Here is a 72,089-nt window from a genome sequence, read left to right on the forward strand (position 1 = left end):
CTGCTACAATGAGATTCTTGGACCTGCTACCTCTTCACACTCAGGCATGATCAGTGGACTGGAGTAGATTTCAACATATGGAGAACATAGATTTACAATCTTTTGTCAGGATCAGTAATTCATAATATCAATAAATATTGGCTAAACTGGGGGAAATCATCTGGGGTTCCTGTCTAATTTAATGCTGTAGATATTGAAGAATCCGGTTTGATTTTCATTTGGCGATCGAAGTGATGTAACTTTGTTTCTTGTATCCTTACGATTTATATTGATATTGATTGTTCCTGATTGCTTATTTGTACCCTATGATTATCATTAAGTATTGCATCATTAAGTGTTAAATTGTACCCTATGACCATCATTCGTGTTGTAAATGTTGTACCTTGATGAATGTATCTTTTCTTTTATGTACACTGAGAGCATATATGCACCAAGACAAATTCCTTGGGTGTCCAATCACACTTGGCCAATAAAATTCTATTCTATTCTATCTCTTCCATGGAGTTTGGAGGGGGCTTATTTTTATTTGGGGTGGTGGTGTTTGGACTGTTATTGTGATTTGCCTAGGATTAATAAGCATGATAGGCAGCCATATAAGTTTTCTGAACAAATAAATAAACTAATCAGATTTGAACATTTCATTTCAGAATGCAGTTCTCCATATTTCATACTTTCCCCAATCTCTAGGCTAGCGAGTTAACAGAATAACAGATTTGGAAGCAGAGGTGGGATTCAGCTGATTTTGTCTGGTTCAGGTGAACCGGTAGTGGTGACTGAGGAAGGCTCCGCCCACCCACCCAGACATAATGCGCGACCACTGCGCATGCACGGAAGGCCATGCACATGCGCAGAGGAACGCACGCGTGCTCACATCTGCGAACCGGTAGGAAGGTAAGTTAATCCCAGCTCTGGTTGGAAAGGACCTTGGAGGTCTTCTAGTCTTTAGTTAGAAAAATTAGTTAGACCTTTCTAACTTGGTTAGAAAGTTAGGAAAGACTGATATACCTATTCCCATAATTTCAAAATGAAAGTAAACAAGCTTCCTGCACATTCCCTGGTTGACAACTACTATACTGATCAGTAAAATATAGCACCTGTCCCAACTAGGTGCACTGATAATATAACAACCAAAGTCCCCCATCCAGTATAGTTCCAAGTTTTGAGTATTGACTAGAAGTATTGACCCCGCTTGAAGCACCTCTTTTCATTTCTGGGTCAGCTTCATGATGCCAAGTGGACAGGAAAACCCAGCTCACATTTTTTAAACTGTCTGCACAAAGTATCTTTTGAAACAACTAAAGTAATTCCTTGTGTACTTACAAGGGCCTTAGCCACAATCAGTTGCTCCGGGAACTTTGGATTGCACTAGGTTCAGATTTTATGCGATGCCCTGGGACAATTTTTGATCAGTTCACCATATGGGCAAGAATTCTGATCTTTTAAAATGACACACACACACACACACACACACACACACACACACGCCTCCACCCCTTCAGACATGCAAACATACAAGAAAGCTTCTTTCCAGGAGCTGGTGAAAGAGTTTCCTGTATCCATATGGAATAACTGCCACACGTTCTTCTGTTCAAAAGAGCGCCGTTTCCTCATTAACCTTTGCTCCGAGTTGCTTTGTTTCCTGTCCAGCTTTCAACAAGCTTCCAGCCAGTTTAAGGAACCGGCTGCCTGCCTGCCCTCCCTTATTCCCCACCCCATGTGTCCCTTGCTACCGACAATAATAGCAGGGAAAGAAAATGAACATTGTGTGCATGCGGCGCCAAATGGTCTTGTCTGAACAGCAGGAGAGCTCCGCTGGCTCTCCTTTCCCCCAGGAGAGTAGTAAGCTAAGCCCTGCTGGGGCTCTATGGGATGAATGGTATGCTCCCGGCATTGCCTAAGAGGAAAAGCCCCATCATTAGGCCCAGGCAGACCCTGATATAGCAGGCTGTTCCTCTGGCGGGAGGAGATTTCTATTTGGTGTCAGCAAGACAGCGAGTAGACCAAGCTAAGGAGAGGGATTGATGGCTATTGTTACCTCAGTATGGCTGAGGTACCAGGCAAGTTTTGTCTTCCACCTCTCCTGCTTCTTTAGAAAGCCCCTGCTCATCCCCATAGATTAGAGGCTGCAGCCCAGCAGTAGGTTTCAATTTAGTTTGCTACTGGTTCATTCATGCGTGTTCGCGCTCACAATGCTTCTGTGCATGCGCAGAAATGTCCAGGCAGGTGGGCGGAGCATCCTGCCGCTACAGGTTCGCCCGATCCATGGCGAACTGGTAGCAACCCACCACTGCCGCAGCCTCACCAAGATTAGCTTACTCTCTCACTCACTCTTTCGTAATCTCTTGCTATCTGTCTTGCTGGGACTCCTTTGCACAGTCTTTCTTTCTTACACTCTCTGTCTCTTGCTCATTCTGTTTCTCTTGTCTTTTTCTCTTCCCAATTCATCATTCTCCAACTTTCTCATCTGCTATCTTATACCATCTTGATCTAGAACTCAGTTTTTATAGCCCTTTTCTTACTCTTTCTCTTGCTTTTTTTTTCATGTTCTCTTGTGTTGCCTTAGTTCACCATCCTCTCTTTCTCTACTCCCTGGTCAATTACTTTCCTATTCTGTTATCTGTTCTACCATCAGTTCTCTTGCCAGCTCTGACTCTATCATTAGTTTTCTCATTGGCTTTATCAACACTTATTTATTTTATTTTATAAATAATAAATAATAAAAATCTAAATAATAAATAAATAAACACTATGTTATCAGTCTCTCCATCATCTGCTCCATCACCGATTCCATTGCCTCTTCTTTCTATGATTGCCTATGTCGTCCATCCCATCATCTGCTCTACTTCTCCTCTATCATCCCACCTATCCTCTGCTCCATCATTAGCTCCACTGTGAGCTCCATCATTTTATATTCTGTCACCTGCTCCATTGCCTTTTCTTGTTCTGTTGCTTGATCTAGCATTCTCACTCATCATTCCTGCTTTATTGCTCTCTCAGTGATGCTCTTTTATGCTCACTTCTGTGTCTTTCTCACTGTTCACTCTTTTTCACTTCCCCTTCCTCCCTCTCTTGCTGTCAGAAAACACCTGTTAAGGAGTACTGTTAATAGGTTTTGGCAGGTGGACTTTATTTCACTCCATGGTGGCTCAGTGATTAGAATGCAGTATTGCAGGCTAATTCTGCCAACTGCCAGCAGTTCGATTCTCATCGGCTTAAGGTTGACTCGGCCTTCCATCCTTCTGAGGTAAAATGAAGACCCAGACTTTTGGGCCAATGTGCTGACTCTGTAAAATACTTAGAGAGGGCTGAACAGCAGTGTGAAGTAGTATATAAGCCTAAATGTTATTGATATTTCAGCTACTACTGCTTCATTTTGCAAGCATCTTATTAGTCGGGATATTTATCTACCTATATAAATACCAAGCTGATGCCTAATCAATGCTTTGCATTAGATCCCTTGTGCTTGTCAGACTTGCTGAACATGACTTGAGAGAAATATACAAGAATTGTTACATAAGCAAAGAGGGGTGAAACATTCCTTAGTTACCAGAAAGCGAGATAATCTTTGGAAGAGGTTCAGCCAGGCTTCTCCTTAATTCACTGGGATATAAGAGGGTGGGGGTGGGGGTGGGGGAAATAAAGCATGACTAGACTTGCAAGATTCTACTAGCATAGCCTATCTCAACAAAATGAGATGCTGAGACTCTAGAAAGAGTGCAGAGAAGAGCAACAAAGATGATTAGGGGACTGGAGGCTAAAACATATGAAGAACGGTTGCAGGAATTCGGTATGCCTAGTTTAATGAAAAGAAGGACTAGGAGAGACATGATAGTAGTGTTCCAATATCTCATGGGTTGCCACAAAGAAGAGGGAATCAAACTTTTCTCCAAAGCACCTGAGGATAGAACAAGAAGCAATGGGTGGAAACTAATCAAGGAGAGAAGCAACTTAGAACTAAGGAGAAATTTCCTGAGAGTTAGAACAATTCATAAGTGGAACGACTTGCCTGCAGAAGTTGTGAATGCTCCAACACTGGAAATTTTTAAGAAAATGTTGGATAACCATCTGACTGAGATGGTGTAGGGTTTCCTGCCTGGGCAGGGAGTTGGACTAGAAGGCCTCCAAGGTCCCTTCCAACTCTGTTGTTATATTATATTATAAAAATAGTACTAAACTTCTGTTTTCCTCATCCAGTCTATATTGTGGAGCTGATCATTTCTGAAGATCTGCATCTGTTCCCAGGCCTAGGGTTAAAGTGTTTGTGGAGCATCTGGTGATTTGTTGGGGTGGTTATTAGTGTGGCTCTGTCTGAGCACTCATATGTGTCCTTTTATAGTATGCCTTCTTTTAAATTTGTAAACTACCCGGAGGCCTTTTGGAGTCAGGTAGCCTCAAAGTAAATATATGAAGTTGACACTGGCACTAACCTAGTCCTACAAAAAATACATTTTGCAAGATTTTCAATTACTTCATCCATATACATTATACCAAGGGTCTCCAACCCCCAGGCTGCACCCCCACTACTGGGCCTTGAGCCCTTCAAAATTGGGCTATAGAAAAGATGGTGGGCAAGAGCATGTATATATGCGCGCATATCTCCACTTGCGTAAGCATCAGGCAAATGTTCATGTGCACTTTCCATTTGTGCGAGTAGTATGCCCACCACTCATGCAAATGGAGCTGCCCACACATGCTTACTCATGCAAACCATCCCCTCACACACACACCCCACCCAGCTGGTCCACAAAGCAAGAAATGTTGGAGAACTCTGCATTATATATAAATCTACATATGTTTTTCTCATCCTATTAATGGAATGATAGAGATAAATAGATGATAGATGATAGATGATAGATGATAGATGATAGATAGATAGATAGATAGATAGATGATAGATAGATAGATAGATAGATAGATAGATAGATAGATAGATAGATGATAGATAGATAGATAGATAGATAGATAGATAGATAGATAGACAGATAGATAGATAGACTTATATGCTGCTTCACAGTACTTTACAGCCCTCTTTAAGCGGTTTACAGAGTCAGCACATGGCCCCCAATAATCTGGCTCCTCATTTTACCAACCTTGACAGGATGGAAGGCTGAGTAAACCTTGAGTCTGGTGAGACCCGAACTGCCAAACTGCTAGCAGCCAGCAGTCAGCAGAAGTAGCTTGCAGTACTGCATTCTAACCATTGTGCCACTACAGCTGATAGATAAATGATAGATAGATAGATAGATAGATAGATAGATAGATAGATAGATAGATAGATAGATAGAAAGACAGACAGACAGACAGACAGACAGACAGACAGACAGACAGACATGAAAAGAACCCAAGGTGCAAATAAATAATCACTTCAGAATGTGGATAGGCATCCTAGACTCTACTTATCCTGTCCTGAACTTGGGACTGGTCCAGTTTGGGATACTACTGAGCCTGGTACGCAAGATAGAGGTAGGAGAGTATGTTTTCAAATGGAGGAAAAATACAAACTAGGGACTGGTACATTGGCCATGTTAAAGCCACAGTCATCAACATGGGGACCTACCACACTCTCAGAATGGTTTTTGATATATATTATTTTATATTTACGTGGAGGAGAAACATTTCACAATCAAAAATAGATGGTGAGATCTAAAAAAAAAAAAAACAAGCACACATAAATCCATATATATTAGGCTACAATTCTCTTCATTCAGGGAATGAACAAAACACAGGTGCATATGCAAAGAGAGAGAGAAAACAAAACAAAGACGGTGTACATTTTTTGGTTCATTTGGGAATGATGAAGCACAATGAAATCCTAGAGAGAGCTAGAATATGAAAGTGTGCTTCTGTTGAGTGGCCTGATCATGGCTATAAAAATCCAGATGAGTTCTACCTGGCAGCAAATAACGAGAGTTTTCCTTACTTTTTTTCTGTTTCCCTTTGCTAACTTTTAGTTGGTATCAAGTTTGTTTATTTGTTTGTATATCTCGTTTTTTCTACGTGTTTCACTTTTCTTCTTTATACTGTAACTGCTATTCTAATAGCAAATCCTTCATAAAAGTTATTGCATTACATTCTTGATTAAATTATCTTTCCATTGATATATAATTTTATGGTACTACTCAGGGGTGAAATTCACTTACTTTCCCTACTGGTTCGCCAATGTACACGCCCCAGTTTAGAACTGCCCAGCCCCTGAATGATTTTGGGTTGCTTACATAGTTAAGCTTTTCTTTAAAAAAACAATAACATACAAACAGAGAAAACATATATGCCTGAATAAAAGTGTAACACATTAAAAAAAAAACCAACCAGCCAGAGATAGACAAATCACCTAACTCACAAGGGGGAGCAAAGTCCTTTTTTAAGATTTGTGCAAGCCATAAAGGATAGGAATCATGCAAAAAAATAATAGTTGGGGAAGGGGATGCTATTCCAGAGGGCAGGTTCCTCGGTAGAGAAAGCATAATTTTGAGCTCTCGTGAGGTGATTTTGTTTAATTGAGGGGCCTCAGGACATCCTCACTCTACCCAATCTTACTGGATGTTCAGAAATTATTGGAGACAAGTGGCCCCTCCAATAATCAAGCCATATGCCATGAACATGACAACCAGCAACCAACTGAATCACACCCAGAAGCCTACCAGTAACCAGTGCAGCTCACGAAGGAATGATAGAATCGAATTTTTAAAAAATGATGATGATACATGGGCATTAGGCCATTGCTGCCTGTGCCACCATATTTCAGACCAGCAGTACCATCTGGGTAGTCTTCAGATATATAACTCCCTACCCTTTATCTTCAAATATATAAATCCCCCTTACCTTCTCCAATGGTATTGTGGAGGGGAGTGGGTATTTAGCTTTAATTGCCAAAGTTATACATCCACTTTATAATGGTTCCACTTGGTCATCCGTGTAAGATAAAAACTTATCTTCCACTTAAAAAATTCTTTGCATTCAGGAAACACTGTTTTATTTGTCAAGACGTGATGCCCATAAACAATTCTTTTAGCTATTGATTTGGCTTGACGCTCTTAGCCTTCTACAGGGACTGTGGTATTACCAAATCAGGGCTTGCATTGGTATACATGGGAAATTAAACTTCTTCCTCTATTCTGTCTTAGGGCCACTCATTCTGGGAAAACGACTGTTTCCTGAGAAATTGCCAAAATCCCTGGCAGATTTTTCTGCACGGTGTACCGTTCTTTGAACAATTCGGGCCAAGTATTATTGAAAATGATGCTGTCAGGAGGGCTTCAGACATCAGTTCTGACATTTGGCTGTGAGATCCATTCCCAGGGCAAAATTCTTAAATCTCCCCCATCAGTTTACTCTCAAGTTCTAGGCAAGTTATAGTAGCGTCATTGGTTGTAACAGTGCTGTCCAGAATTACAGTTGAAGAATTAGGTGGGAATTGTTTGTCATTCTGAGCTGAAATAAGCAGAAAGGGTTTCACCACCCCCTACTTAGAGAAGAATATGCCTCTTAGGACCAGCCATGTCTCAATAGAAGCCCCTTCTGCTGTTTCCAAGCTGTGCCAGGAAGCAACCTACAGGGACCACTGCCCAACTATCACCCAGATGCTCGGTTGGAAAGTCATTAACCAAACGCAACTAAAAAGGAACTCATGGGGAAGGTTGGCTTCAGCACCCTTTTAAATTCCCCAACTTTGCTGCGCTCAGGTGGGTTGTGATGCTTGGACAAACCCTTTGAGATATGAAGCTCCCCCTGTCAGATGCAAGCCTAGGGGAGCCCCTTGACAGACCCCCATTGGCAACAGATGTCTAACAATCCATTCCCCAGCCTCTGCCCCTCCCCAAGCCACTGCACTGAAAAAGTCACTCCTGAAAATGATGGCTGAATTAGATTGTCCCCCTCTTGGTTTACACTTTCCCATAAACACATACATAAATATGCACAGTGCTTCCCCCTTCTGTCCAAACCTTATAATGCCTGCTTGATGAATGAAGACTAAAAGCACACAGGACAGCCAATTTCTACTTCTTGTCTCTTAATACCCCATTTCCCCGAAAATAAGACCCAACCGTAAAATAAGCCCTAGCATGATTTTTTTCAGGATGCTCATAATATAAACCCTACCCCCAAAATGAGCCCCAGTTAAGATCGTCAGGAGACGGAGGCATTTAGTACTGTATTTTCCTCCCAAATAAGGCCTAACCAGAAAATAAGCCATAATGCGTCTTTTGGAGCAAAAATTAATATAAGACTTTTGGGAGAAACATGGTATTGCCAGAAAATATAAAAGATCTCTAAAGAAAATAAGAAGCTGGCTTATGCTGGTGACTCAGAACTGCCTACTCTGATGAACAGTCATATTCTTGCCTTAAAGACAGAGGGCCTTAAAGACAGAGTGCCGGGATTTAATACATGGTCTCTGTCATGCATTGCTGTGGTTCTGTTGTGACTCGTCCTCCCTCCTCTCCTCAGCCGGGCCCCTCCCGTCTCCAACTGGGCCTTTTATCAGACTCCGAGTCTGATAATGAAGATGAACAGCCTGTCATGACTCCAGTCCCCGGCCCTGGCCCCATGCCCGGAGAAGATTCAAGGAGTGAAAGGAGAAGCCCAATAAACCTCACTCATACAGCGTGTGTTCCTTTGGCTCAGCCAGGTGGTGGAATTACCCAGGCCTACTCCCTCTGACCCCTCCCTTTCCCAGACGCTGACAGCAGATCCAGCTGAAGACAATTCAGGGTGGGTGGACCCTCGCTTCCGGAGATCTGAAAGGTGATGCCAGCAGAAGGAAGGGTGGGGCAGGCCTCGATAAATGCTGAGTCATGGAGCCACACCCCACAGCCTATATAAAGGACCTGCTTTTGGCATTCCAACCTTGAGTCAAGCAAAGTCTTATCTAGTTTGCTGATATCAGACCCTATCGCTGAAGTCACAACTTGGACTCCTGCCTGCCTTGATAAACCTCGAAGGAACTTGGCAGGCTGCAGAGGCTTCATTGCCAAGTTTGTTACGGACGTCCTTGACTCGTTCGTCGGAATGGGGGTAGGACACGACAGGTTCCTTTCCAAAAAAAAGGTGTATGTCAGATTGATTGGGGAAGAGGAGAAAAATGCATTTCATTATCAATAAAACAACGATATTGTCAACACATTGTTGTTAATGAAATCAAACAGCCCACATGCTGTATTTTTTGTAATGAAAATCAGTCTTCTAGGAACCAGTCTTCTAGGAACCAGAAATCTGTGGGGATATGAGGAAGTAGTAAAGAAGAAATGTGGTTTGGTATAGCTTCAGAGAACCTGACATATTCATTCCATAGATTAAATGTGATTTATGAATAATGTTGATTTATCTAAGCTTATTCTGTCCACTGGGATTGCTACCTAACTTCAGAAAGATCTCTATCTTCCAGCCTCTGCTTTCTGCTGTTCTTGGAATTACCAGAAGTATCTCTTTTCCAATATGCTTTGTATGTCCAGGATCTCAAAACGCAAGAGGCCAAGAAGAAGGATTTGAATAATATTCCTACTGAAACATATCACACCAGTCATTGTAACCAGCACCTGATACTTAGGGCTTTATAATCCTGAGAAATAATGCCACTTTTTGAACATTTCTCATGATACACTAAGCCACTCTAATTGATGGAGGTAAATCTGGATGCTGCCAACCTATAGCACTTAGCAATAGCACTTAGATTTATATATCACTGAGTTGGTCAGTATTGAACTCCTGGCAGCAAGCAGAAAGTTAGCCTGTAATACTGCATTCTAACCACTGTGCCATCACAGCTCATCCATATCCTGTGAGTTTAGTTGATCATAGCTGGTAGTTTTCCTATTGTATTGTATTGTATTGTATTCAGTGGTAAGATTCAGCCGGTTTGGGATGGTTCAGGCAAACTGGTAGTTAAATTTCTGGCTGGCCCTGCCCCGTCCCTTCCAAGAGTCCCCATACACCCAATTTTGGCTCCCAGGTAAGCCTAGTAGGCCCAAAATTTTGTGCAGGAGGCAGTGCCCCCCCTCCCCCACAGCCCATTTTTGCTCCCAGGAGGCTTCAGGGAGGCCTTCTAGGCCCAAAACGGGGCATGGGAAGGATGCAGCATTCCCCCCATGGCCCGTTTTTGCTCCTGGGGGTGCAGGAGGCCAGGTGCTGCCTGTCACACCCCCTGGCCACACCCACCCAGCCGGTCATTAGGGCAGAGAACCGGCTGTTAAATTATTTAAATCCCACCACTGATTGTATTGTAGTGTATTGTATTGATATTGATTAAAGTCAGAGTGGCTATTTCCAATTAATATAAATTGAGATTTGAAAATCTGCTCAGTTTTAGTTTACATTAACTGGAAATGCTTCTAATCCACATTCAGATTATATGCTTAAATCTGGGAAAGCCACTGATTTTGTGGATAAGGAGCCACACCGGACTGTAAGATGTAAGGATCCTCTTTTTCTAATAAGGTGACAGTGCGTTGTGCAATTATATCTTAATCTGTATCACAGCGTAGGCTTTTGGTAGACATCACAATGAAGTCATACCAATAGCAAAAAATACGTAATTTGCATCAGCTGCATCACAACACTAAATGCCATATGGCACATAATTTGCATGATGATATCAGCATGATTTCATTTTCTTCTCTTGTGTTCCTGCTACACCAGGGGTGTCAAACTCACATCGTCACAGTGGCATCACGTGATGTATCGTGACATTTTTCCCCCTTCGCTAAACTGGACATGGGCATGGCCAACGCATGACACATCTAGCCTGCAGGCCGTGAGTTTGACAGCCCTGTGCTACACTTACAGGGAAGAGCTGTTAATAAAGCAGTTGGTCACTAAGCACTCCCTACTTATAAGCAGCACTCCCTCAAAACATTGTGTTTCCATTATGTGAAGACCCACCAGTGATGGGATCCTGCCGGTTCGGTGATCACGCACTTCGCGCATGTGCAAATTTTTACAAAAACTTACCTTCCACGGTACTGCTGGGGATTAACACACCTGAGGCGCGGCAATCCGCTCTGCCATGTGAATCAGCTGAGAAGATATAAGTCAGTAAAGTGCAGGGACAGGCAGGCAGGCCCACCTGATTGTCAGAGTGAACCAGTTCGCTCCCAGCTGATTGTCAGAGCTACCGGTTCACCTGAACCGGTCTGAACCAGTAGAATCCCACCCCTGGACCCACCTCTGAACAAAGATAGAGGTATTTGGCAAAAGTCAGACCATGCATGCTCAGAACCTCAGAAAGGTTTGGCCAACAAGTCAGCTAAGCACCTTATTAGTATATGGTCTGGGCCCTACAATCAGCTTGCCACATACTAATGCGTATCAGCCAATGTGCTTTCAGCCAGAGATCCATGGCCCTCCCTTTCCACTCCACTCAGGAAGCTTACACAGACCACAGCTGTAAACTCTGTGTAGAATCTTTTGGAATACGCAAATTGTCAAGTTGAGCCCAACAAATGCATGCCTATAAATCAGTCCGTGGCATCTCCCTTTCTGTTCGTGTGATCACTCTCTAGCTCTCTCTCTCTCTCTCTCTCTCACACACACACACACACACACACACACACACACACGACCCCGATGTTTGGGTGTCACCTGTGACCCCCTGGCAGATGGTGAAGGGAGGCCAACCCTTCGCTCCGAAACAGTTGCAGCTGAGCCATCTGTCAAACTGCTCGTGGCTCCGCTCTCTGCAGCTCCAGCTTGAAGCTCAGCATCCACTGGGCTACTATTCAAGCTGCTGCAACTTTCCTGCATATGTTTGGTCTATCTATCCACCCTGGAGGCTGCTTTTGCTGCTGCTGCTCTCTTACACTGGGAGAGGAGCTGGGAGGTACAGTGGGGAATGTTGTAGAGTACCAATAGACTTGTGACTAATGCTCCTAACACCATTTTCTTGATGCTTTGCATTAGATCCCTTGTGCTTGTCAGACTTGCTGAACATGACTTGAGAGAAATATACAAGAATTGTTACATAAGCAAAGAGGGGTGAAACATTCCTTAGTTACCAGAAAGCGAGATAATCTTTGGAAGAGGTTCAGCCAGGCTTCTCCTTAATTCACTGGGATATAAGAGGGTGGGGGTGGGGGAAATAAAGCATGACTAGACTTGCAAGATTCTACTAGCATAGCCTATCTCAACAAAATGAGATGTTGAGACTCTAGAAAGAGTGCAGAGAAGAGCAACAAAGATGATTAGGGGACTGGAGGCTAAAACATATGAAGAACGGTTGCAGGAACTCGGTATGCCTAGTTTAATGAAAAGAAGGACTAGGAGAGACATGATAGTAGTGTTCCAATATCTCATGGGTTGCCACAAAGAAGAGGGAATCAAACTTTTCTCCAAAGCACCTGAGGATAGAACAAGAAGCAATGGGTGGAAACTAATCAAGGAGAGAAGCAACTTAGAACTAAGGAGAAATTTCCTGAGAGTTAGAACAATTAATAAGTGGAACGACTTGCCTGCAGAAGTTGTGAATGCTCCAACACTGGAAATTTTTAAGAAAATGTTGGATAACCATCTGACTGAGATGGTGTAGGGTTTCCTGCCTGGGCAGGGGGTTGGACTAGAAGGCCTCCAAGGTCCCTTCCAACTCTGTTGTTATATTATATTATAAATATAGTACTAAACTTCTGTTTTCCTCATCCAGTCTATATTGTGGAGCTGATCATTTCTGAAGATCTGCATCTGTTCCCAGGCCTAGGGTTAAAGTGTTTGTGGAGCATCTGGTGATTTGTTGGGGTGGTTATTAGTGTGGCTCTGTCTGAGCACTCATATGTGTCCTTTTATAGTATGCATTCTTTTAAATTTGTAAACTACCCGGAGGCCTTTTAGAGTCAGGTAGCCTCAAAATCTAAGAAATAAATATATGAAGTTGACACTGGCACTAACCTAGTCCTACAAAAAATACATTTTGCAAGATTTTCAATTACTTCATCCATATACATTATACCAAGGGTCTCCAACCCCCAGGCTGCACCCCCACTACTGGGCCTTGAGCCCTTCAAAATTGGGCTGTAGAAAAAATGGTGGGCAAGAGCATGTATATATGTGCGCATATCTCCACTTGCGTAAGCAGCAGGCAAATGTGCATGTGCACTTTCCATTTGCGCGAGTAGTATGCCCACCACTCATGCAAATGGAGCTGCCCACACATGCTTACTCATGCAAACCATCCCCTCACACACACACCCCACCCAGCTGGTCCACAAAGCAAGAAATGTTGGAGAACTCTGCATTATATATAAATCTACATATGTTTTTCCCATCCTATTAATGGAATGATAGAGATAAATAGATGATAGATGATAGATGATAGATGATAGATAGATAGATAGATAGATAGATAGATAGATAGATAGATAGATGATAGATAGATAGATAGATAGATAGATAGATAGATAGATAGATAGATAGACAGACAGACAGATAGATAGATAGAGCAATAGCCCTTAGACTTATATGCTGCTTCACAGTACTTTACAGCCCTCTTTAAGCGGTTTACAGAGTCAGCACATGGCCCCCAATAATCTGGCTCCTCATTTTACCAACCTTGACAGGATGGAAGGCTGAGTAAACCTTGAGTCTGGTGAGACCCGAACTGCCAAACTGCTAGCAGCCAGCAGTCAGCAGAAGTAGCTTGCAGTACTGCATTCTAACCATTGTGCCACTACAGCTGATAGATAAATGATAGATAGACAGACAGACAGACAGACAGACAGACAGACAGACATGAAAAGAACCCAAGGTGCAAATAAATAATCACTTCAGAATGTGGATAGGCATCCTAGACTCTACTTATCCTGTCCTGAACTTGGGACTGGTCCAGTTTGGGATACTACTGAGCCTGGTACGCAAGATAGAGGTAGGAGAGTATGTTTTCAAATGGAGGAAAAATACAAACTAGGGACTGGTACATTGGCCATGTTAAAGCCACAGTCATCAACATGGGGACCTACCACACTCTCAGAATGGTTTTTGATATATATTATTTTATATTTACGTGGAGGAGAAACATTTCACAATCAAAAATAGATGGTGAGATCTAAAAAAGAAACAAACAAGCACACATAAATCCATATATATTAGGCTACAATTCCCTTCATTCAGGGAATGAACAAAACACAGGTGCACATGCAAAGAGAGAGAGAAAACAAAACAAAGACTGTGTACATTTTTTGGTTCATTTGGGAATGATGAAGCACAATGAAATCCTAGAGAGAGCTAGAATATGAAAGTGTGCTTCTGTTGAGTGGCCTGATCATGGCTATAAAAATCCAGATGAGTTCTACCTGGCAGCAAATAACGAGAGTTTTCCTTACTTCTTTTCTGTTTCCCTTTGCTAACTTTTAGTTGGTATCAAGTTTGTTTATTTGTTTGTATATCTCGTTTTTTCTACGTGTTTCACTTTTCTTCTTTATACTGTAACTGCTATTCTAATAGCAAATCCTTCATAAAAGTTATTGCATTACATTCTTGATTAAATTATCTTTCCATTGATATATAATTTTATGGTACTACTCAGGGGTGAAATTCACTTACTTTCCCTACTGGTTCGCCAATGTACACGCCCCAGTTTAGAACTGCCCAACCCCTGAATGATTTTGGGTTGCTTACATAGTTAAGCTTTTCTTTAAAAAAACAATAACATACAAACAGAGAAAACATATATGCCTGAATAAAAGTGTAACACATTAAAAAAAAAACCAACCAGCCAGAGATAGACAAATCACCTAACTCACAAGGGAGAGCAAAGTCATTTTTTAAGATTTGTGCAAGCCATAAAGGATAGGAATCATGCAAAAAAATAATAGTTGGGGAAGGGGATGCTATTCCAGAGGGCAGGTTCCTCGGTAGAGAAAGCATAATTTTGAGCTCTCGTGAGGTGATTTTGTTTAATTGAGGGGCCTCAGGACATCCTCACTCTACCCAATCTTACTGGATGTTCAGAAATTATTGGAGACAAGTGGCCCCTCCAATAATCAAGCCATATGCCATGAACATGACAACCAGCAACCAACTGAATCACACCCAGAAGCCTACCAGTAACCAGTGCAGCTCACGAAGGAATGATAGAATCGAATTTTTAAAAAATGATGATGATACATGGGCATTAGGCCATTGCTGCCTGTGCCACCATATTTCAGACCAGCAGTACCATCTGGGTAGTCTTCAGATATATAACTCCCTACCCTTTATCTTCAAATATATAAATCCCCCTTACCTTCTCCAATGGTATTGTGGAGGGGAGTGGGTATTTAGCTTTAATTTCCAAAGTTATACATCCACTTTATAATGGTTCCACTTGGTCATCCGTGTAAGATAAAAACTTATCTTCCACTTAAAAAATTCTTTGCATTCAGGAAACACTGTTTTATTTGTCAAGACGTGATGCCCATAAACAATTCTTTTAGCTATTGATTTGGCTTGACGCTCTTAGCCTTCTACAGGGACTGTGGTATTACCAAATCAGGGCTTGCATTGGTATACATGGGAAATTAAACTTCTTCCTCTATTCTGTCTTAGGGGCCACTCATTCTGGGAAAACGACTGTTTCCTGAGAAATTGCCAAAATCCCTGGCAGATTTTTCTGCACGGTGTACCATTCTTTGAACAATTCGGGCCAAGTATTATTGAAAATGATGCTGTCAGGAGGGCTTCAGACATCAGTTCTGACATTTGGCTGTGAGATCCATTCCCAGGGCAAAATTCTTAAATCTCCCCCATCAGTTTACTCTCAAGTTCTAGGCAAGTTATAGTAGCGTCATTGGTTGTAACAGTGCTGTCCAGAATTACAGTTGAAGAATTAGGTGGGAATTGTTTGTCATTCTGAGCTGAAATAAGCAGAAAGGGTTTCACCACCCCCTACTTAGAGAAGAATATGCCTCTTAGGACCAGCCATGTCTCAATAGAAGCCCCTTCTGCTGTTTCCAAGCTGTGCCAGGAAGCAACCTACAGGGACCACTGCCCAACTATCACCCAGATGCTCGGTTGGAAAGTCATTAACCAAACGCAACTAAAAAGGAACTCATGGGGAAGGTTGGCTTCAGCACCTTTTAAATTCCCCAACTTTGCTGCGCTCAGGTGGGTTGTGATGCTTGGACAAACCCTTTGAGATATGAAGCTCCCCCTGTCAGATGCAAGCCTAGGGGAGCCCCTTGACAGACCCCCATTGGCAACAGATGTCTAACAATCCATTCCCCAGCCTCTGCCCCTCCCCAAGCCACTGCACTGAAAAAGTCACTCCTGAAAATGATGGCTGAATTAGATTGTCCCCCTCTTGGTTTACACTTTCCCATAAACACATACATAAATATGCACAGTGCTTCCCCCTTCTGTCCAAACCTTATAATGCCTGCTTGATGAATGAAGACTAAAAGCACACAGGACAGCCAATTTCTACTTCTTGTCTCTTAATACCCCATTTCCCCGAAAATAAGACCCAACCGTAAAATAAGCCCTAGCATGATTTTTTTCAGGATGCTCATAATATAAACCCTACTCCCAAAATGAGCCCCAGTTAAGATCGTCAGGAGACGGAGGCATTTAGTACTGTATTTTCCTCCCAAATAAGGCCTAACCAGAAAATAAGCCATAATGCGTCTTTTGGAGCAAAAATTAATATAAGACTTTTGGGAGAAACATGGTATTGCCAGAAAATATAAAAGATCTCTAAAGAAAATAAGAAGCTGGCTTATGCTGGTGACTCAGAACTGCCTACTCTGATGAACAGTCATATTCTTGCCTTAAAGACAGAGGGCCTTAAAGACAGAGTGCCGGGATTTAATACATGGTCTCTGTCATGCATTGCTGTGGTTCTGTTGTGACTCGTCCTCCCTCCTCTCCTCAGGGGCCCCTCCCGTCTCCAACTGGGCCTTTTATCAGACTCCGAGTCTGATAATGAAGATGAACAGCCTGTCATGACTCCAGTCCCCGGCCCTGGCCCCATGCCCGGAGAAGATTCAAGGAGTGAAAGGAGAAGCCCAATAAACCTCATTCATACAGCGTGTGTTCCTTTGGCTCAGCCAGGTGGTGGAATTACCCAGGCCTACTCCCTCTGACCCTTCCCTTTCCCAGACGCTGACAGCAGATCCAGCTGAAGACAATTCAGGGTGGGTGGACCCTCGCTTCCGGAGATCTGAAAGGTGATGCCAGCAGAAGGAAGGGTGGGGCAGGCCTCAATAAATGCTGAGTCATGGAGCCACACCCCACAGCCTATATAAAGGACCTGCTTTTGGCATTCCAACCTTGAGTCAAGCAAAGTCTTATCTAGTTTGCTGATATCAGACCCTATCGCTGAAGTCACAACTTGGACTCCTGCCTGCCTTGATAAATCTCGAAGGAACTTGGCAGGCTGCAGAGGCTTCATTGCCAAGTTTGTTACGGACGTCCTTGACTCGTTCGTCGGAATGGGGGTGGGACACGACAGGTTCCTTTCCAAAAAAAAGGTGTATGTCAGATTGATTGGGGAAGAGGAGAAAAATGCATTTCATTATCAATAAAACAACGATATTGTCAACACATTGTTGTTAATGAAATCAAACAGCCCACATGCTGTATTTTTTGTAATGAAAATCAGTCTTCTAGGAACCAGTCTTCCAGGAACCAGAAATCTGTGGGGATATGAGGAAGTAGTAAAGAAGAAATGTGGTTTGGTATAGCTTCAGAGAACCTGACATATTCATTCCATAGATTAAATGTGATTTATGAATAATGTTGATTTATCTAAGCTTATTCTGTCCACTGGGATTGCTACCTAACTTCAGAAAGATCTCTATCTTCCAGCCTCTGCTTTCTGCTGTTCTTGGAATTACCAGAAGTATCTCTTTTCCAATATGCTTTGTATGTCCAGGATCTCAAAACGCAAGAGGCCAAGAAGAAGGATTTGAATAATATTCCTACTGAAACATATCACACCAGTCATTGTAACCAGCACCTGATACTTAGGGCTTTATAATCCTGAGAAATAATGCCACTTTTTGAACATTTCTCATGATACACTAAGCCACTCTAATTGATGGAGGTAAATCTGGATGCTGCCAACCTATAGCACTTAGCAATAGCACTTAGATTTATATATCACTGAGTTGGTCAGTATTGAACTCCTGGCAGCAAGCAGAAAGTTAGCCTGTAATACTGCATTCTAACCACTGTGCCATCACAGCTCATCCATATCCTGTGAGTTTAGTTGATCATAGCTGGTAGTTTTCCTATTGTATTGTATTGTATTGTATTCAGAGGTAAGATTCAGCCGGTTTGGGATGGTTCAGGCAAATTGGTAGTTAAATTTCTGGCTGGCCCTGCCCCGTCCCTTCCAAGAGTCCCCATACACCCAATTTTGGCTCCCAGGTAAGCCTAGTAGGCCCAAAATTTTGTGCAGGAGGCAGTGCCCCCCCTCCCCCACAGCCCATTTTTGCTCCCAGGAGGCTTCAGGGAGGCCTTCTAGGCCCAAAACGGGGCATGGGAAGGATGCAGCATTCCCCCCATGGCCCGTTTTTGCTCCTGGGGGTGCAGGAGGCCAGGTGCTGCCTGTCACACCCCCTGGCCACACCCACCCAGCCGGTCATTAGGGCAGAGAACCGGCTGTTAAATTATTTAAATCCCACCACTGATTGTATTGTAGTGTATTGTATTGATATTGATTAAAGTCAGAGTGGCTATTTCCAATTAATATAAATTGAGATTTGAAAATCTGCTCAGTTTTAGTTTACATTAACTGGAAATGCTTCTAATCCACATTCAGATTATATGCTTAAATCTGGGAAAGCCACTGATTTTGTGGATAAGGAGCCACACCGGACTGTAAGATGTAAGGATCCTCTTTTCTAATAAGGTGACAGTGCGTTGTGCAATTATATCTTAATCTGTATCACAGCGTAGGCTTTTGGTAGACATCACAATGAAGTCATACCAATAGCAAAAAATACGTAATTTGCATCAGCTGCATCACAACACTAAATGCCATATGGCACATAATTTGCATGATGATATCAGCATGATTTCATTTTCTTCTCTTGTGTTCCTGCTACACCAGGGGTGTCAAACTCACATCGTCACAGTGGCATCACGTGATGTATCGTGACATTTTTCCCCCTTCGCTAAACTGGACATGGGCATGGCCAACGCATGACACATCTAGCCTGCAGGCCGTGAGTTTGACAGCCCTGTGCTACACTTACAGGGAAGAGCTGTTAATAAAGCAGTTGGTCACTAAGCACTCCCTACTTATAAGCAGCACTCCCTCAAAACATTGTGTTTCCATTATGTGAAGACCCACCAGTGATGGGATCCTGCCGGTTCGGTGATCACGCACTTCGCGCATGTGCAAATTTTTACAAAAACTTACCTTCCACGGTACTGCTGGGGAGTAACACACCTGAGGCGCGGCAATCCGCTCTGCCATGTGAATCAGCTGAGAAGATATAAGTCAGTAAAGTGCAGGGACAGGCAGGCAGGCCCACCTGATTGTCAGAGTGAACCAGTTCGCTCCCAGCTGATTGTCAGAGCTACCGGTTCACCTGAACCGGTCTGAACCAGTAGAATCCCACCCCTGGACCCACCTCTGAACAAAGATAGAGGTATTTGGCAAAAGTCAGACCATGCATGCTCAGAACCTCAGAAAGGTTTGGCCAACAAGTCAGCTAAGCACCTTATTAGTATATGGTCTGGGCCCTACAATCAGCTTGCCACATACTAATGCGTATCAGCCAATGTGCTTTCAGCCAGAGATCCATGGCCCTCCCTTTCCACTCCACTCAGGAAGCTTACACAGACCACAGCTGTAAACTCTGTGTAGAATCTTTTGGAATACGCAAATTGTCAAGTTGAGCCCAACAAATGCATGCCTATAAATCAGTCCGTGGCATCTCCCTTTCTGTTCGTGTGATCACTCTCTAGCTCTCTCTCACACACACACATACACACACACACACACACACACACACGACCCCGATGTTTGGGTGTCACCTGTGACCCCCTGGCAGATGGTGAAGGGAGGCCAACCCTTCCCTCCGAAACAGTTGCAGCTGAGCCATCTGTCAAACTGCTCGTGGCTCAGCTCTCTGCAGCTCCAGCTTGAAGCTCAGCATCCACTGGGCTACTATTCAAGCTACTGCAACTTTCCTGCATATGTTTGGTCTATCTATCCACCCTGGAGGCTGCTTTTGCTGCTGCTGCTCTCTTACACTGGGAGAGGAGCTGGGAGGTACAGTGGGGAATGTTGTAGAGTACCAATAGACTTGTGACTAATGCTCCTAACACCATTTTCTTGAGCACAGGTTCTCCTCAGGGCTGTGTCCTAAGTTTGCTATTGTTCACCCATGACTATTGGTCAAGATTTGCCACTAACCCTATTGTGAAGAGTGTGAATGATACAACAGTAGTGGGTCTTATTCAGGATGACAATGAGAGTGTTTACCCTAAGGATGTAGAGCCATGTTGGCGAACCTATGGAACGCATGCTGGAAGTGGCACACAGAACCATGCTATGAGGAATACACGGCCTTGCTGGCTCCTCTTACGTGTTCCTGTGCACACATGTGTGCTGGTCATCTGGTCATCGCACACGCGGGAGCGTTGACACCTGGAAGATCGATGTTCTGTTGCGCATGTGCAAGCCGGCACCCGAACATCTGGGTTTACATCACGCGCATGCACGATGGGCAGCTGTTTGTCGGGCACATATCTGTGCTGGAAACCGGAAATTTGGGTACCGGCTCGCGCATGCGCGACAGACCACTGCTCTTCCTGGTATCGGCACTCCCACATGCGCGAAGGCCAGCAGGGCCACGCGGTCCAGGCGGGATGGTTTCACGTGCCATTTCTGTCATGCAGGCTGGCACACAGTGATGTAAAAGGTTAGCCATCACTAATGTAGAGGGTTTGGTGAACTGGTGTTAATAAAAACTGACTCCTTTTAAATGTAGGAAAAATTAAAGATATCATTGTCAATTTCAGAAGAGCCAGCCACACACCTCTGTGTATTAATGATTCTCCTGTGGAGGTGGTTAGCAGCATCAAGTTTCTGGGTGTGCACCAGAGGTGGGTTTCAGCTGGTTTTGACTGGTTCTGGAGAATTGGTAGCAGAAATTTTGAGTAGTTCGAGAACCGGTAGTAAAAATTCTGACTGGTCCTGGCCCCTTCTATTCTCCGCCTCCCAAGTCCCAGCTGATCGGGAGGAAATGGGAATTTTGCAGTATCCTTCCCCTGCCACACCCACCAAGCCACACCCACAGAACCGGTAGTAAAAAAATTTGAAACCCACCACTGGTGTGCAGCTAACAAGTAAGCTAACTTGGTCACTCAACAGTGAGACACAATACTGTAATGCTTCATTGCCTCATGTCCACAGATTTACAGTTTTCCCAAATGTAGTTCATCTTGGCAAATAATTTTCAAGAAATTCTAGTGCAGAGGTTTTTTTTTTAATATATATTATTATTGTATTATAAGGGTATGTTAGACTGGATTTGACACTTTTGTCCACTTATCAAGTCCTTCTGAAGAACTTGGGTTAGGCAGATGTTGTTGTTTGATGGTATTAAAGGTGTCATCACAGGATGCATTATTATTATTATTAAGCAACTTTATTGCAAAATTCAGATAGGTGTGAAATTCCAAAGGTAACCCTGTTTTGGTTGTGTATTGATTTTAAAAAAACTGAAATTAAACAAGTTAAAATTAAAAGTTTGTTATGAGTGAATTTCTTCTAAATAATTATTTTCAGCTGCTTGATAATGACTTAAATTCTCAGAACCCAATGTACTGGCAAACATTTGTTTGACAATTTCTATTTAGGAGTTGTTACTTATTCTATCGGCTCACTTGGAATGACAGGCAGCTTCAGAAATAGAGACTCTTTAATCTTTAACTTTTGAACTGAAATAGATCAATTACATATTTATCTATCCTGAGATTAGACTTGGAATGCCATAGAATCAGTCAACAGGACACAGTTTTCACCACATCAAATGTGAATTTATTGGACATTTTATCGAGTTTCAATTGAATGCTACAGTTAAACTCCTCCAGATTCAGAAAGAAAATCTGAAGAAACTGTAGAGCTGCAAGATAATGCATATCTCCCAGGAAAAAAAAATATATAATATCACTACTGGGAATAATGTAAACATCATAATTGCTGTTTTAAAAATAAAAGTTGCTCAAACAAAGATTTATTAACCAAATTATACAAATGCATTATATTATTAAGATATAATATTTTGCATCTTATTACATATATATTTTTGCCATCAGCCTTTTACAACTTCACAACAGCCCTGTGAGGTAGGTAGGAGACCATTTTCTCCGTATGATCAATCAAAGGCCTGGGAAATGGTGGGTTTAGTCAAAGACTAGTCACTTGGCCCATGGCTCAGCAACATTTTTAACACAAACGTTAAGCTTTTAGTGCAATTTCTTAGTTTTCTCAATTTTATTGCTGCTTAGAGGCTGGCTAGTATAAGGGAAGGAATTCAAAGAATTCCTGGACGATTAAATGGCCAGTTTCTGTGACATGGCAGGTACATGTGAACTGGTTTTGGTTTTTTTAAACAATATACCAAAAAAGAAATCAGAGAGCAACTCATAGATCAGAAATAGGAGATTAAGTACCATTCTTAAAGATTCTGTTTTGATATGTCATATAGTTATATTAAATACTGATTTAGATTCTCTTCCTCTTCTTGTCCCCATTTCTAATTAGTTTCCTGAGTAGCTACTCTTGCTAAATAGTGTGAATAAATGAAATGTGTGTGTGTGTTGTGTGTATGTGTTTGTGCACACACACACACACACGTTTAATTTATTGCAAAGTTTCTTCATTATTTTGTGCCTAAATAGAAAGCAGGTTTATTTCAAGAAAAAAGACAATGGCAGGTAATTTTAGAAATGTTCAGAACCTGCCTGCTCTCCGTTGTTCATTTTCTTAAAAAATCAAACATGATTTCACTTTCTATTCTGTTTTTACATTAAGCGAAATGTGTGTCATCTCCAGAAAAAAGTTACTTGGCATCTATGCCTTCCAGCTGAATTTATAGTCCGCTAAAGACTTGTAAGATTTGTAATCTCTTTTCACTATGACCGATTCCGGCTATCAGAAGTACAACATTAAAAGATCAAACAACACATACAATATACAGCAGGTGTGAAATGGCATGAAGAGAAATTAACATTGGCTGTTCTGTGGATTGTTTCTGGGTCTTTCAGGAGGGTTTCTTTTTTTTAATCTTGCAACCTCATGGGGTAGCCACATAAGCTGTGGCAATATACTTTTTGCCGTTGCCATAAGTGGATTTATCCCAAGTATACGTTTGGATATTCAGTTTGTGGCCTCCAATTTTCAGAGGACACCTGAAGAACAGAAAACTGGTATGAAATCATCTTTCTTAAATAAAAGCTCTAGATAATTATTTAGAATAGGCTACAATTGAGTCAAATTACTAGCTGAACATTTTCACCTTTTCTCTGTAGCACCATCTTTATGAATGTTGTCTGCTTCAACCCCTTGAAAACCACCTTCATGGAAGGTTCAGAAGATCTCCCATGAGTAGGATCGTTTATGGGACAACCTTAATAAACTGCTTGAATGAACCCACTGATGTGAGTCATGTCTTGGGGCTGTTAAATTCTGCAAGGTGTTATTATGTGCTACTCCTAAATCATGAAAACCATTTGCCTGAACATTACTGGAAAAATTCAGAATTTTTACTCTACCTGGAATCAAGACCTCAAGGTGTTTTCATGAGCGTTACTTTGCTCAGGCTTTAATTTGAAGGCTAAGTTTATTGACATCAATTGCAGAGGTGGGTTTCAGCAGGTTCTGACCAGTTCTGGAGAACCAGTAGCAGAAATTTTGAGTAGTTCGTAGAACCGGTAGTAAAAATTCTGACTGGCCCCGCTCCCATCTATTATCTGCCTCCCAAGTCCCAGCTGATTGGGAGGAAATGGGGATTTTGCAGTAACCTTCCACTGCCACACCCACCAAGCCACGCCTTTCAAGCCATGCCACACCCACCAAGCCACACCCACAGAACTGGTAGGAAAAAAATTTGAAACCCACCACTGATCTATTGACTAAGATAGCTAAATGAAACCTTTGTCTTCAAAAGGGACAGACCTTTTCAAATTGGATGTTAGGGAGTGCACAGTCAATGTAAGAACATTGCTATTTCATTCCCTGCTTGTCAGCTCTGCTTCTGAAAACAATTGACTGGATCAAAGCTTTCATTTCACTTGGAAAGAATGATCCAATTTCATTCAGAACGTGAATACTTTCACGTTTAATACATGGGAAGTAGCACATCAAAAACATGCATTGGCTTCCAGACTATCTTTGATTGGCACTGCATCTTCTCATTTTTAACTGCCAGGAAAATAACTCTTGGCCCTAACAATATACTTACACTTTTCCAGGCCGAGCAATGAAACACAGGGAATAGAGTCCAAATTCAAATTCAGGACTGCTTCCAATAAAAGCACTTCCAACCTGTTTGTAAAATCCATCGAATTCGAATTGCATTCCCAACACATCAGGATATGAGGTCCACTAAAGAGAAGGGAGAAAAAAACGATGCTGGAAATTTTTCAAGAGCTTTGATCTACACTGTTTGCAACAACAAAATATTTCCAGGAAGAATTTTGCATGGTGAAGCCATACAAAGCACAAATTCTTAAATTCAGTTCAATGAGATATGACTATTAGTGAAGACTAGTGAGCATAAGAGGGATACCATGTTCTATCGGCAGTGTGAGGCCAAGAAAATATATTGGTGCTTCTTTTATGAGAAGTGAGGAAAGATTTGTCATATGGCAAGTAGGGTTCAGTGTTTGCTCCACATAACCTCCCACATAAAGCTGATCAGTGGGGCCACCAATGTCATTTTGTTTGCCCTTGAGTGAAGTTCAGTACTATTGGAGATGATTGTCCTCATTCAATGGGCATGCAACTTCTGGCTGCACATGGAACAGTGAGGGAGGAAGGGGACATTCGCCTAGCTAGCCAGGTCAGTCAAATCAACCCTGGTAATCAATGGGGGTGACAAATGTCACGGCAGTGATTAAAATACGTCACATGATGGCCTATGCCTAAACCAGCCAAAGAAAATCTCAAGAGACAAAAGTTCCTAAACTCTTCTCAACCTTCTAAGTCTCAGTCCACCCCTGCTTGGCTCAGAATCCAACATAGTCAGAGTTTCAACATAGTTAATGGATATTAACATGTGACCATGGCCAGCCCTACCATTAGAAAGTGATAACAACATGAACATGGAACAAACTAGTTATTTAAACATATTTTTTTTTTTATAAAAAAGTTTTATTTTTACAATCTTGTCAAATAATTCATCCAATGTACAGTTATATACAATTAGTCGGGCCTGCCCAGTCACCACCCCCCTTTTTAACCTTCTTCCCTCTTCTACCTTCTTTTACTTTCCAAACCTTCCTCTCCTTCTCTTATCTACCTCCTCTCCTCCCTCCACCCTACACTCTTCTCCTTCTTCTACCCCTCTTCCTTCCTCTTCTCCTCTTTCCTACCTCCTACTCTCTCTTTTTTCCCTCCCCACCGTTCTAAAATGGCAACTGAAGTTTTTTCTGAAGTATTTGCTGAGATATTAGCAGCTCGTCCAGCAGATGTGGCTTATCAAATTGATAAAATATATCGTGTGAATTCTTGGATAGCAAGGCAAACATATTTCAAGTGTATGTGAGTGTGTACTGTATTTTTTGGAGCATAAGACGCACCGGACTATAAGATATCACCTACCTTTTTTGGTGAGGAAAACAAGAAAAAGAAATCTGCCTCCCAACAATCTTGCTTGGTTGCAGCAAACAGCAAATAGCCTGCTTTACTTTCATTTTCGTTTTCAGCATAGCTTGATTAGCACAAGAAAAAAAATCTGCGCCCAGCAATTTACCTCCTTGCAGCAAGCAACAGAGGCCTGTGCAGCAATAGCCAATGGCAATCCCTGCAGCCTGAAACAGCTGAGAGTTGGGAGGCCGATCCAAGGGACAATCAACTTGTGCTAATTAGGCTGTGCTGAAGCTGAAATGGGCTGTTTCTTCCTGCTGCTTGCTGCAAGGAGGTAAATTGCTGGGAGGCAGAAATCAAAGGGTGGGGGCCAGTGGGTGAGCAGGGCTACATTTGATGTATTAGACGCACCAAATTTTCACCCCCTTTTAGGTGGGAAAAAGGTGCATTTTATACTCTGAAAAATATGGTATAAGGACACACGGTCATATATACAGGAGCAGATATATTTGTGGGTTTATCTGCCTATCAAAATAACATAGCCAATATTTGGATTTGGTGAGATGGGATGGAATTTATGATTTTATCTCAGCCTCAGAAAAATGTTTTGGGCTAGAATCCCACAAGTGACTGACATCCTAATACCCAAGCTCCTTGCGATATTCTAGAAATCATCCCATACCAAGATGTCATCTGGTCTTGTCTTACCAACTAGCAATGCTAGGTGGCAAGCTAACACAGTGTTTGCCAAACAGAAGGCTCCAATGAAAGCTCCTGATTGGTCTTGCTGCTCCATATCTGAGCCAATAGCAGGGGAGAAAAGATCAGGTGGACTATAGCAGTAGGGTGAAAGTCCTGCTTGGTGAAGAAAGATGAACAGCGACATAGCCTGTGGAAAGCAGGACCTGAATAGGCTGGTGCAGTGGGAGAAGAAAGGGAGGGAGGGAGGGAAGGAGGGGTGCTGTATTTCCCTTAGAGAAAAATCAGACTACTGCTTCTTTGAAAAAGAGAAATTGCTGATGTGTCCCAGATGTTCCTAGAACAAGAGGGTATATTAGTGGGTCATATAGGAGTAGAAGAGGAAATGAATGAAGGCTCCAGTGTTTTTCTCATTAGTCCAAGAGCCCATTCTGCATTGCTAAGAGGAGAGGGAGTCCACAAAGAAGCATCTAAGATGGACTTAACTCCTGGCATTCTCTGAAAGCTTGAATCCAGCCAAAGACTATTTTTGTGACATTGTATGTACCCAGAATGTGTCATCAGTCACAACTGGACAATTATGTATAAGTTGTTTTCTTTTCTTTTTCCTTCTTCTTCTCTTTCTTTTGAACCACCATTGTTAATAACATATTTTCTGAGTCTGTTTTAGGCAGGGGGAGGGAGGGCAGGCATTCCTCTTGCCCAAAACCTCACATCTCCCTGCTAACCATGCTGAGTTATACATCCATCTGTCTGCAACATTGAGCTACAGTCTGAGAAACCTTGCACCCAAAAAATAGGAGTTTACTGTTAAGATACTGTAAGAATCTTTCATGCTTTTATTGCAATACGGTTTTTAAAGGACTTTCTTGTAGTACTGCTGTCATACTGGTTTGTTTGTTTTTTCATTAGAAACAAATCCAGGAGATCCTGCCTCTGTCTTCATAAAATATTTTAAAAAGAAAGAAACCTGAAGGATTTATTTATTTATTTATTTATTTATTTTGTCACAACATCATACAAAAAGATTATATAGTATATAAACATATATATGAGTAAATGTTAGGAGGTATAAGCATATATATATATACAGGAAGAAGAAAAGAAAAACAATAGGACAGGAACGGTAGGCACGTTTGTGCGCTTATGCACGCCCCTTATGGTCCTCTTAGGAATGGGGTGAGGTCAATAGTAGAAAGTTTTTGGTTAAAGCTTTTAGGATTATGAGAAGAGACCACAGAGTCAGGTAAAGTATTCCAAGCACTGATGATTCTGTTACAGAAGTCATATTTTCTGCAATCTAGATTAAAGCGGTTAACATTAAGTTTAAATCTATTGGTTGCCCTTGTATTATTGCAATTAAAGCTGAAGTAGTCTTTGACAGGAAGGACATTACAATAGATGATTCTGTGAGTTAAACTTAGGTCTTGTCGAAGGCAATGGAGTTCCAAGTTTTCTAAGCCTAGGATTTCAAGTCTGGTGGGATAAGGTATTTTGTTGTTTTCAGAGGAATGGAGAACTCTTCTTGTAAAATATTTCTGGACACGTTCAATTGTATTGATGTCAGAGATGTGGTGAGGGTTCCAAACAGGTGAGCTGTATTCTAGAATTGGTCTAGCGAATGTTTTATATGCTCTGGTTAGTAGTGTGGTGTTTTTGGAAAAGAAGCTATGCAAAATTAGGTTTACAACTCTTAGAGCTTTTTTTGCTATGTAGTTGCAGTGGGCTTTGGTACTTAGATCATTTGACATGAAAACTCCAAGGTCTTTAACGGGATGGGGGTCGTCTGTAAGGTAATGTCCATCTAGTATGTACTTAGTTGTTGGGTTCTTTTTTCCTATAGGTAAGACTGAGCATTTGCTGGTTGAAATTTGAAGCTGCCAATTTTTAGACCAAGCGGATAGATGATCAAGGTCGTTTTGAATGATAGAAGTATTGTCTGTCGTGTTAAATAGTTTGACATCATCAGCAAAGAGAACACAATTACTTGAGATGTGGTCACAAAGATCATTAATGTATAGTATAAAGAGTGTTGGTCCAAGGACGCTGCCTTGAGGAACGCCACTCATGACAGGAACATGATTATTATTTTTTTGTATTTATATCCCGCCCTTCTCCGAAGACTCAGGGCGGCTTACACTATGTCAAGCAATAGTCTTCATCCATTTGTATACTATATACAAAGTCAACTTATTGCCCCCCAACAATCTGGGTCCTCATTTTACCTACATTATAAAGGATGGAAGGCTGAGTCAACCTTGGGCCTGGTGGGACTTAAACCTGCAATATTGCAAGCAGTTGCTGTTAATAATAGGCTGCATTAGCCTGTTGCGCCACCAGAGGCCCATATTTGATAAAGCATTGCCAATTTTGACCACTTGTTGTCTGTTAGACAGAAAAGCAGATATCCATTTGTGGAGGGGTCCTGAGATGCCATAGGATGTTAGTTTTAGGAGAAGTTTATCGTGTACTACTGAGTCAAAAGCTTTGCAGAAGTCTATGTAGATTGCATCTATTGATTTGCCTTGATCGAGATTTGAAGTCCATATGTTTTTGCAGTGGAGAAGTTGTAAGTTACATGATAATTTTTTCCTGAAACCAAATTGTTTGTTGGAGAGTAGGTTGTTAGTTTCTAAGTGTGAGGTAATGGATTGGTTGATGATAGATTCCATGACTTTGCAGGTGACGCAGCAAAGGGAGATCGGTCTGTAGTTTTCGACTAAGCTGGGGTCTCCTTTTTTGAAGATAGGGATGACTGTGGCTAGTGACCAAAGTTTGGGAAGAGAACTGGTAGTGAAAGCTTTATCAAAGATAATACTTAGGGGTTCTGCTATATTAATGGAAAGTTTTTTTAAGAAATATGCACATAGTCCATCGGGTCCAATAGAAAGCGATGGTTTTAAGTTGTGAAGAGCTTTTCCAACGTTGTCTTCTGTGAAATCTATATGAGTTAAATCATCATAGTCATTGCTGGTTCGTTTGTGGAATGTCGGATATGTGTTATCAGAGTTAACAAAAACTGAGCCAAAGAAAATGTTGAAGAGGTTTGCTTTGACTGTTTCGTCATTGCATTCTTTGTTGTTAGAATCTTTTAGTGGTGGAATGGATCTTGAGTCTTTAAGTTTATTGTTGACAAAATTATAAAAGGCACGATTGGAATTTGTGCGTAGAAGGTTCTCTTCTTGCTTGGTGTGGTAATTTGTGCATTCAGTTTTTATTTGGTTGCATATGCTTCTGTAGCGGTTTTTGAAATTTGTAACATAGCCTTTTTTGTTTCTTTTCCAGAAGGATTTTTTTTTTTGATTGAAGCTTTTTTATTGATATGGGTAGTTTGTTTTTCTTGGTCATGGTAGTCATTTGTGGTACATATAGTTTAATGACTCTATTGATTTCAAGTAGGAAGACTCTATAGTGATCATCAGCAGTTATGCAGGTTGCAAACAGATTTTGCCAGTCCAGAAATGAAAGATCGTTGTTTATAAGGTTGTAATTGGCTTTTATGAAGTTGTAGTTGGGAATACTGTTGTTATGACGATTTAAGTATGGACGTATATTGAGACGAAAATCAATCATGCAGTGGTCACTGTTGGAAAAAGGTTCTTTAATTTGTAGTCCGTAAATTGAGTTTGAATTGTTGCGGAAGATGAGGTCAAGGCAGTTGTTGAGTCTTGTATTGTTAGTTACAAGTTGTTCAAGACCTAGGTTTGTAACAGCATTGTATAGTGTAGTATGGATTGGGTCAGTTGAACATTCATTAGTTGTCCAGTTAATGAGAGGTAGATTTAGGTCACCCAGGAAAATGAGAGGATATGGGCAAGAGGTAGCCCATGTTAGCATTGAGGTTAGCATATTATACCTTATTAATAACATGCCCTTCTCTAGATAGATTATGGATCATGATAAATAATAGATGATAGATAGATAGATGATATAGATAGATAGATAGATAGATAGATAGATAGATAGATAGATAGATAGATAGATAGATAGACAGATAGACAGACAGACAGACAGACAGACAGACAGACAGACAGACAGACAGACAGAATGGATATATATAATGATAATTCTATCAACCACACAGAGAGAGGGGGGATTATAGATAGGTAGAAAGAGACAGACAGAGACAGAGATGCATGTATTTTTTCTCTACCCATATACCAATATGCTCTATTAAATTTAGCAACAGCCTGGCATTACAACAATATAACCAATTCCATCACTTCTGTTATTATTTTTTCCTCCACTTCCATTATCCGGAGGAATGGCAGGCCTCCATAATATTTGCATGGCTGTTTATCCCCTAAACAAGGAGAAATTGGCTTTATTGACAGGATTCTATCCAGTCAATAGCAAAGAATGTTGGAAATTATAGCTCAGTATTTCACAGAGAGACCAAACAGATGCCCCGTATGCCTATTTCATAGGCTATGTGCTGTGGCATCCCGGGGAAAGTGCCGGTGAATTAACAGCTGAACTGGAATCTCTTCTCTTCTCATAAAGTGTGTTAATTTTTCACCAGTAGTGGAAGATTATTCATTTCCCACAGTGAAACATACCAGACCATCATAGCTGTGGCTATGATAGTTAACGATGCCCTGTTTCTCCAGAAGGTAGAAACGAATCCAGTTGTGGAATCCAGATACTTTTTCTTTCTTGATTTCTCCTAGAAAGAACCATAAACAAATGAACAGATGAATTTATATTCATAACGAAAATTATAAGTCATGCAATATAATTCCTTGCACTTTATACAGTGCAAGTATAAGTTAAGAAAGAGCTTTCCTCCAGCCTATCAATAAGAAAAGCCTAAGAAAATAATTCAGGCTTGTCATTCTTCGAAGTGCTTTCTGAAACACAGGAGAACTTTACCAAGTTCGCTATGTTACGTTCGGGAGGTAACGAGGCTGGAGACCAGGGTAGTGACAACAGCTCTTTAATATATGGTGAACCCAGCAACCAGGCTGGGGAAAAACCTCTCCTTATATACAGTTCAACCGGCGGCTTTAACCAATCAGCAACGTGCTTGTTTCCCGCCAAAATATTTAAAGATACATTACACTCCTTCCCTCCCAGAAAACACTTTACCCATATTTACAAGATATTTACATATTATTTTTCAACGTAATCACGCAAATAGACTGGGCGTCTCCTGACTCTTTCGGACCTGCGCAGTACATTCCCTGGGAGTGGGTCGAGCTGACTGGAGGGGCTGTTTGCTCCTCTCAGCTCCTTCTCTAGGCCATCCGGCCCTGGATTATTAGCAGAGTCGTCCCTGCTGTTTTCTACTGGAACCTGTGGGCGTCGCTGGACCTCCGGAAACTCAGATAAGTCCTGCGATTTTTCCGGGTTTGAGTCAGCTGTGGAGTCAAACATTGTATAGTCAGGGCCCGTTTCGACTAATTCAGATTGTTCGGCTATGCGTTTACGTATTTGGTCTATGTGGCGCCTCCATACTCGGCCGTCCTTTAACTCTACCAAGTATGATTTTGGACCTGTTCTGTTTAGGATTTGTCCTGCTATCCAGGTTGGGCCTTCACCATAGTTGTGTGCCCACACTCGGTCTCCTATTTCCATTTTTCTTGTTTTTCCTATTTCCCCCTTGTAACCCTCCGGCGTATAGTTTGGATTTAAATGGTCTAGGGGGCACCTGAGCTTTCGGCCCATTAGTAATTCGGCTGGGCTTCTGCCGGTTGTGACACAGGGGGTTCTGTGTTGGACGGCCAGGAAAACATCGATTTTTGTTTGCCAGTCGCCTGGCTTAAGTCTGGACAATGCCTCTTTTGCGCTCCGGACGAAACGCTCTGCAAGGCCATTCGTCGCAGGGTGGAAAGGCGCCGAGAGGGCATGTCGGATGCCCTCTTCTGCCAAGTACTCCTCAAATTGGGTTGCCGTGAATTGCGGGCCGTTATCGGAAACTAGCGTGTCGGGCAAACCATGGGTTACAAATAGGTGCCGTAGGACTGAGATCACGGCCTCGGCTGTCATGGATCTCATGAGAATGATTTCCAGCCATTTGGAGTAGGCATCGACTACTACCAGGAAGGTTTGGCCGTGGAAGGGGCCGGCAAAATCAATGTGTATTCTAGACCAGGGCCCCTGGGGTCTCTCCCATTCCCGAACCGGGGCCGTTGGGGGTAGCGGTCTGGACTCTTGGCAGGCCTGACACTTCCCTACCCTTTCAGCAATTTCTGAGTCCATTAAGGGCCACCATACATAGCTTCTCGCTAAGCCCTTCATCCTTACGATCCCTGGGTGCCCCTCGTGAAGGAGATCCAACACCCTGTTCCTCAATTTCTCTGGGATCACCACTCGATCCCCCCATAGCAGGCACCCCCCTTGAGCCGACAGTTCCCCACGTTTTTTTACAAACTCTTTAAAACGCTCGCCCGGCGCAGCGGGCCACCCTCTTTGTACCCAACCAAGTACAGTTCTTAAAATAATGTCTCGGTATGACGCCCGAGCCACCTCCTTAGATGTGACTGGGCCAGAGTCCAGAGAGTCAATCAACAGTATGGGCGTCCCCGGAGTGGGGTCCTCGATCGCCCCTGGTAGTGGGCATCTGCTTAATGCGTCCTCATGCCCCAACTCTTTTCCCGGTCGATGCCACAGTTTGTAGGAGTAGGCGGCCAAAAAGATAGTCCATCGGGTCAATCGGGGCGAAAGTGCCACGGGCGTTGGGCGGTCCCCCGCCAGTAACCCTAACAGTGGTCTATGGTCTGTAACAATTTCAAAGTCTCTACCAAAAACGTATTCGTGAAACTTTTTTACCCCTGACACTATAGCTAGAGCTTCCTTATCCAACTGACTGTAGTTCCTCTCTGTCGAGGACATCGTTCTGGAATAGAAGGCTATTGGGGCTTCTGTGCCATTTGGAAGCCTGTGGCTGAGCACAGCCCCCACCCCGTAAGGGGAAGCATCGCAAACTAATACCAATGGCATTGTGCTATGATACTGTATGAGTAAACTATCGCTTGATAGTAGATGTTTTACTGCTTCGAAAGCCCTAGCTTCCGTCTTTCCCCAAGACCAAGCAGTATTCTTTCCCAGTAACTTATGTAGCGGCTCGGCAACGGTTGCCTTATTTTTCAAAAAGACCGCGTAAAAGTTCACTAGACCCAGGAATGCCTGTAGCTCTGCTTTGTTTTTAGGCGCTGGAGCCTTTCTTATTGCCTTGACCTTGCTTTCAGTGGGGTGGATTCCTTCCTTGTCTATTCTGTAGCCTAAGAACTCTACAGATTCTACCCCTATTTGGCATTTGTTCACTTTAACCTTTAGACCGGCTGACCGGAAAATGCCCAGAACTTTTCTCAAACGTTCCCCCAATTCTTCTAAATTTTCGGCTGATACCAATACATCATCGAAATAGGGGACTACCCCCGGGAGCCCTTGCAGAAGTCGCTCCATTAAATTTTGAAATAGACCAGGAGCCACACTCACCCCAAACTGTAACCGGGTACACTTGAAAGCACCTCTGTGAGTCACAATTGTCTGGGCTTCGGCTGTGTTGGCGTCTACGGGCAGTTGTTGATAGGCTTGGGCCAAATCTAACTTGGCAAAAACGTGCCCTTGCCCCAGCGAGTGCAGCAAGTGTTGCACCACGGGGACCGGGTAAGCGCTTTTTTGCAAGGCTTTGTTTAACGTCGCCTTGTAGTCAGCGCAGATTCTAACTGACCCATCTGGTTTCACTGGGGTGACGATTGGCGTCTCCCACTTTGCGTGATCGACTGGCACCAGAATCCCCTGACTGATGAGCTTGTCTATCTCCTTGTCAATTTTGGGTTTAAGGGCAAAAGGGACTCTCCTTGCCTTTAACCGAATGGGGGCTACCTGGGGGTCTAAATTGAAGGAAATAGGGGTCCCCTTGTACTTGCCCAGGCAGTCCTTGAAGACATCTTCGAACTCGTTCATGAGTGTGTCTTTTAGGTTAAAGTCACTTCTGTAGATGCCAGTCACTCCCATGCCCAATGCACGGAACCAGTCCAGTCCCAACAAACTTGGCAGGGTCCCCTCGACTATCGTGATGGGCAGGGTCTTCTTGTGTGGTCCGTACTCGACGCGGACGGAGGTGGTCCCTCGAACAGGGATGCGATTCCCTTGGTAGTCGTGAACTCGTAGCCGCTGTGTTTGCAGTTTGCGTTTGGCGATTCTCGGCAACGTTTTCGCAAAAGTGTCCCAGGACATGATTGTGATCGCTGACCCGGTGTCCACTTCTAGTCGGCACGGCACTCCTTCGATTTTTGGTTTGGTGAAGATCTTCTTCTCGACACGGGTTGCTGCACGACCTATGATCACGGTCGTTCGGTTTGAGTTCGCGCCCTTTTTGTTTTGACCAATCGCGGGTCGCCTTGCCGATCCTGCGCTCTGATTGGTTGGTTTGAATTTTCGGCGGGAAGGTTGGGGTGCTCGACAGACTTGAGCCAGGTGCCCCTTCTTCTCGCACCGCCGACATGTAGCGTCCTTGAACTTGCATCGTTGACGCTGGTGTTGCCCTCCGCAACTTCCGCATTCATCCCGGTCTTCTTTGCCCCTTCTCTCGGTGAGGCAAACTCCTTCCTCATCCTCGCCGTCTGATTTCTTCATTGTGGACCGGGGTTGATTTCGCGCTCGCGCTCGCCGATGGCGTGAGTGGCTTTTGTAGGGTTTCCGCCGCTTGGGTGGACATTTCATGAGCTCTGGCTTCGTCCAGAGCGTTTGCCAGCGTTAGATTGCTTTTTGATAGCAGCCGCCTCCGCAAACGAATGTCTCTGACCCCACGGATGAGTTGCTCTAACAGCTCCTCATCCAAGTCTCGGTACCCACAGTCCTTGGAGGCTTTTCGCAGGGCGGCCATGTAATCGCTGATGGATTCGCCCTCTTGCTGTCTGCGCTCTCCAAATTCAAAACGCCGTACGTATTTGGACGGTGTTGGCGCGAAATGGTTCTTCAATAGATTTTGCAGAGTTTGCCACGATACCGATTGTACCGGCGTTGGCTCTGCCAGGGCTTCCGCGATGTCGATGACCTCGGGACCGCAGTGGCTCAGGAAATATGCCCTTTTGCGGTTGTCTGGAACTCCTTGCAGTTCGTTTGCCTCTAGGAAGCTTTCGAAACGGGTCATGTACGTTCCCCATTTCTCCCTGGCTGGGTCAAACGGTGCGGGCGGAGTGTAGCTGGCCATCTCCGCGTTTCTGCCCTGAGTTTGCTGGGTTCGGTTCTTCCGTGCGTTCAGCTCGTTCCTGGTGCTCTTTAGCCTCGAGATCCCACCTTCGTCGCCAGTGTTACGTTCGGGAGGTAACGAGGCTGGAGACCAGGGTAGTGACAACAGCTCTTTAATATATGGTGAACCCAGCAACCAGGCTGGGGAAAAACCTCTCCTTATATACAGTTCAACCGGCGGCTTTAACCAATCAGCAACGTGCTTGTTTCCCGCCAAAATATTTAAAGATACATTACACGCTATATTTTGACCGAGGGATAAATAGGAAGAATGATAGTAGCAAAAAGGAAGACATGGGTAAAGCTTAATGGAAAGGCAAAATGAAATGGAATCACTAAAGGATATGATGGTTGGAAATTCAAAGAGATGGAGCCCAAGAAACCTAATGAACTTCTTCTGCAAGTTGAACTACATAGACCATTCTCCCATATTTGGTGAGCCTCAATAATGTTGAGGTCATGTGCAGCTGTATTTCGAAGCAGCATGAGGGGTTCCCAAATAGGGAATATCTTTAAAAGTTAATCCAAATCAGTTTATATCAGCAAGCCCTTCATCCTGTCAAGGTCATCAGTTCGCTTTTAGCAGAACTGTCTTTAGTTTGCCATAAACTTCCATCTTTTAAGGGATAAAATGTGCTAAAACAGTAAGACAGACAAATTGTGGTTGTACTGGTAGTCCTTGAGTTACAACAGCAATTGGGACTGGGAACCCTGTCACTAAGTGACGCAGTTGTAAAGTTGCAATATCGTGTGATCATGATTGCTTAATGACAGCAGTCCGAGGAATCCCAATTGATGGTTGTTGTGAGCTACCCAGAGTTGCTTACAATAGGCTGCCAGATAAATCTAATAAATAAATAAAGACTTCATATGATCCTGATTTGCATCTTCCTGCTGACTTCCCCATTGACTTTGCTTGTGGGAAGCTGGCAGGGATCGCTCTGATTGCAATCATGTGCCTGTGGGGATGCTGCAACAGCCAGAACTTCAAGAACTCATTGTGAATCTCCCTCATTCAGCACTGTCATATCTTTGAGTAGTTGCTGAATGGAAAGCTCATAACCCAAGGACTACCTGCAATTAAATATATGAAAGAACCTCAACTTGGTTTAACTAAACCTACCTAGAAAGACATGTTCGAAGCCACTGGAGTCATCATCCTCGCCTCTGGAATAAAGGCCAAACCACATCTTTTTCAGATCGTCAACAAACTCTGCTTCTGTGTCATAACGATCTAGGATGGAGATACAGATGGATGGCCAACAATCATTGATTCCTCATTACCCAAAGAGCCCACAAAGAATACTCACATCATCCCAACAGTGCTCTGTGGAGCAGAGATATTTTGAAAGAAATCCAAAGTAGACATGTTTGGCAGAGATGGGAAGAAGGTTGGGAGAAAAATGTGCTCTTTGAAATTGTTGTCCACAACTTTCACATCAATTCTGAAAATGTCAAATTTGTTTGCTTTAGGAATCATAGGTTATGAGAGTGCTGCAAATCATCTTGTATGTTACTTTCCTCAGTCACAGAACTATTTCCAGAAACTTCTGAGAGAATGGAAACTTGATCTATTCATCCATACACTCAGCAAAAACAGATGCAACTTCCATGTGATCCAATGTTAGACTACAAAGAAGGAGTTTGACAGCAAAGCCAATTTTTTGGAGGAACTGAGAGCTCCCAATGCTAAGCATAAGGTAAAAGTAAAGGTTCCCCTCGCACATATGTGCTAGTCGTTCCCGACTTTAGAGGGCGGTGCTCAACTCCGTTTCAAAGCTGAAGAGCCAGGACTGTCTGAAGACGTCTCCGTGGTCATGTGACCAGCATGACTAAATGCCTAAGGCACATAGAACACAGTTACCTTCCCACCAAAGGTGGTTTTTTCTACTTTCATTTTTTACGTGCTTTTGAACTGCTAGGTTGGCAGAAGCTGGGACAAGTAACGGGAGCTCACCCAGTTACATGGCACTAAGGATTCAAACTACTGAAACTGCCGACCTTTTGGTCAACAAGCTCAGCATCTTAGCCACTGAGCCACCGCGTCCCTAAGCTAAGCATAATTATATACAAAATTTACAACAACCCTGGTCAAATTGTAGGTTTTAGTGAATTCCCCAAGAGAATAGAAAGCAAATTTCTAGAAATATATTTAGCTTTATACCATGTACAGACTATGTAGGCTTCTGTTCACTTTGGAATGAAATTTGACTAGGGCTGCCTATTGTTTTTTCATGCAACCATGCATTCTACAAGGTCCACCTGGGATAAATATGTTGGGATTTTTGCCCTGAGCAGAACATTGAGGTTGACCCCTTCTACGGTTCTGTGATTCTGTATAAAATAATGTTCATCGTACCTCAATTACCAAAAACTTACTTTTTCTGTAAAGAAACGTATATAGCTCTTTCATGACCTCAGTGTTCATGATCTCCTGGAGGAAATTGTCCTGTTCCTTCATCTGTTCTTTCGTGAATTTCTCCACCATCCCAACATGTGCATTATAATTATCCAATAGTTTGATGAAACTGGCATAAGTTGGCCTTGAGAAGAGTTTCTCATGGTTGACATAGCTGAAGAGCCTGCCCAATGAAAAACCATTTGGAGTGAGGCTGGCCTACAATTTCCCAAAGGCTCAAGATTCATCCCACCTTCCATAACAAATTGGAAAAGTGATTTAATTTAATTAATTAATTAATTTCATTAATGTATACATATCTGAGATGGCTTTCCTACCATATAATTGTGGTGATGAGAGCCACCTACCGCCTTCCCTATTTCTGTCAAGCAGCGATAGACATATGTCCTTTCAGGATCCATTCCAAATGGATTGTAATTAGTCAGTATTCTGCCTTAGATAAAAGGCAGAGACAATTGGTTCTTCCTAATCACCTCAGCCTTATTGGACATCGATTTTTTAATGTAGCAGCCCCTGGGTTTGAACCTGGCATTTTTTTTTTTCTACATGAAAAAGCAATATTTTTGTCATCAAAATTGGACTCCTGCTGTAGTTCCTATGCTCCTGGAATGCATTACTATGGTTGAATGAACATAAATATGTAATAAGTATAGCAGTCATTATTTATTACTATTATTTATTATTGTTATTTTGATATAGTCATCAATAAATATTTCCAGCTCCAAATTTAGAAACAAGAATGCTAAATAGTTATTTTTTCCTATTTTTCCATCTCTTGAATTTTGGTTATCTGGAATTTTGGTTGTCTGTCATCATTCCAATTGCCTATGTTCACTTTGTGGTTTACATTAGGTTAAACTTACTGTTCTGGGGATTTATCTTCCTGCCCATTTGTTTTGGAAGTGAAGTATTGCTTGTTCAGGACAATGTCAGACTCCTCTGCTCTGTTGTGGTCGCTATGATAAATCTTCTCTGATACTTCTTGTAGTTCTTCATCGGTTATAGTATTGTCTGTGTATGAGAATCCTTCTGTTGGAAAAATAATTATTTTAGCTTAAAGTCATTTGAATCAGTCACTGGGGCAAAGCTGCTTAGAAGGAACTCGGTATGTCTAGTTTAATAAAAAGAAGGACTAGGGGAGACATGATAGCTGTGTTCCAATATCTCAGGGGTTGCCACAAAGAAGAGGGAGTCGGGCTGTTCTCCAAAGCACCTGAGGGTAGAACAAGAAACAATGGGTGGAAACTGATCAAGGAAAGAAGCAGCTTAGAACTAAGGAGAAATTTCCTGACAGTTAGAACAATTAATCAGTGGAACAACTTGCCTGCAGAAGTTGTGAATGCTCCAACACTGAAAATTTTAAAGAAAATGTTGGATAACCATCTGACTGAGATGGTGTAGGGTTTCCTGCCTGGGCAGGGGGTTGGACTAGAAGGCCTCCAAGGTCCCTTCCAACTCTGTTGATATATTATATTAGAACAGGCAAAGATGCCATCCATCCAGGATGATTCAAAGATAGCAGATAAAAAGCTTCTGAAAAAAATTAAGTACAATTTGAAAAGTATACAAGTATGCCTATTGGGGAAACATAGCTGAAATGATTCCTGATCTGTATCTGTCACATGCCTTTAACATCGATCTTTGACCATCTTTTATTTTAAAGTGTAAAGATGTTTTAATTTCAGAAGATACATTTCTAAATATAGTTGTGTATCAAAACACATCACATATGATCTGTGTTTTGTTTTTAAATAAAAAAAAAACCAGCATCGTAAGATTTATATTCTGATTAGTACCTCATTGTAAGAGATGAAGACACCGAGAGTGCAAAGTTACAAACATTGAATCATACCCCTGCATGCCCAAAGCAGCACAGTAGGTATTGGCAAATTTAATAACAGTGTATATAGGACAAATTTTTTGAGTAACAGTGGTACAGTTATCCATACACAATCATATTACTCAACAGAAAGATTAAGTTACTCAACAGAACAAACTAGAATGGTGATGATTAATTTTCAATGCACATAATGTGTCTTGTGTGCAAGACCTAATTCTACCAAGGATTCTGTCTTTTTCCCAAGGAGTCTACTTCTACTTTATCTTTACAGCTATTTAGTGATATATTTTAGGCTGAACCACAATAATGAAAGAGACAACTGGCATATTGACCTCTGGGATTTGTGGCTGTGGGGGGATTGACATCTGGCTCTTCCTAGTTCTGTTTTTATACTAGAACCACTAGATCATAAAGGAGGAAGGATCCAGCCTGACTGCCCCAATGCTCCATGTTCTGATCACCATGGAGAGCTCCAGGTATTGTTACTGCCACCTGGCAACACCTCAGAACATATTCAAACCCAAGTAGTTTTGACTATGCCTCTTGAGGAATTTCCTCTGATTTCACAGCAAGGTCTACCTAGAGCAGTGGTTCTTAAACTGTGGATATCTGTACCTATTCTGATCAGGGGTAATGAAGGAGTTGGTAATTGTTTGTGAGTCAGGATTCAAATTTGGGATTGCTGTTTTTGAGACACTTGTATAAAACAACAGCCTGTTTTAATTTGGGGTTGGTTTTTGGAAAAGGTAGAATTAATGACATTACTGTGTTTCCCCCAAAATAAGACCTTGTCTTATATTTTTTGAACCCCAAAATAAGTGCTTGGCCTTATTTTTGGGGAGGTCTTATTATTTTGGGGTGCATGGAGCAAGATGGGGCTTCTCTTGCTGTCTTACCTGATTTCCAGCTCTGTCTCCCTAACCCTAACCAGACCGGCTGCCCATGCATTTAAATATTTTTTGGGGAGGGTTTATTTTGGGGGGAGGGTTTATTTTCGGGAAGGGTTTGTTTTCAGGGGAGAGATTTTTTTCGCGGAAACACGGTATTTAAAACTGGGGAAAGTTTAAATAGCTTGATAATGGGTCCTTCAACCTCTGATCTGTGAACTGGTACCTGACTGTGGCATGCCAGAAACTGGGCTGCACAAAAAAGCGAAGGCCCATCTGTGGGATGCAGGCAACACACAAAACACACCCCCACTGGTCCATGGAAAACCTCTCTCCATGGAACCAGTCCCTGGTGCTGAAAAAGTTGGGGCCACTGATCTAGAAAGACCGCAAAACTTGGGATTTATGGATGATATTTTGAAAAGATTCATGATAAAGTAGTACTGTATAGAGTAAATACCTCTTTGATTGGAGTAATACATTGGACTTTAGTTTTCTGTTCACTAAAGTTCCTAGCAGTGTCAAAAGGTTTAAATGTTTCTGGCTGTATATCATTAGAAGGGAAGCATGTTTTTAAACCCTTTTTTTAAATGTAAATTTTCCTGCAAAATCCTTAAAATTAAGAGAGCCAAGACCATGCCGGCCAATGGATGAATTCAGTTTTGTAACTGCTAATGTTTGATTGCAATGATAGGCAACGTGTTACTTTAAAAGTATTTTGAACACGGTTCCCATAAACTCCACCCTGCAGACAGAGCCAGTTACAAAGGGTGATAGAACTGTCATCCAAAAATATCTTCAAAGGAAGTGAAGGGGCCTTGGTGGCTCAGGCTGTAAGATAGCCTGTTATTAAAACACAGCAGCCTGCAATTACTGCAGGCTCGAATCCCACCAGGCCCAAGGTTGACTCAGCCTTCCATCCTTTATAAGGTAGGTAAAATGAGGACCCAGATTGTTGGGGGGGCAACAAGTTGACTTTGTAAATATACAAATAGAATGAGACTATTGCCTTACACACTGTAAGCCGCCCTGAGTCTTCGGAGAAGGGCGGGATATAAATGTAAAAAAAAAAAAAAGTGGTTGTTGCCACTGGGTGTCAGTGAAGAGGAAGTAAAAGTTTGTTTTAGCTACAGCAAATAGAACTGGGGAATGTCGGTATCATCAATGAAGTAAACAACTGATGGTAAGCTAGCAATTACTATTGATAAAAGCAGCTTCTACTTACTGTTGAAACTGCAATAGCAAAATTAAGCAACTAAGAGCCGAGAGGAGGTAGGGGTGATAATTGGCTAGGAATTCCTTCATATGAGGAGCTCCTACCCAATCAGCTCACTCCTGCCTTCATTAGCTCCTCAAAAGGTTCGCCAATAGCTGTATGGCTTAAGCAGTTATCAATTTTCATTGCCCATTTCATATAAAGAAGAGAAGGTGCCAATACTTGCCCTTTTCTTGGTTATCTGTAGTACCTGTTAAAGAAGGAAAAAATCTGGTGTGAATCTTCTGGTTACAGAGGAGCATATACCTTGTCATTTATTTCTATAGATATGGTTGCCAAAACAGGCGGATGATTGTCAGCGTGGGAAAGGCGGCTGCAAGTCTCACTTCTCCGTTTTGGATTTTTGCATCTCATCTGGAGGAATATTTCCACACTTTCCAATTGATTGATTCCCAATAGAGAGAGAAGGGCAGGCAGCTGAACTATTTAGATGCTGCCCAGTGATGAAATCCATTTTTTTTTACTACTGGTTCTGTGGGCGAGGCTTGGTGGGTGTGCTGTGGCTTGGTGGGCGTGGCTTGGTGGGTGTGGCAGGAGAAGGATATTACAAAATCTCCATTCCCACCCTAGTCTGGGGCCAGCCAGAGGTGGCATTTGCTGGTTCTCCGAACTACTCAAAATTTCCGCTACCGGTTCTCCGAATGACTCAAAATTTCCACTACCACTGGTTCCTCAGAACCTGTCAGAACCTGCTGGATTTCACCCCTGCTCCTGTCCTTTTGAACTATATATTTATTTATTTATTTATTTATTTATTTTAAAAAATATTTAAATGTTACCTTCAGGTTTTCCTAGGGAGGCTTACAATAGATTAAAATCAGCCAATGAAATCCCAAGCACTTAAAATAGAATATCATAACATGGTAATCTAAATACATAATGCTAAAAGAATAAACCACTCAAGTAGCCGCCCACATCCAAAGCATGTAACAAAACTATCTTGCTAACTCAGGGTATTAATTGATTCAAAATCAACATTGTTTTGTCTGGTAATGAAAAGACCATGAATTGCTAGTTGTTCCTCACTGGGATCAGAGTCCCCTTGACACTTCAATGTCTGTTTTGCTTTGTATCCGTGAAGACAACTTCTCAATGATTTAGGGGTGGACACAACAGGAAGAAAGAAATTTTGCAGCAAGATCAACAATGCTGCTACTGAAAAAATCCCATGGGAGGAGCCCACGCCTCACTGTTCCTCTTCTCTATCCCTGAAGCGCTCGGTGGTGATATAGCTGCAATAGCTGCAAACGGCCTTAAGTGACTGCCGCGCACTTCAAAGGGCCACACTACAGCTGATCAGCGTTGTAGGCAGCGAGTAGACCGGTGCCTCTATTTTTAAAGAAGGTAGACCGGTGCCTGCCAAAAAAAGACACTTGGTAGACCGGTGCCTCTCAGTAAAAGGCAATTGGTAGAGCGGGGCCTCTATTTTTTAAGAAGGTAGACCGGGGCCTCCCAAGTTTTGTATACTTTATTATTTTTATTATTTATTATTATTGACCATGCCCATTCAGTCACCTGACCACCAAGCCACACCCACCAATTAAGTCACACCCACAGAACTGGTAGGGAAAATTTTTAGATTTCACCCCTGAGTCAAACTATTCTCCAAAGCACCTGAGGGTAGAACAAGAAGCAATGGGTGGAAACTAATCAAGGAAAGAAGCAACTTAGAACTAAGGAGAAATTTCCTGACAGTTAGAACAATTAATAAGTGGAACGACTTGCCTTCAGAAGTTGTGAATGCTCCAACACTGGAAATTTTTAAGAAAATGTTGGATAACCATCTGACTGAGATGGTGTAGGGTTTCCTGCCTGGGCAGGGGGTTGGACTAGAAGGCCTCCAAGCTCCCTTCCAACTCTGATGTTATGTTATGTTATGTTAAGTTATGAGCCTGCAGCAACAAGAAGCAACATATCAAATCTCTATTCCAGATTATATGTCTCCAATTTGACAATACAGCGTTTTATATGTGACCTTAACTTTTTGAAACAAGGAATTATTACAGAACACATTCTGATCTCAGGACAACTAACTGTAGTGGTGACATCCACTTAGTCAAGCTTGGTCAGAGAATGGCTTACCTGTTCTGCAGTGGATGAGATAATCTTCACAGCAGTTCTGATTTTGTTCACAGTTATCATCACAGTGGCACTCATCTTCCTTGTTATATATTTCATTACATCGTCCTTTGCAGGAATCCGCAGGACCATACAAAGCTGAAAAGTAGAAGTAATATTGGGAGAGGCAAAACAGTTAGCAGGGCCACGATTAGCAGCAAATGGCAATAAAAAAAGATGATCCTGATGCCATATTTGAGGGCTAATGGAGTGTCTCCCTCAGCTAGAAGAACATTTGGGTTCTGTTCCTTTGAATATTGTCAAAGAAAGGGGGTCACTCTAAATGAATAGAGATTACAACAACCCAATGCTGTGTGGGTGGCCTATAGAAAACACTTGATTTGAATTGGCTTCCTCATTGGTCTTAGGTACCAGCTCAAAATAATGGTGATGATCTTTAAAACGCTGAAACTTAGAATATATAAAGGACTACTTATTCCTATAAATCTATCCATTCACTGAGATCAACTTCAAGAAGCCTTCCTGAAGCCTTCCTGCATCTAAAGCTTTAAGTCCCCCCTTCCAAGGGAGCCTTGTCTCATTACCTTGCTAAGAATCCTTGGAAGATGGTTCAGGTACTTTATTCCACCAGGAATAAATATTTCTCATCTTTAATCTAGAGCCTATTTTTGTTATCCGAATTCATTTGTTTGGATATAATCCCTTAGAGCAACAGAAGATACATCTCCCTTGTCTGAATGATGACCCTTCAAATATTTGAAAAGTATTTGTTGTATTCTTTCTTTCTTTCTTTCTTTTTCTTTTTTAAGTTTTTTATTTTTCAAAATATAAACATTCCATCTTTCCTTAAACAGTGTGTCATCTGGGTACAAATATCTCTGTACAACAGCCGTTAGCATTTACAACCTCATTCACATTTAATATTAATTGTCTAATCTTAAAATTATTGTACATTAAACTGTTGAACATTATAAGCCTCTTCATTTTTTCTCTTAACATGTCTTCTAGTAAAAATATAATAATGATAGTATTAAACATAATTATCCTCATCATCATAATACTAACAATTTTCTTATTTATACCTCTATTTTAACATATTTTCTATTCTTCTTTAATCTTCTCCTTTTATTTCCAGTTTTCCTTTTTATCCTCTAACCATGGAGAAAATACTTCCCATATCATATAATATTCAGTTGGTTCTTTCTCCTTAATTGCTACTGGTAGTCTGTTCATTTCTGCACATTCTAATATTTTCCTAATCACCTTCTCCTCAATAGGAATCTCTTAACTTTTCCAGTGTTGTGCAAATACAATTCTAGCTGCAGTTAAAACATGGATAATTAAATAAGTATTCTCTTTATTATAACTTTCAGTTAAGATCCCCAAAAATATTTCTGGTTTTAGCTCAATGCATTGTTTTATCATCTTTTTCAACCATATCTTTATTTTTATTGATTTTTTTTTTTTTGCTTCTACACATGTCCACCACATACAATAGTAAGATCCGGGTTTCTGATGGCAGTTCTAACATTTAGCTGACTTATCTTTAAACATCTTTGCCAACCTCCCCAGAGTAAGGTGCCATCTATAAAACATCCTATACAAGTTCTCTTTGTATGCAATTGACATTGTTAATTTATAATTCCTATCCCACAGTTTCTGCCACTTATCTAATTCTATCATGTAACCAAATTTTTTTGCCTATGCTATCATTGTCTCTTTTACTTGTTCCTCTTCCAAATTTATACCCAGTAAATAGCTATACAATTTCTTTATCAATCTTTCTTCCTGTTAATATTTTATCTAATTCTGTTAGTTCTTTATAAAAACCATGTAATTTAGCATGTTTCTCATATCTAGAATGTATCAACACTTGAACCATGTTATATCTATCCCTTGCTCACTCATTTCTTGCTTAGTTTTGAGTTCCCCCTTTTCATTCAAGATATCAAGATATCTTTATATCTAACAATATTTCCCATATTAATAATATTTGGACGCTTCCATTGTTGAAAGCCAAACTGGTATCCTCAAATACCAGTTGTATTGTTTCTTGATCTCTTGAAATACACCCATTTAAAAGAACATTTCCCTCTTATTCTTCTCTTCCTCTTCTCTCTCTCGCCTTTCTGTTGTATTTTTTTTGCTTACACAGCTGACAAGGTATCAAATGCATTTCCCCAATACACAAAGCTTGTGGTTAAAAAAAAAAGTCAATCACATTCTTCTGCAATTAAGTCAACTTCACCGTCTACTACTGGTGGCTTACTTCCAAACTAACTATGCCAGGGAAAGCAAACATAGAACTCTCAGTTTGGATTGGCCAGAAAAGAGATCCCGAACAAGAATATATATATATATATATAAAAATAGAAGAGAATACATGTAACTCAGGTTTAAACTGTGCAGTCCTTGTTACTTTCTGAGCTTTGTTATTTGCTTGTAGTCATTTCATTACTGAACTAGGCAATAGCATCAGTCCTAGTGAGTGTGGAGCTTGTCCTGCTCAGGTTGGTGGGAGTGTGGTTTTCTCCTTGGTAGTTGATTAAGGTATCGTTTTCTGCTTGATTGCTTGTCTGGTGTTGTTTGTCTGCTTAGCTGAAACAGCACTCACCAGCACTGATGAGGTTAGTTAGTCAGGTAATGAAACAAGCAAGCAAACAATCAAACTCAAAGAGCACCCCAAGGGCTCTACAAGAAAAAAACAGTACTTTCTACATTTTTCCACGGAGAATTGCTATGAAAGATTCAAAGCGGGGAAAGTTTTTTAAAACAATAGAAAAGTCAACTATTTTCTCCTTGCTTTCCTTTCCTTGTCTCCCTAAGCGTGTTACACATGCCACAATCCTACAGCATACGTATCACCTTCATATGTCACAAAATAAACCTCATCTGGAAACATCTTTCTTCTTAAATTTTTGAAATAGCATCACAACCTACCCAGGGAAATCTGTACCAAGATTCAGAGACACTCTAAACAAATGGGGGCTATCCGGTGGCTTTTGCACTTTGCATTTGTGGTGTCATATGGACCACAATACGTATGTATCCCTTTGTGTCCCAATCAGTGTACACCTAAGAACCTCATGGCCACTTGAAAGGATACAGTTAATGTTGCTAGTTTCTGGGCAAGATTTGTTTAACTTGTACATATTTTAATCTTGTATTTTATATTTTATTTTGTACAGTATGCCTTATTTTAATTGTGATGCTTCTGGCACGAATCAATCAATCTGTACCCAGGTCCATCTTTCTTCAGTATAACATCCAACTACAAAGTACTCTTACAAATCTTAGATCTTAATAAATATTCTTTACCTGGATGTTTTATTAAAAAAATTGTATTCAAATGATTTTTTAAAAAAATAAATATATTTCTTCAAAAGCAGAAGAAAATATTCATTTTTGTGGCAGTTACACATTTGTCTTTTGTTATAATGAGACATGACCATACTGTTTGGTATTTATTTACTCCCATGAGTTTTGCACCTACAGATCCTACCAGTCCATGGCTTCCAACGTCTATGGCAGTGATGCCTAATCTTTTTGCCATCGCGTGCCAGGAGGGGGGAGCAAGGGGGGTTGCGCGCATGCATGCCCACACTCATAATTCTATGTGGGGGGTGGGGGGCGCTCCTGGCACGTGATGGCCCGGTAGCCCTGTTTTTCTCTCTCACCTAGCTCCAGAGCCTTTCTAGGAGTCAGGGGGAGAAAATGGCCTCCCCCCCCCCACCGAGGTCCTCTGGAGGCTGAAAACATTTGCCAGCTTCCAGTGGGACCGGAAGGCCCATTTTTTGCTGTTCCCAGCCTCCAGGGCCTCCAGAGGACCTCCGGGGGGGCAGGAAGCCATTTTTGCCCCCGCCCCAGACTCCTAGGGAGTCTCTGGAACCAGGTGAGAGAGAAAAATGGGTCTTCCCCACTACCACCCCCGAGGCCCTCCGGAGGCAGGAAACAGGCTGTTTCCCTACTTCTGGAGGGCCCAGAAGGCCTGAAGATGTGCACGCCGGAGCTGAGCTCTCATGCCCACTGTTACGGCTGGCACGCGTGCCACAGGTTCGCCATCACAGGTCTATGGGATCAAAGTTCCTAAACATTATGGCCCTATGCCTTTCCCTGCCCAAGGAATTAAAAGAATTTAATCCATAGAGCAGGGGTCTCCAAGCATCGCTGGCTGGGGAATTCTGGGAGTTGAAGTCTACAAGTCCTCCCACGTTTGGAGACCCCTGACATAGAGGGATACACACACACAAATACGCACACAGAGACCTTTCTGACTCTCAAACCATGAAACTATTTCACCACAAAAGCACTTTTTTTTTCATTATAGTGCATTAATGCCAGACTCATGATTCACTCTTCACTGTGTTGTTTGTTCTGATCTACCACTGCTTTTACCCGAATTCAAGAAATCACCCATGAGCTTCATAGCAGACAAAGAAAACTAAATTTACACAAATATCTTCAAATGTATTGACAAGTAAGTCTGTTATTCTTTATAGCACAGCTTGGGCCAGGCCTTGGTGGGCATTGTGTTATTTACAATGATATAATATAATACAATATAATATAATAAATAATAATATTTTTTATTATTTGTATATATAATATTATGTATCATTTGTAAAGAGAATACTCTTACCTTGGGCTCTGCCTAATGGAATTCTGCATTTGTTGTTACCTTTAATTTCATAAAGAAGGCAGGGAGGATTTTACTTACAATCCCACAGCCTACCTTCCAACATGTCCTCACTTGTTTATTTTTTTATTTTGTCACAACAGTATATATAAGCATAAGCATGAAGTAACTATATAATATATAGCATATATATATGAGTATAAGTATGTAATAACTATATAAATTGTATATAATGAAAGGAAACAGTAGGACAGGAACGGTAGGCACGTTTGTGCTCTTATGCACGCCCCTGTACACGCCCTGTAAACCATATTATTTTCTCCAGGACAACCAGTTATAAATGTAAAAAATATTATTTCGAATAAGGCAGCTGATGACATGGAATTATATTTGGCATAACATGTTTGTGAAAAAGGAGAGAATTTTCCTGCTGTTAATGGAATTCCATGCTCAGAACATGATTCATTTTGAAGAGCAACAGAAGATATATAGGTAGTTCTTGACTTACAACCACAATTGAGCCCAAAATTTCTGTTGCTAAGTGAAAAATTTGTTAAGTGAATTTTACCCTGTTTTATGACCTTTCTTGCCACCGTTGTTAAGTGACTCACTGTTGAGTTAGTAACATGGTTATTAAGTAAATCTGGCTTCCCGATTGACTTTGCTTGTCAGAATGTCAGAAAAGGTGATCACATAACTCTGGGAACTGCAGCCATCATAAATATGAGTCAATTTCCAGGCTTCTGAATTTTGATCACATGACCATGGGGATGCTGCAATGGTCATAAATGTGAAAAACTATCATGTCACTATTTTCAGTGCTGTTGTAACTTCAAATGGTCACTGAAAGAAATGTTGTAAGTTGAGGACTACCTGTATTACATCGCAAATGAATTCCAAACAGTTTTGAACTGGGGTTTGTGTTTGTGTTTGTGGGGAAAGGATTCATCCAGACAACATATTGAACCTGGTTAAGAATTAATCCATTTGGAAAAGTGGCAGAAAAGGTTGAATCATGCTGAACCAAATAAACCTGTTCACATAAGACACTAAGAGCAGGGGTGAAATGCTTCTGGTTCAGACCAGCTCGTGCGATCCAGCAGCGATGGCGGCTGCTGGTTCGGAGGACCGGTAGCAAAAATCATTGGCCTCACCCCCCCTGCCTCTGCTGAGCCGTACCATCAGCAGAGGGTGTTTTTTTTAACTTTTAAAAGCCGGCTTTTCTTCAGCCGAAACATGCCTTTAAAAGTAAAAAAAAGCCTGCCCCTCAGCTGAAATCGGCAGAGCCTTTAAACTTAAAAAAAAATTAAAGTCTCCTCTGGCGATCTCACCTGAGTTTCTCATCAGCAGAACCTTACTTGTACTCTTACTTGTAGAAAACATCAGGCACTTACCTGATTACTGATGAACACATGGCTTTTTTTCCAGCCGGAAAGCCCCAGTTTCACTTTCAGCCAGACAGATTCAATTGCTTAGTTAATCTATTTCCTCATGATCAACTAATGCTGGCTGGCTTTGCTGGCTGAGGAACTCTGGGAACTGAAGTCTAAAATAAAATAAAATAAATAAAATAAAATAAAATAAAATAAAATAAAATAAAATAAAATAAAATAAAATAATAAAATAAAATAAAATAAAATAAAATAAAATAAAATAAAATAAATAAAATAAAATAAAATAAAATAAAATAAAATAAAATAAAATAAATAAAATAAAATAAAATAAAATAAAATAAAATAATAAAATAAATAAAATAAAATAAAATAAAATAATAAAATAAAATAAAATAAAATAAAATAAAATAAAATATTTGTGCAGCTTTCTGAGATTTGGTCTGTTTTTGTAGTGTTTCACTCTAACTACACGAACACACAAAATCTCAGAAAGCTGTATGTGGCATTTTGTGTGTGTGTGTGTGTGTGTATCAGTTGTGTTGTGGGTGTGTAAAGTGTGAAAGTTGGTTTTTGAGCTTTTTGTGGCTGTGTGAAGTGTGAAGTGCAGCTGCTTTTACATTGTGTGTGAGTCAGTTGTGTTATGTTGTGTTGTGTGTGTGTAAAGTGTGAAAGTTGGTTTTTGGTACCTCTTATTGTTTTGTATACTTTGTTTATTATTTTTATTATTTATTGTTATTGGCCACGCCACCCAGTCATCTGACCACCAAGCCACGCCCACCAATTAAGCCACGTCCACAGAACCGATAGGGAAAATTTTTAGATTTCACCCCTGACTAAGGGGTTTACATCTTGGTGGTTCTCCACAATGTAACCTGATTAGATGCATTGCATGAATACAGCCCCTGCATCTGTCCTCTTTCAAATATTTTTTTATTTGTTAGATTTGTCTCCTGCCATTTTACCTCCAGCAGCATTGCGTAGACTTCCCTTTTTCCCACAATGACCCTACAAGATGGACAAAACTAACAATTTGTCAGTTTTCATGGATGAGTGTGTGCTTGAACCTGGGATTCAGATGTTGAATATTACATAATACATAATATTAAACTCTTCCCATTGTCTCCCCTCATATTTTGAAATTTTAATTTGAAAGCCCAACCTTAAAGCAGTTAATTTTGATTCTAAGAAATGTGATTTATGGTTTTCCACCTCTTTCCATCTATGAGATGTTCGCTTCTTCTTATCATCGCTTTGGTGGTGGTTCATATTTCATAATCAACGTTGAACATTTAGCAATCAGTTGTCAGAGCAACATGAAGCAGAATGTTGAAAGAAGCACTTGTGCACTGCAGCGACTAGGATGACTCATTAAGTGCTTCTCTTGCACAACTTGGCCAAGTATCAAGGGGGATCATTAAGCCATAAAAGTGTTTTGAAGTTTCAAACTGTGAGTGAGAGAGAGAAGATGGTTTATATCAGCCTATGCTCTTGGGACATCTCACCCAGATTACATCTTCCTGTTGAATATAGTTTCTGCCAGGACTATGTGATCCTTCCTATGTAAGGAATTGATGATATTAACCAACCTTAGCTGACCTAGAAAACTAAGCAGCCTGGTTAGAATTTGGATCCAGAAAATCCCAAGGCGTTCTGTTCTGTTCCATTCTATTCCGTTCCATTCCGTTCTATTCCGCTCCGCTCCACTCCACTCCATTCCAATATTCTGTTCTATTCTGTAGTTGCCCATCTCAACAAGTGACCATGTTCACCATGTGTGCTTAGGTTTAAGTCCAATAAAGATTTTGGGGCTTTATTTAGAGAAAGGATGTGAAATATTCCATAATAATAAAGGTAAATGTAAAGGTTCCCCCTTGCACATATGTGCTAGTCATTCCCGACTCTAGGGGGTGGTGCTCATCTCCGTTTCAAAGTTGAAGAGCTAGCGCTGTCTGAAAACATCTCCGTGGTCATGTGGCCAGCATGAATTAAACGCCAAAGGCACATGGAACGCTGTTACCTTCCCACCAAAGGTGGCCCCTATTTTTCTACTTGCGTTTGTTACCTGCTTTTGAACTGCTAGGTTGGCAGGAGCTAGGACAAGTAACGGGAGCTCACCCCGTTACGCGGAACTAGGTATTTGAACCGCTGACCTGCCGACCTTTCGATCAACAAGCTCAGCATCTTAGCCACTGAGCCACTGCGTCCCTTTTATAAGTATATAAATATATGCAGATAGATAGATAGCTAGATAGATAGATAGACAGACATATGATATAGATATAGATATAGATATAGATATAGATATAGATATAGATATAGATATAGATATAGATATACTTAGATATTCAATATATAAATACAATATATACTGAAACAGGTCGATTTTTATGAGACCTTAGTTCAGGATTTCCCAAATTTCCCCCTTTGGGTCAGTGCAGTAAGGGTCCAGGGAAGATGCGAAGAACCTTTTGGTTACATTGTTGCAATAAATCCACCTTTCCCAAACTTTCATTTTATTGTTTTCATTGTTCATTTGTGTACATTTCCATGTTTTGATTTTTAGGGAAGGTGTGTACATTACTACTACAGTAAAGCCGGCTTGGTGACTTTGGGCCAGTCATTTTTTCTTAACCCAACCTACCTCCCAAGATTGTTGTTGTTGCTATGGGGAAAATAGGAGGAGGAAGGAGAATTAGATATATTCCCCACCTTGTTGGTATGTATAAAGTAATAGAGATGGAATAAAAATCTAATATTTAAAGAGAGGTGGGATGACAAACATTTAGGAGCTTCATTCTTAGATATATTGTTTATCTACCCAGGCTTTATTATCGGTATGTTATTTTCATGCTTTCTTAAATGCTCCATGTTTCTCTAACTTGTGTTCGTTTTGATACTAAGTAAAGTTTTTAAAAGGGAAATTCTCTGTGCTGGTGGAAAAAAAAAAACCTCACTGAAGGTGAGCACTGAAGACAGCATTGGCAAACCATCCCAAAACACCGTGAGCTCAGATGGAGGACAATTTAATTTGATGAAAAGCATAAATGGTTCTAGCTAACTAAAATTTACTCCTTGAAGCAAATACTACACCCTGCTGCCCAGGCAGCTATTTTTCTACTGTTCCCCTCTTCTTCCAGGTATCTAAAAGGAGACCCCAGCTTAGTCGAAAATTACAGACCGATCTCTCTTTGCTGCGTCACCTGCAAAGTCATGGAATCAATCATCAACCAATCCATTACCTCACACTTAGAAACTAACAACCTACTCTCCAATAAACAATTTGGTTTCAGGAAAAAATTATCATGTAACTTACAACTTCTCCACTGCAAAAACATATGGACTACAAATCTTGATCAAGGCAAATCAATAGATGCAATCTACATAGACTTCTGCAAAGCTTTTGACTCAGTAGTACACGATAAACTTCTCCTAAAACTAATATCCTATGGCATCTCAGGACCCCTTCACAAATGGATATCTGCTTTTCTGTCTAACAGACAACAAGTGGTCAAAATTGGCAATGCTTTATCAAATCCTGTTCCTGTCAAGAGTGGCGTTCCTCAAGGCAGCGTCCTTGGACCAACACTCTTTATACTATACATTAATGATCTTTGTGACCATATCTCAAGTAATTGTGTTCTCTTTGCTGACGATGTCAAACTATTTAACACCACAGACAATACATCTATCATTCAAAACGACCTTGATCATCTAACCGCTTGGTCTAAAAATTGGCAGCTCCAAATTTCAACCAGCAAATGCTCAGTCTTACATATAGGAAAAAAGAACCCAAACACTAAGTACATACTAGATGGACATTACCTTACAGATGACCCCCATCCCGTTAAAGACCTTGGAGTTTTCATGTCAAATGATCTAAGTGCCAAAGCCCACTGCAACTACATAGCAAAAAAAGCTCTAAGAGTTGTAAACCTAATCTTGTGTAGCTTCTTTTCCAAAACACCACACTACTAACCAGAGCATATAAAACATTTGCTAGACCAATTCTAGAATACAGCTCACCTGTTTGGAACCCTCACCACATCTCTGACATCAATACAATTGAACGTGTCCAGAAATATTTTACAAGAAGAGTTCTCCATTCCTCTGAAAACAATAAAATACCTTATCCCACCAGACTTGAAATCCTAGGCTTAGAAAACTTGGAACTCCATCGCCTTCGACAAGACCTAAGCTTAACTCACAGAATCATCTATTGTAATGTCCTTCCTGTTAAAGACTACTTCAGCTTTAATTGCAATAATACTAGAGCAACTATTAGATTTAAACTTAATGTCAACCGCTTTAATCTAGATTGCAGAAAATATGACTTCTGTAATAGAATCATCAGTGCTTGGAATACTTTATCTGACTCTGTGGTCTCTTCCCATAATCCAAGCTTTAACCAAAAACTTTCTACTATTGACCTCACCCCATTCCTAAGAGGACCATAAGGGGCGTGCATAAGTGCACAAATGTGCCTACCATTCCTGTCCTGTTGTTTTTTCTTTTCTTCTTCCTATATATATATATGCTTATACCTCCTTATATTTACTCATATATGTGTTTATATACTACATATTCTTTTTGTATGATACCTACATATATTGTTGTGACAAAATAAATAAATAAATAAATCTAGCTGTGCCGCAATGAGTTTCTAAGGTTCATAAACATTTTGATAGTTGATCTGTCCATTATCAAAATGGATAGAAATTACAATATGGAAAATAAAAAACCCCACTCACTCATAAGACGAGGCCATCCATCCCATTGCATAGCCTAGGTCAGAAAAAGAGGTAAAGGCAGGGGTGAAATCCAGCAGATTCTGACAGGTTCTGGAGAACCGGTAGCGGAAATTTTGAACAGTTCGGAGAACCAGTAGGAGAGATTTTGAGCAGTTCGGAGAACCGGCAAATACCACCTCTAGCTGGTCCCAGAGTGGGGGTGGGAATGGAGATTTTGCAATATCCTTCCCCCAGGAGTGGGGTGGGAATGGAGATTTTGAAGTATCCTTTCCCACCAAGCCACACCACACCCACTAAGCCACGCCCACAGAACCGGTAGTAAAAAAAATTGGATTTCACCACTGTGTAAAGGATCTGAACGCTGATTTCGCAAAGAATCAGATTTAATATACAGCTGTCCCTGGAATTCTATCTTAACTACTTCTGAGCTTTTCTACTATAAAACTCCCAATCAGATATGCCAGTTGAGCTGGTTCCAATGTAGCCTGCCAGAAGAAACTTGATACATCTGCATTTCTTGCTTTGCACTCAGACCCGTTGGACACCTCTTTACTCATAGTTTCTCATTGCTGCCATGCTTCCACCCACACCAGCTACTTTGATTTCCACCCTGTTTCAGATGGAAGGAAGAAAATCCTACAAAATTGTTGCTTGAAAAGGCCTTCTGACTCAGCCTAATTTGCTGAAGACTAATAAGGAAGATGCACTGATTTGCTAGTTTCTGAAGGCACAACTATGGCTTTCTGTGAGCATTCAAATGCTGTTTTTCTTAGCGTTAATCTAACATGCTAGGAGAACATTTTATCATTGCAGCTTTGGGACAACCATGATCTGGATGACTGAGAATCTCCATAGACATTCATGAACTACAAGTTCTGAAACCACTTTTGCAAAGCTGTATATCCTTAGACTTGAAGGACTTAGACTTCAAGGAATCATAACCCATTCAATCTTATTTTAGGATGGGGTGTTGTTGCAATTATGGCATCCTTAATGAATGTCAATTTCTGCTAAAAATTTCTCCAATAAAAGTCTTTTCCAATTCAATTCCACCTCTCACAATCTACAACGAGGGCTCTTCAATCCAGCAAGCTACGGTAGTAGTAAGAGAACCAACATCAGGTTTCATAGGTGAAGTGGCAATATATAAATAAAACAAATGATTTTAAAAGGTGGAAATTACAACCCAGTATATACTGTATGTGTGTGTGTGTGGTTGAGGGACTATAGGTATGGGGTTCCATAGAAGGAAAAATAACCAAAGCAACAGGTTTGTGGAATCCTAGTTGCTCCCTGAGTTGTGTTGTTTCCCTGCAGATGTTTCTTTGGTCTCAGTTAGGTGTTAGTGAGCCACTGTACATAAACAGAGAGCAAACACCACTCCCTTCTACCACTGAAGATGACAGAAGAGGCTGTCCTGTGGGGTTTCCAATGTGGGGCAGAGGGGGCTTTGATCGAATGCCTCAAGGCTGTGGTCGCCCCATGCCTCCACGAAGAGATTATGATGTTATGAGCCCTCACAGAGGACCGCCTCCACCTCCTCCAGGTCGTGGTGGTAGAGGTGGCAGCAGAGCTCGCAATCTTCCTCTTCCTCCCCCTCCTCCTCCTAGAGGCGGGAACCTTATGTCTTATGATCGAAGAGGCAGACCTGGTGATCGTTACGATGGAATGATGAAGCAGTGTCATGTCAGTGCTTGTGATGACATAGAAACACCAGAAATGTTCGAGGGTGGATCAGGTTATGACTATTCTTACGCAAGGGGTCGTGGTTCTTACGGAGATCTTGGTGGACCCATCATTACGACACAAGTAACAATACCCAAAGACCTGGCTGGTTCTATTATTGGAAAAGGCGGTCAGAGGATTAAACAGATACACCACGAGTCAGGAGCTTCAATCAAAATTGATGAACCCTTAGAGGGCTCAGAAGATCAAATAATAACTATTACAGGCACACAGGATCAGATTCAAAATGCACAGTATTTACTGCAAAACAGTGTGAAGCAGTATGCAGATGTTGAAGGATTCTAATGCAAGATATTTTTTCTTTTTTATAGTGTGAAGTAGTATTCTGGAAAGTTTTTCTAAGACTAGTGAAGAACTGAAGAAGTCCTGCACCTTTTTTTTTTTTTTCTTAAATCTGCTTCTGTTTAAAAAGCCAACATTCCTCTGCTTCATAGGTGTTCTGTATTTGAGGTGTAGTGAAATTTTTGCTGTCACCAGATGTAATGTTACCTAGCTGGGTAATGAAACAACTGCAAGAAAATAACCAAGACAAGAGAGTATCAAGGACCCAACAATTCAACCTGAGCTACAAATATTTCTTCTGCTGGCAATAGACTTGATTGAGTTACAATTTGATTGAGTTGTATGAATCAAACTGGAGAAATGTCCTCCCTCCTAGGTCCATTGACTTGATGGCTGCAAGTGAATGCTAACATTCACATACACCTCACCTAATCGTAGTGAATCTTTCCTATTACTCAACATCCACTTCTTATCTCTCAACTCATTCATTTATTACAAAATCAGTACAGCCGTTCCTTTTTTAAAAAGTCATCTTAAACTATGCAAAAACTCAACTAACATGCATGTATGTGTGATCTAAAGCCGGGTCTCCAACCTTAGCAACTTTAAGGCTTGTGAACTTCAACTCCCAGAGTTCCTCAGGCAGCAAAGCTGCCTGAGGAAATCTGGGAGTTGAAGTCCACAAGTCTTAAGTTACCAAGGTTGGAGACTCCAGATTTAAAGCTTTCTTATCTGCTTTCTTCTTTTGGGCTTCCTCCACAATAAATGTATCATGGATTGGTAGCCTAGTGATCATTGCCTATGCATAACTGACTTCAGCTTTATTCCCATATGGGATTACCAAGAATGGACATTTAAATATTTCGTAAGGTTTGAAGTTCCCCAACAAGTTCTTTCTCAGTACCTTAAAGAATCGGACCATGAAGCCACCATCTCTGGTTGCAATTCTTCTAAACAATGCAAGGTCTATTTACAAGTAAACTTACATCCAGATGCTAGATTGGAGATTGCTACTGACAGGAGGAGAAATGCCCAACTCTTCATTATTGCCGCAGCCCAGATGCTGAGTCTCCAAGAGGTACAGGAAACAGACTCGACCAACTTCAGCCAGTTTTCATTGCTACATCAGTATATATTACATGGGTGGTTCATGTGGAGTCAAGCTAGGAGGAGCTTGAGGTTCAAGGATAGATAGAACAGCATCCCACAATGAGGAAAGGGGCGTGTCCACCAATATCAACCCTTGCCATAGGCATGAGTCTATGTGTTCTAGTCTGATATAAATCAAATTAACCCAAGCAGGAAATTCCTGTTTGCAACTACTGTGACACATGCTTCTGCCCATAAGACAAAACTGTGCTGAGATACGGCTATTTGTAGTGAATTCATTTGGGGAGGTCTTTATCTGTGTAGGATGCCCATTAACGCCTTCAAAACACGATGCTGAAATGATAGTGTCATTAAGAAGTTGATCTAGGTTAGACTTGACACAAATCCCACCTCTCAGCTACAAAATTTGCAGCATTAGACAAGCTACATACTTTCAACCACGAATCCTCGTATCCACTAGCAATATATGAGGATCCCGCAAATACTGTACCACTGGAGTCTTTAGAGTCAGAGAAGACTTCAAAGACTAGCTGCCTTACAGACAGTAGATCCCCACATGGGCAAGGAAGATTATCCAAGGTCGTTTTAAATCCTAACATTCTGCATGCAGATTAGTAGCAGCCAATTGTGTAGTTCATAATACCATGATATTTAGCATAGATAAATAAATAGGTGTGTGTTTGTGTGTGTGTGCGAGAGAGAGAGAGAGAGAGGAGGAGGAGGAAGGAAGGAAGGAAGGAAGGAAGGAAGGAAGGAAGGAAGGAAGGAAGGAAGGAAGGATGGATGGATGAATGGATGGATGGAGGGATGGAAGGACGGATGGAAAGATGGATGGAGGGATGGAAGGACGGATGGAAAGATGGATGGAGGGATGGATAAAGTGTAGATGGCCTAGGAGTGGAGAGACCCAGGTTCTAGTCCTCCCTTAGATATGGAAGCTGGCTTTGGGACAGCCACTGTGTTTCAGATCTGGACTTCAAAGTCCAAAAACCTCTATTTATTATTTACTATGGTGGACATTTCAAAACAGGGAAGCTGAAGTTGTTCTAATATAAAAGGATAACATTGTTTTTTTAAAAAATGATTGCCAGGGTTCAATTTTCTGTTTCACTTGATCCCCATAAGATTTGAAGATAAAACATTAAATAATCGGCAGAGATAGTTAACCAATTTTATATGACCCAGAGTAAATTTCAAATTTTATAAGATTTGAAAGAACAAGACAGATTGGCAGTACTAAAATTTAAATTACTAAGATAAATGAATAGTTTAATTTATCAAGATAATTTAAATCTGGATATCAGAATGAATGTATTAACCTCACCCCGTTTCTAAGAGGTCTGTAAGGGGCGTGCATAAGAGCACAAGCAGGCCTACCATTCCTGTCCTATTGTTTCCTTTTGTTATATCCAATTAATATAGTTATTACATACTCACTTATATATATGCTAATATATTATATAATTATTTCATGCTTACGCTTATATATACTGTGTGACAAAATAAAATAAATACAATAAAATAAATGTAACAATTTGTGGCTAGATTGCTTCTATGGAAGAAATAGGACTTTCAGATAGTTGGCTCAAATATCTTTGTTTGATATAAATAGAAAAGTACAAAGTTTAAGGAATCACTCAAGAATAAATAGCATTTTAAAAATATGGGATAGAGCAAGAAACAGTCCAGATTTATGGCCTCTTACTTTGATATTAAATAGTAATTTCCATGATAGAGAATGTACAAAGAAATATAACCAGGAAAGGACAATAACTTATTAATAAGATGAAGATGAAATACTTCAAAATTTTCTCCTTCAAACAGCTAGAGCCATATCTTCCATTTCAGTATCTGCAAATAAGCAGTATAGTTCAAAGGGGATTACAAAACCAAGACAGAATGCTAAGAAATTCAACAGTTTGAAAAACCTATTACACAAAATTCAGATCATTTACTGGAGCCTGATCTATATCCTGAAATAGAATTCAGAAAGGAACCAAGTCAAAGACTTTATGAGTAAATTGATACAGAATTTAAGCAGACCAATTGATATGCAACAATGAGACTATCAGTGGAAGAAAAATGCCATCTTCACGGTTAATATGCACTTAGAAAAAATTGCTACACGATGTAAATGACAATGAGAAAAGACTTCCAATATAAGAAAGTGTGTAACTGGCTTACTAAAAGGATCTAAAAAGGTGAAGGTAAAGGTTCCCCTCGCACATACGTGCTAGTCGTTGCCGACTTTAGGGGGCGGTGCTCATTTCCGTTTCAAAGCCGAAGAGCCAGCGTTGTCCAAAGACGTCTCCGTGGTCATGTGGCCGGCATGACTCAACACCAAAGGCGCACGGAACGCTGTTACCTTCCCATCAAGGTGGTCCCTATTTTTTCTACTTGCATTTTTACATGCTTTTGAAACTGCTAGGTTGGCAGAAGCTGGGACAAGTAATGGGAGCTCACCCTGTTACATGGCAGCACTAGGGATTCGAACCGCTGAGCTGCCGACCTTTCGATCGACAAGTTCAACGTCCTAGCCCCTGAGCCACCGTGTTCCTAATAAAAAAATAAAATAAATAATTATTTATTTATTTATTATTTATTAAATAATTATGTCCCTAATAAAAAAAAAGGATCTACTGAAGCTTATTTTGCCCATAGTTTCCACTGCCAATTCAAGCAGGAGTTATGAGTCTAAGAAGACTCATAAACTGCATACTAGTTCTGCTTAGGAAAGTGCAAATCCATCTGGGATGGAAAATTCCTGGCACAGGAAGAATCTTGCATTGTATAGCCATTTGGTTTTATCAGGGTTGCCTGTTTTTTTCCATTTAAGCCACATCCACCTCCAAGTATTGGGATGAGACCTTGATATCATCACCTGATTGACCTATAACTGTATCAATGCCATATTCGTGATACGATGTTGTGTTGACAGGTGATCTCATCTAGTAGCTTCATGTAGACTTTGAACAGGAGGGGCCAAAGTGAGGTCCTACAGCACCTCACAAACCAGGGGTTTGAGTTCAACCTCGTCCCTTCTCAATGCTGTTAGTAGAAGACATGGAGAAAATAGAACCACTATAACAAACTGTCTTCCACTCCCAATTCCCATAATCAGTCTTAGAGGGACATCATGATTGATGATACTGAAACCTACTGAGTGATCAAAGAAAATTAGGATGACTATACCAATCCATCCAGTCTCCACCCAAGGTAATCTATGAGTGCCATGTCTACCAGGATCCTGCCTGAAATGGATCCAAATCAGTGGTGCGTTGCTACTGGTTTGCCCCAGTTTGGGCGAACCGGTAGTGGCGGCAGTGGCAGGAGGCTCTGCCCACCCACCCAGACATCATCAAAAAGGCTTTGCATGTGTGCAGAACCTTCTGTGCATGCGCGGAAGCGCCACACACTCCCAATAACGAACTGGCAGCGCTGGTGTTTGAAACCCACTACTGGTCCAAATAATCCCCTTATTCTAAATCTACAATCTGATCACTTTCGTATCAACCATTCCTAAAAAGGCTAGGTTAGAGACTGGATGAAAATTATCCAGAAGTGTTGGGCTTTGATGCAATCCACAGCTGAAAGGAAGGAAGTTCCAGCAGAGTAGGGGATGTTGAGAGATGTTCCAACTGGGACTTCATAGGTAGGAGGAAGTGTATGAGATCAAACACTTAGGCTTTTCCAGGGAAAAGCAGGCAGTCTGGTGAGATTCCTGTGAACTGATGAATCAACAATAAAGAAACCTCTTGACCTAGGCCTCAGACTTATTCTGGTTACTTGCACCTAACAAGAGTCAAGCAATGACTTATTGAGGAAGAAGGAACCACCTGCTCATCAAGGTATGGACCCAATCACCTCATCTCATAGAGGCTCTAGTCAACTAGGAGATATATGGATTACACCAGTGGTGGGTTGCCCCGGTTCGGACCGGTTCTATAGAACCGGTAGTAAAACCGGCGGGAGGCTCTGCCCAATGACCAAAATCATGCAGGCACGACGCAAACCGGTAGTAAAGGCAGACCAATCCACCCCTGGATTACACATACATAAACAATTTTGCTCACTGATTTTGTAAAACCTAAACAGAACGAGGTTGCTTCAAATCTTGTCAATATCACCTTTTCATGGGGCCTCGGAAGCAGATGTTGCAAAACCTGCTGCCTGGAACAGTAGGCCACCCCACTGCCCTTAGAGGTTTGATTAACCCTAAACCTGCTATCCATTAAATAGACTAGGCTTTTACCCGTGACCCTGGATCGCATAGTTATCTACACTGCCTCATGTTATATTCATTTATGGTGTACGTCTGTTCCAGGGGTGAAATCTACTTACCTTCCTTACTGGCTCAGAAGTGCACATCCTGCATGCGCAGACCTTCTGTGCATGCGGAAAACCTTCTTCTGCATGCGCAGAAGGTAAAAAACACATTACTTCCTGGTTAAAACCAGGAAGTAATGACACCCGGGCAGGTGGGCGGAGCTTTGCTCCGCTATTGCTACTAGATCGCCGAACTACCAGCCACGATCGCTACCGGATCACATGATCCAGTCCGATCTGGTAGCATTTCACACCTGGGCTGTTCCTCCTGTTATGATCATCTTTAATTATTTTGATTTTATGAACTGTGGTTTTGTTTTTAATGTGTGTGCTGCTCAGAGTCATTGTTGAGTCTCTCTCTCTCTCCTTTCCTCCATCCCTCCATCTCCTCCTCTCTCTGTTTACTATACAGTATTATAATCCAGGATGTCAAATCCAGTGGTGAAATCCAATTTTTTTTTACTACCGGTTCTGTGGGTGTGACTTGGTGGGCGTGGTGTGGCTTGATGGGTGTGGCAGGGGAAGGATATTGCAAAATCTCCATTCCCACCCCACTCTGGGGCCAGCCAATGGTGGTATTTGCTGGTTCTCTGAACTACTCAAAATTTCTGCTACTGGTTCTCCAAACTACTCAAAATTTCCACTACCGGTTCTTCAAAACCTGTCAGAACCTGCTGGATTTCACCTCGGTCAAATCCATGGAGCAAATTTTGGCCAACTCACTTCATTTCAAAGGCACTTTTTTTTTTATTGTTGCAAGATAGCAAAAAACAACAACAGCCCCTTCTTATCATTTGTGGCAGAAACATATCTCCAGTAACAATGCCAATCCAGGAAATAGAGAAAGAAATTAAGTTAATGCTGTTGGCCAAACTTCCCAAGATTCAGCCTTCAACTCAGGAATAGGTTTTGATTTATTCTTATTGCTAGCAAGACGAAAGCTTAAGGCTGTCATACTAGCCACAACAAAGAGCCTAGATTTTTGACTCCACCCATTTGGATGAGAAAGATCATCAAATAATCTTTTGGCACAAATTCATACATGCCAGCACGCACACAAAAGATTCATGTGAAACAATGGTGTATACACACTTGGCGCTTCCCATTAAATCTCTATGAAAGGTATCTGTCCGTCTTTGAATTTATGTCCCATAAATCCTTGCTAATGTAGACAATACTGGACAATCTGTGGGACTGCCTTTCCCTAAGGACATCTATCCATCCTACCAGGTAGACAGGCTGAGTACACTCCTTGTCCCTTTCCCAAATATTGTCATCTCTTTGGAACTAGGAAATGTGCCTTTTCTGTGACAGCCCTTGCCCTATGGAACACTCTTCCTCCTGAAGTTCAGCAGATCTCTGCCCTTTTTGCCTTCCATAAAAGCTTGAGAGAGGATTAGATAATGGCACATCTGGAATGGTGCCAGACGTCCCACTTTTGTTGTTCTAATGTTTTTGTTTAACTAGTTGTGTTTTGTAGTTTTTAAAATGATCTTATATGTCTTTTAATATTTGTTTGGGAGCCACCCAGTTAGCTGAAAGATGGGTGTCTATTTGATTTTTTTTAAATAAATGAATAAATAAATAAATAGAAAAGGTGCCTTATACTGTAGGTCAGGGGTGAGGAACGATGGCCTTTTTATGACTTGTGGACTTCAATTCCAAGAATTCCTGAGCTTATGAATAGTCCACAACAGGGGTGAAATGCTCCCGGTTCAGACCAATAGCGATGGCGGCAGGTTTGACCCCCAGTGACTACATGGGCAGATCTGTAGAATTATCTAAGCAATGTTTTCAGAATATTTTTCCTCTACTATTTACTTACTTTCAATACAACTTCCTCTAGCACCACATTCTTATTGAAGATAAGGCCACCACCACACTATCGCCCCCAATTCACAGGTGGAGGGAACCTCCTTTAAATAGAAGAGACATGGATATTTGGAGAAGAAAATATTCAACAAATGTACTCATTTTTCCATGATCTGAAAAGACACTATCTTTCTGTAAGCTAATTTCCCTCATATCCCCTATCCCAGTGAAATCTTATAGAATAGAATAGAATAGAATAGAATAGAATAGAATAGAATAGAATAGAATAGAATAGAATAGAATAGAATAGAATTTTTATTGGCCAAGTGTGATTGGACACAAAAGGAATTTGTCTTGGTGCATATAAAATAGAATAGAAGAGAATAATTTAATTTCTTTTTTTTTTTTATTATTACTTTTTTTACAACAAACAAACAAAAAAAATACATTATTACACCCTTGTGCTATACATAAAAGGAAGATTTGGGTCTTCGGATATATCCTCATGATTGCCAAAATCCACGTTCTCGAGGTACAGGTACTGAAGCGTCCAATGTTCCAAGCGCAAAGTCCACAAATGGTTTCCAAGTCTTCCAGAAAATATCTTCTTTATACACACCACTTCTAATTTTAATATCACATGTCATTTTATCATTTAAAGCTAATTTCCACATTTCAGAATTCCACTCTTCTATTCTAAAAATCACATCTAGTTTCCAATATCTAGCTATTATAATTCTACCTATTATAATCATAATTCTAATCAATTCTTTTTCATATTTTGTTAATTCTATTTCCTTAATTACCAACAATAATATAGTTTCCACTCTCAATGTTATTACTTTCCCCATCATTTCAAATATCATTTCTCCAATTGTTGCCAAAACTTTTTAACCTTATCATAATTCTACCACATATGTTCATAAGTCCCCAATTCCATCTCACATCTCAAACCTTTTTTACTAGTTTTTTTATCCATTTGTGACAATCTTACTGGAGTCAAATACCATTTCCAAACAACTTTATAATTGTGCTCTTTAATCCTTATAGATAAAGTTCTCATAATTCTACTCTTCCAATTCACATTCCAATCTGATTCTGGTATTTCAATATTAAGATCTTTTTCCCAATTTGTCCTCATCACTCTTTGTAATTTTTCATCAGAATTTATAATCTTATAAACCCTACTAACGAGTCCCTTTAGCCCAATTTCATCTTTCATAATCCGAGATACTAAATATTCAAATTCAGTTTCACATCTATTTATTGAATAATTTTCCTTTAGTTTTTTTGTCCATTTTTCTATCTGTATTTTTCAAACCAACTTAACCTAATTTTCAATAATTTCTTTATTCCTCCTTTCATTTCCCATAACTTTTATCCAATCTCTAATAATTTCTATATTTTCCTCTTTAATCACTTCATTACGTTTTATATTATTTTAATTGGCCAAATTCAGTTGTCTCCCCAAAAGATTATATCCGAATTAAAATTTTAACAAATTTGTTCCACATTTTTACTTAATCCTTTAACCAATAACTTCTACTTACACATTTTAAATTTGCTTTATCTAAAACCACCTTGATCCAAATTTCTCTATATCCCTTAACTCTAAATCTCTCCAATAATTATCTTCACCTTTAAGTATTTTTACCACTATCCGGATACCATACGCACAGTAATAATTAAGTAATTTGGGGATTCCTAATCCACCTTCCTTTTGATTTTGATACCACATTTTCTTCACTAATCTGGGTCTTTTGCCACCATTGCAAAATTTATCCAGTTTTTTCTGATATCCTTCAATATCTTTCTCTGTCAAATTTAGTGGTAGCATCTCGAATAAAAAGTTGAACTTGGGCAGCAACATCATCTTACACATTGCAATTCTACCAAACCAAGACAACTTTAAAATTTTATATTTATCTATCTTCTTCTCAATTTCGTTAATCACCACATCATAATTAAGTTTAAAGTTGGAAGTTATGGCCAAGGTGAGAGAGTTGGGAGATGCTTTGAAGTTCGAAGGGAAGACTATTCAAGTCTTCCCGGATATATCAAGAGAAGAAAGGGCATGGAGATTTTTTTTAAAACCAATCACAAAAGTTTTGAGGGATAATGGAATTAAATACAATTGGAGGCCACCACAACAATTGAATTTTTTTTATAAAGGAAGGATGCGTACAATCACCCCAGATATAGATGCATTATTATATTTACGGGAGCTTGGACTGATTGAGATGGAGGATTTAATGGAGATAAAAGATCAAATGCTTCAGATGGGTGGAACATACGAAACATCAATCCCAGAAGAAGAAAAAGGGCTATTGGAGGCAAGACTCAAAGGGTTAAAGAGGAAAGAAATATCACCTGTGTTGGTTGAACAGAAGAAGAGTCGTGAGGATACAGTAAGAGAAGAAGCAGATAAGAGTCTTGGAAAATACGAAGCTGAATGCGGGTCATCGTTATCTTTTTTGAGTGATGAATTTAAATAGACAGCCCGAAAGAAGTGGCCGGGCATTGTACGTCCCTCTCCCCATTCTCTTTATAGAGGCGAAATCGATGAGGATGTGGGGAAGAAGATTGTTTGTACTTTATTGTTTGTTTTGTTTTTGTTTTTTCTGTTTTCTTATTGTTGTTTATATGTTAAATATGGTAGTTTAATGTCGGGTGGTGGGCACAGAAAGGAAGATCTTGGGATAGGATTAAAAATTTATATTTTAAATGGGAGTTATAAAAATAATGTCATGGAATGTGAAGGGTACAGGAACCAGATTAAAAGAAGAAGATTAGAGCTTAAGATTAAAAGGATTTGCCAGACATTTTATTTTTACAAGAAACCCATCAGAAATCTGAAGATTCAAATAGAATGTATATAAAAGGTATGCAAATATATGAAAAGCATTTGGAACTTCAAAAGCTAGAGGAGTTGCAACACTGATATCAGATAGGTGTACTTTGAAAACATAAGGTAATTTTGGATGAAGATGGAAGATATGTAATAATTGTTGGAAATCTTAATGAGGAAAAAGTGACACTTGTTAATTTATATTTACGAATGAAAACAAAGAGAATTTCTTGAAAAATAACAAAAATTTTGGAGAATGAAAGTGTAGGAAAGTAATTGTGGCTGGGGATTTTAATTAATCAGAGATAAAATAGATAGTACTAATCCCACCCGCTGTGGAGGAGCAAATAAAATGGGGATTTTAAATATGTGGATGCTTCGAAACGGCGTGGTTGATGTGTGGAGAGAGGTTAAAGGAATTGAGAGAGTATACACTTTTTTTTCTAAGATATATAATACATATTCTAGAATTGATTATATTTTTCTTTCTAAAGATTTGTTGAATAATGTGGATAAGGTAGATGTGGGAATTTTTAAAGATTCTGATCATGCAGAAGTTATGGTGGACTTAGATTTTAATTTTGAGAAAAAAAGAAGCTATTGGAGATATGACGAGAAATTGTATAAAAATGAAAAGGATAAAAAATGGATACTTAAAAAATTGGAGGAAAGTTGGAGATTAAATGATAACGGGGAGGTTAAATTTGAAATTGTTTGGGATGCGATGAAAGCGGTGTTTAGAGGGGAGAGTATTAAATTATCAAGTAGGAAATATAAAAATTATAAAATTAAAATGGAAAGAGATAAAAATCAGATTAAAGAATTGGAAATCAATTTTGCTTACTAAAGAAAAAAAAATTCTTCAGGAGCTTAATATGTTAAGAAATAAAATGATAGAAGAAGATACAGAGTTAGTAAAAAGAAATTTGAGATTTTTAAATAGGAATTTTTTTGAATTTAGTAATAGAAATTCTAAATTATTGGCAAAGATGGCGAAAGATAAAAGAGAGAAGAGAGAAATTGGAGTTTTGATAGATGATAGAGGTATAAGATGTTATAAAAAATTAGAGAAATGTGAAGTGGTTAGAAATTTTTTTCAGAAACTATATTCAAAGAAACCAATTAATCGGGGAAAATTGCAAAGCTATTTAGAAAAGTATGTGGTGAAAATTGATCAAACATATAAGGAATTGATGGAAGAAGATATAACACAAGATGAGATTAATGGAATAATACAAAAATTAAAATTAGGGAAAGCTCCAGGTGAGGATGGATTACCTGTTGAGTTTTATAAAGAATTTAAAGAATTAATAATACCAAGATTGCAAAATTATTTAATGGAATATTACATGGTGGGAAGTACCTTCGTCATGGAATAGAACGGTGATATCCTAATTCCTAAACCAGATAAAGATTTAGAAAGGATTGAGTCCTATCGGCCCATTTCTTTAATTAATCAGGATGCAAAGATATTTACTGCTATTATAAGTAATAGATTAAATAGATTTATAGATAGATATATAAGTTATAATCAAGTAGGCTTTGAGAAGGGTAGATACATGAGTGATATTGTTAGAAGAGTATTAAATATTATAGATGTAGCTGAATATAATGGTGATAAAATTGGTATAGTATCATTGGATATTTTTAAAGCTTTTGATTCTGTACAATGGGAAACAATTAAAGTAATTGTGGAGGCTTTAGGCTTTGGTAATAAGTTTATACATGTTATTTCAAAATTGTACCAAAAGAGCAGTGCAAGAGTGAAGGTGAATGGAATATTAACTGAAGAGATAAAATTAGAAGCTGGTACGAGACAAGGATGTCCCTGTCCCCAACATTATTTTTATTGGCTATGGAAATATTGACAAAATGATAGAAAAGATGAAGAATTAGAAGGATATAAGGGTATAAGATAAATTTGTATGGATGATACTTTAATTATTTTGAAAATGTAGAGAAAGATTTGAAAAAGATATATAAGCATTTGATAGAATTTGAAGAAATGACAGGATTGAAAGTAAATTGGTCAAAGTCAGAATTATTGATGGATAGTAATGGTAATGAGTCTGAGAATATGCAAGAGCAATTTGGGATAAGGATTAAAAACACATTGAAATATTTGGGTATAGTGCTTTCACTTAAGGTTAAAGAATTGAGAATAATTTAATTTCTATGCCACCCTTCTCCCGAAGGACTCAGGGCGGTTTCCAGCCAGGTAAAACACAATAAAACATACAATATACAGTTAAAAACCCGTTTAAAAAACCTATTCAACTTGGCCCATTAATTAAAATACACATTAAAACCATAAAACCATATGCTCTCAGTGTACATAAAAGAAAAGATACCTTCATCGAGGTATCATATTTGAGAGATTGTAGGTAACGCAAGGCCTCCTATTAGGTGTTTCATCTTCAAACCATCTAGTTTCTTTTTTTCTTTTTTTTGAAAAAAATAATAATTATTTTATACACAAACAAACATTTAATACATCAGTCATCCCTTCCATGTGACATCTCGGAGTTTTCTCTGCGACTTCGCCTTTTTGTTGTTTCTTCTGTCTTCATTCTCGCTTAATCTATTACAACATTTCTCCAAAAATATAATAGCCTAATTATATCATTCTCTTACATAACTATTAATTTATTTATCTATATCTCTTTTCCAACCAATGGTAAAATTGATCCCATATCTTAAAATATTCTGAATCCTCCCTTTCTTTAATTATCAAAGTTAATCTATTCATTTCTGCACACTCTAAAAAAAAATTGATTACTTCTTCTAAAAGGTATTTTCTAGTTTGAAGATGGAATAAATAAACCAGGAAATGACTGTAGTTTCATCAGAACAGAACATAGTTTCATCTGAGTGATATTTCAAGTTTGCATCAAACCCTAAAACCCTTTACCTTGTTTAATTCAAGAGTAGGATTGCTCTTCTGATGGAGGGAGGAGGACAAAGCATGGAACCCCAGATTGGGTGAATGTTTTAACAACATGGCATTAATATTAACCAATTAGTTCCTTAAATGGCTTTTGATTTTTAAGACCAGATTTCCAAAGCAAAAGTTGATCAGCACAATGATCAGCTGGGGGTTCTTAAATATCAAGTTGAAACTCTGTGCATTTTTCTTACAGCCCTAATTGTTTCCACCACCCCACCACCCCAAAAAAGGAAAAAGGAAAATTGTTAAGAAATAATAGATTGTAGCGTTTGCAATCTTGCACAGAAGATTTTTGTCAACCCATTTCCTTTTCACAACAGGAGGAAGAAACTACACAGTGTTACAAAGTTCTTTTCTCTAATTTCCATTCTAACTCAGTCAATAACAACAAAGGGGATAGTACGGTAGCACCTGCATGGTTGTTGTTAACTTGCTAGTACAATTAGCAGCATTGAAATTCCCTTGTGGCCTCTGATCCAAATACCAACTTGATCTTGCCCTGCTTGACTTTTTCTGAATCCCTTCCCCTCTTAAACATCTATACGAAACTTCTGGGAGAAGACACTCATCAGCTGAGGGTGAGGTATCACCAGTATGCAGAGATAATCAGTTGCCCATCTCCATCTTAGGTGAAAGGCAATAGAAGCCCTGACCAACTGTTTGGAGTCTGTCAAGGTTCTGGATCAGGAGGAACAAGCGAGTCAGAATGGCCCCCTGATTCTAGATTCTACTATCTTTGACTCTCAGTGAGGTTGCACTCTCTTGTGGAAAACAGGCTCCAAGACTGGGGTTGATCCGATTTCATGGCTCCTGCTATAACAGCCAACAGAATTGACAGTCAGGTAGGCATTTCACTTGTTTAACTTGGAGTATCAATTACAGATTTACCTAAAACAGAAGGCACTTAAAGTAAACATTCACCCTTATATGGATTACTACGATTTGCTTTATGTAGAAATGCTTTGAAGACCACTTGGAAACTTCACTTGTAGTCCATAGTGTTACTGAGCACTCTTATTATATAACATTATTGCTGGGGGAGTTTCAAACTTGCTGTCAACTTGCAAAGCTTTCCTGACCTGCTCCATAGTTGCCATAGGCAGGGTGGGTGGGGAATCAAGTCTCGCAGCTGCATTGAGGAATTTGCACCTCAGTCAAAATAAAACATATCCTAGCCAACCAAAGTCAAGGTCATTTCCACAGAAACCTGCAAGGGCGGGAGGGAGTGACTTCTACAACCCATAAAATTGCTTCTTTGGGAAATGTAACTGAAGCACACCTTGAGGGGAGGAGGGAAACAGGGTCAGAGGCAATGCGCAAACTAAGTGCAGTCAGAGCTGGCTTCACTTGGTCCATGCCGACATGGTGCTCCTAATAAACAACTGATTTTTTCTTGAAACTTTGCTCGATTCATTAGGGCATAGGTTGGAACCCTGACACTTGCAAAAAAATTTTGACATAACCTTACAATAAATTATAATTAATTCATCTGGGGGTGCTTCTTTTCTGAACTACCTTGCTAGATGGACACAGAGAAAGCTTACTGAAAATCCTCACCTATTGAGAAATTTTCCCTACTGGTTCTGTGGGCGTGGCTTAATTGGTGGGTGTGGCTTGGTGGTCAGGTGACTGGATGGGCATGGCCAATAACAATACATAATAAAAATAATAAACAAAGTACACAAAACAATAAGACAGTGGTTCCCAACCAGTGTGCCGTGGCACTAAGGGGTGCCGTGAGATCTTTTGAGGGTGCCGGGAACTTTTGAGCTACGGAGATTTTAAATATCTATTTCCTTATAAGGGTGCCGGGAACTTTTGAAAGGCTTTCCAAGGGTGCCTCAAACAAGAAAAGGTTGTGCCTCAAACAAGAAAAGGTTGGGAACCACTGCAATAAGAGGTACCAAAAACCAACTTTCACTTTACACACACACAACACAACTGACTCACACACACACACAAAATGCCACATACAGCTTTGTGAGATTTTGTGTGTTTGTGTAGTTAGAGTGAAACACTACAGAAACACACCAAATCTCAGAAAGCTGCATAAATATTTTATTTTATTATTTTATTTTATTTATATTTTTAGATAAAAGCAGCTAAATTTAAA

General features: G+C 40.5%; 2 protein-coding genes across 3 annotated transcripts; one reads left to right on the forward strand and one right to left on the reverse strand.

Annotated features, from left to right (window-relative positions):
* Window positions 1-21,935: 21,935 nt before the first annotated feature.
* ENDOU (endonuclease, poly(U) specific) lies at window positions 21,936-58,062 on the reverse strand. Of its 2 annotated transcripts, XM_058169248.1 has the most exons (9): window positions 57,920-58,062; window positions 44,131-44,265; window positions 42,215-42,238; window positions 38,909-39,074; window positions 38,006-38,208; window positions 36,750-36,860; window positions 30,988-31,094; window positions 24,384-24,526; window positions 21,936-23,331 (listed from the first exon to the last, which is right to left on the reverse strand). In XM_058169248.1, exons 1-9 carry the CDS (start codon window positions 57,975-57,977, stop codon window positions 23,217-23,219), a joined length of 1,062 nt encoding a protein of 353 aa, XP_058025231.1. In that variant the 5' UTR covers window positions 57,978-58,062; the 3' UTR covers window positions 21,936-23,216. The 2 variants fall into 2 exon arrangements, with proteins under 2 accessions (XP_058025231.1, XP_058025232.1); XM_058169249.1 differs by lacking the exon at window positions 42,215-42,238.
* Window positions 56,157-57,141, forward strand: LOC131191265 (heterogeneous nuclear ribonucleoprotein K-like). Its single transcript, XM_058169250.1, has one exon. The coding sequence runs from the start codon at window positions 56,223-56,225 to the stop codon at window positions 56,934-56,936; it is 714 nt and encodes a 237-aa protein (XP_058025233.1). The 5' UTR covers window positions 56,157-56,222; the 3' UTR covers window positions 56,937-57,141.
* Window positions 58,063-72,089: the final 14,027 nt, after the last annotated feature.

This window comes from Ahaetulla prasina, chromosome 2 (genome assembly GCF_028640845.1).
Source record: "Ahaetulla prasina isolate Xishuangbanna chromosome 2, ASM2864084v1, whole genome shotgun sequence".
NCBI lineage: Eukaryota > Metazoa > Chordata > Lepidosauria > Squamata > Colubridae > Ahaetulla > Ahaetulla prasina.

Coding starts and splice junctions, on each gene's coding strand:
- LOC131191265 (XM_058169250.1), top strand. CDS start 56,223: ATGTTTCTTTGGTCTCAGTTAGGTGTTAGTGAGCCACTGTACATAAAC.
- ENDOU (XM_058169248.1), bottom strand. CDS start 57,977: ATGAAGAGTTGGGCATTTCTCCTCCTGTCAGTAGCAATCTCCAATCTA. Junction 42,239..44,130: donor TCTCATCCACTGCAGAACAG/GTAAGCCATTCT, acceptor CTTCTTTAACAG/GTACTACAGATAACCAAGAA. Junction 31,095..36,749: donor CTTCGAACATGTCTTTCTAG/GTAGGTTTAGTT, acceptor GGTTCTTTCTAG/GAGAAATCAAGAAAGAAAAA.